The sequence below is a fragment of the Lissotriton helveticus genome, chromosome 5_1, assembly GCF_964261635.1.
Source record: "Lissotriton helveticus chromosome 5_1, aLisHel1.1, whole genome shotgun sequence".
Classification (NCBI taxonomy): Eukaryota; Metazoa; Chordata; class Amphibia; order Caudata; family Salamandridae; genus Lissotriton; species Lissotriton helveticus.
Window position 1 is genome coordinate 2,137,291,451 of NC_136065.1, and position 71,118 is coordinate 2,137,362,568.

At 52.0% G+C, this 71,118-nt stretch overlaps 1 protein-coding gene across 2 annotated transcripts; it reads right to left on the minus strand.

Moving 5' to 3' along the window:
- Nucleotides 1-5,564: 5,564 nt before the first annotated feature.
- Nucleotides 5,565-59,629, minus strand: NTMT1 (N-terminal Xaa-Pro-Lys N-methyltransferase 1). Of its 2 annotated transcripts, XM_078646248.1 has the most exons (4): nucleotides 59,520-59,629; nucleotides 29,866-30,311; nucleotides 9,655-9,907; nucleotides 5,565-6,590 (listed from the first exon to the last, which is right to left on the minus strand). In XM_078646248.1, the coding sequence occupies exons 2-4, from the start codon at nucleotides 30,025-30,027 to the stop codon at nucleotides 6,334-6,336; spliced, it is 672 nt and encodes a 223-aa protein (XP_078502374.1). In that variant the 5' UTR covers nucleotides 30,028-30,311; nucleotides 59,520-59,629; the 3' UTR covers nucleotides 5,565-6,333. The 2 variants fall into 2 exon arrangements, with proteins under 2 accessions (XP_078502374.1, XP_078502375.1); XM_078646249.1 differs by lacking the exon at nucleotides 29,866-30,311 and having other exon boundaries at nucleotides 59,520-59,619.
- Between the last annotated feature and the right edge of the window lie 11,489 nt (nucleotides 59,630-71,118).

Here is a 71,118-nt window from a genome sequence, read left to right on the forward strand (position 1 = left end):
GGATGCACGAGTGTCTGCATGACTCAGTGGACTGTGGGACAGGGGTTGTGTGGCGACATGCCTATGTGTGTGGATGCACAAGTGTCTGCATGACTCAGTGGACTGTGGGACACTGGTTGTGAGGCGACATGCCTATGTGTGTGGATGCACGAGTGTCTGCATGACTCAGTGGACTATGGGACATTGGTTGTGTGGATGCACGAGTGTCTGCATGACTCAGTGGACTGTGGGACACTGGTTGTGTGGCTGCTTGCCTGTGTGTGGATGCACGAGTGTCTGCAGGACTCAGTGGACTGTGGGACAGGGGTTGTGTGGCTGCTTGCCTGTGTGTGGTTGCACGAGTGTCTGCAGGACTCAGTGGACTGTAGGACACTGGTTGTGTGGCTGCTTGCCTGTGTGTGGATGCACGAGTGTCTGCATGACTCAGTGGACTGTGGGACACTGGTTATGTGGCTGCTTGCCTGTGTGTGGATGCACGAGTGTCTGCAGGACTCAGTGGACTGTGGTACATTGGTTGTGTGGCGACATGCCTATGTGTGTGGATGCATGAGTGTCTGCATGACTCAGTGGACTGTGGGACATTGGTTGAGTGGCGACATGCCTATGTGTGTGGTTGCACGAGTGTCTGCATGACTCAGTGGACTGTGGGACACTGGTTGTGTGGCGACATGCCTATGTGTGTGGATGCACGAGTGTCTGCATGACTCAGTGGACTGTGGGACACTGGTTGTGTGGCGACATGCCTATGTGTGTGGATGCACGAGTGTCTGCATGACTCAGTGGACTGTGGGACAGGGGTTGTGTGGCGACATGCCTATGTGTGTGGATGCACGAGTGTCTGCATGACTCAGTGGACTGTGGGACAGGGGTTGTGTGGCGACATGCCTATGTGTGTGGATGCACGAGTGTCTGCATGACTCAGTGGACTGTGGGACACTGGTTGTGTGGCGACATGCCTATGTGTGTGGATGCACGAGTGTCTGCATGACTCAGTGGACTGTGGGACACTGGTTGTGTGGCGACATGCCTATGTGTGTGGATGCACGAGTGTCTGCATGACTCAGTGGACTGTGGGACATTGGTTGTGTGGCTGCTTGCCTGTGTGTGGATGCACGAGTGTCTGCATGACTCAGTGGACTGTGGGACACTGGTTGTGTGGCTGCTTGCCTGTGTGTGGATGCACGAGTGTCTGCATGACTCAGTGGACTGTGGGACAGGGGTTGTGTGGCTGCTTGCCTTTGTGCGGATGCACGAGTGTCTGCATGACTCAGTGGACTGTGGGACACTGGTTGTGTGGCTGCTTGCCTGTGTGTGGTTGCACGAGTGTCTGCATGACTCAGTGGACTGTGGGACACTGGTTGTGTGGCTGCTTGCCTGTGTGTGGTTGCACGAGTGTCTGCATGACTCAGTGGACTGTGGGACACTGGTTGTGTGGCTGCTTGCCTGTGTGTGGTTGCACGAGTGTCTGCATGACTCAGTGGACTGTGGGACATTGGTTGTGTGGCTGCTTGCCTGTGTGTGGATGCACGAGTGTCTGCAGGACTCAGTGGACTGTGGGACAGGGGTTGTGTGGCTGCTTGCCTGTGTGTGGTTGCAAGAGTGTCTGCAGGACTCAGTGGACTGTAGGACACTGGTTGTGTGGCTGCTTGCCTGTGTGTGGATGCACGAGTGTCTGCATGACTCAGTGGACTGTGGGACACTGGTTATGTGGCTGCTTGCCTGTGTGTGGATGCACGAGTGTCTGCAGGACTCAGTGGACTGTGGGACATTGGTTGTGTGGCGACATGCCTATGTGTGTGGATGCACGAGTGTCTGCATGACTCAGTGGACTGTGGGACATTGGTTGAGTGGCGACATGCCTATGTGTGTGGATGCACGAGTGTCTGCATGACTCAGTGGACTGTGGGACAGGGGTTGTGTGGCGACATGCCTATGTGTGTGGTTGCACGAGTGTCTGCATGACTCAGTGGACTGTGGGACAGGGGTTGTGTGGCTGCTTGCCTGTGTGGATACACGAGTGTCTGCATGACTCAGTAGACTGTGGGACAGGGGTTGTGTGGCGACATGCCTATGTGTGTGGTTGCACGAGTGTCTGCATGACTCAGTGGACTGTGGGACAGGGGTTGTGTGGCTGCTTGCCTGTGTGTGGTTGCACGAGTGGCTGCATGACTCAGTGGACTGTGGGACACCGGTTATGTGGCTGCTTGCCTGTGTGTGGATGCACGAGTGTCTGCATGACTCAGTGGACTGTGGGATACCGGTTGTGTGGCTGCTTGCCTGTGTGTGGTTGCACGAGTGTCTGCAGGACTCAGTAGACTGTGGGACAGGGGTTATGTGGCTGCTTGCCTGTGTGTGGATGCACGAGTGTCTGCATGACTCAATGGACTGTGGGACAGGGGTTGTGTGGCTGCTTGCCTGTGTGTGGTTGCACGAGTGTCTGCATGACTCAGTGGACTGTGGGACAGGGGTTGTGTGGCTGCTTGCCTGTGTGTGGTTGCACGAGTGTCTGCATGACTCAGTGGACTGTGGGACAGGGGTTGTGTGGCTGCTTGCCTGTGTGTGGTTGCACGAGTGTCTGCAGGACTCAGTAGACTGTGGGACAGGGGTTATGTGGCTGCTTGCCTGTGTGTGGATGCACGAGTGTCTGCATGACTCAGTGGACTGTGGGACAGGGGTTGTGTGGCTGCTTGCCTGTGTGTGGTTGCACGAGTGTCTGCATGACTCAGTGGACTGTGGGACAGGGGTTGTGTGGCTGCTTGCCTGTGTGTGGTTGCACGAGTGTCTGCAGGACTCAGTAGACTGTGGGACAGGGGTTATGTGGCTGCTTGCCTGTGTGTGGATGCACGAGTGTCTGCATGACTCAGTGGACTGTGGGACAGGGGTTGTGTGGCTGCTTGCCTGTGTGTGGATGCACGAGTGTCTGCAGGACTCAGTAGACTGTGGGACACTGTGTGGCTGCTTGCCTGTGTGTGTGGATGCACGTGTGGCTGCTTGCCTGTGTGTGGATGCACGAGTGTCTGCATGACTCAGTGGACTGTGGGACACCGGTTATGTGGCTGCTTGCCTGTGTGTGGATGCACGAGTGTCTGCATGACTCAGTGGACTGTGGGAGACTGGTTGTGTGGCTGCACGAGTGTCTGCAGGACTCAGTAGACTGTGGGACACTGTGTGGCTGCTTGCCTGTGTGTGTGGATGCACGTGTGGCTGCTTGCCTGTGTGTGGATGCACGAGTGTCTGGATGATGCGGTGGACTGTGGACACTGGTTGTGTGGCTGCTTGCCTGTGGGTGGATGCACGAGTGTCTGCATGACTCAGTGGACTGTGAAACACTGGTTGTGTGGCTGCTTACCTGTGGGTGGTTGCACGAGTGTCTGCATGACTCAGTGGACTGTGAAACACTGGTTGTGTGGCTGCTTGCCTGTGTGTGGTTGCACGAGTGTCTGCATGACTCAGTGGACTGTGGGACAGGGGTTGTGTGGCTGCTTGCCTGTGTGTGGTTGCACGAGTGTCTGCATGACTCAGTGGACTGTGGGACAGGGGTTGTGTGGCTGCTTGCCTGTGTGTGGTTGCACGAGTGTCTGCATGACTCAGTGGACTGTGGGACAGGGGTTGTGTGGCTGCTTGCCTGTGTGTGGTTGCACGAGTGTCTGCAGGACTCAGTAGACTGTGGGACAGGGGTTATGTGGCTGCTTGCCTGTGTGTGGATGCACGAGTTTCTGCATGACTCAGTGGACTGTGGGACAGGGGTTGTGTGGCTGCTTGCCTGTGTGTGGATGCACGAGTGTCTGCAGGACTCAGTAGACTGTGGGACACTGTGTGGCTGCTTGCCTGTGTGTGTGGATGCACGTGTGGCTGCTTGCCTGTGTGTGGATGCACGAGTGTCTGCATGACTCAGTGGACTGTGGGACACCGGTTATGTGGCTGCTTGCCTGTGTGTGGATGCACGAGTGTCTGCATGACTCAGTGGACTGTGGGAGACTGGTTGTGTGGCTGCACGAGTGTCTGCAGGACTCAGTAGACTGTGGGACACTGTGTGGCTGCTTGCCTGTGTGTGTGGATGCACGTGTGGCTGCTTGCCTGTGTGTGGATGCACGAGTGTCTGGATGATTCGGTGGACTGTGGACACTGGTTGTGTGGCTGCTTGCCTGTGGGTGGATGCACGAGTGTCTGCATGACTCAGTGGACTGTGAAACACTGGTTGTGTGGCTGCTTGCCTGTGGGTGGTTGCACGAGTGTCTGCATGACTCAGTGGACTGTGAAACACTGGTTGTGTGGCTGCTTGCCTGTGTGTGGTTGCACGAGTGTCTGCAGGACTCAGTAGACTGTGGGACAGGGGTTATGTGGCTGCTTGCCTGTGTGTGGTTGCCCGAGTGTCTGCATGACTCAGTGGACTGTGGGACAGGGGTTGTGTGGCTGCTTGCCTGTGTGTGGATGCACGAGTGTCTGGATGATTCGGTGGACTGTGGGACATTGGTTGTGTGGCTGCTTGCCTATGTGTGGTTGCACGAGTGTCTGCATGACTCAGTGGACTGTGGGACACTGGTTGTGTGGCTGCTTGCCTGTGTGTGGATGCACGAGTGTCTGCATGACTCAGTGGACTGTGGGACAGGGGTTGTGTGGCTGCTTGCCTGTGGGTGGTTGCACGAGTGTCTGCATAACTCAGTAGACTGTGGGACAGGGGTTGTGTGGCTGCTTGCCTGTGTGTGGTTGCCCGAGTGTCTGCATGACTCAGTGGACTGTGGGACACTGGCTGTGTGGCTGCTTGCCTGTGTGTGGATGCACGAGTGTCTGCATGACTCAGTGGACTATGGGACACTGGTTGTGTGGCTGCTTGCCTGTGTGTGGTTGCACGAGTGTCTGCATGACTCAGTGGACTGTGGGACAGGGGTTGTGTGGCTGCTTGCCTGTGTGTGGATGCACGAGTGTCTGCATGACTCAGTGGACTGTGGGACAGGGGTTGTGTGGCTGCTTGCCTGTGTGTGGATGCACGAGTGTCTGCATGACTCAGTGGACTGTGGGACAGGGGTTGTGTGGCTGCTTTCCTGTGTGTGGTTGTACAAGCGTCTGCATGACTCAGTGGACAGTGGACTGTGGGATACTACTTAACCAAGATGTGAACCACTGAAGCTGCTGAACATGTGGACAGATCAGTGTCTATTCCTCTGTGGCCACCATACCCTCTGGAACAATGTGATTGGCTAGACTATGAACCCTGCTTGTAGCAAACAATACTTATTTTCACATTCTAATTTACAGAACGGATCTAGCATTCAACCTGTGAGGCTATAAAACCTAAAGTGTTGTTTTTAGGACAAAACAAAACACACACACACACATCTTGGGTGGTATTAATCACCCCCTGCAAGCCTGTAAATCCCCATCTAATGTATGCTCAGGCTCCAAAAGCTATGGAGAAGGGTCAAAATGAGGGAGCAACAGAGCAGAATCAACTGAAGGGGGATCTGAAAATCTCTCTTTGGTAATCTTCATCAAGTCAGGGCTGGAAGCCACTCGGGTGCCTCCGAAGAGACCATGAGCTGCAGAAATCAAATCAAACAAATATACAGAGCAAAAACGTTAAGGCTTTATTTTAAGAACTATGAGTTTTAGAGAAAAGTATCAGAGTTATTCATCTTGCATTTGGTTTAATGCATGGCTGCGTTCCTTTCAGCCTCCACATGTAAAGCATGTAATCAGACAGTGGTAACGAAGAACAGGGGAGGTCTCTGGTTGACAACCACGGGTCTGTTGTGTAACTGCTGCCTGCCTGTCAATACGGCCAGAAAATGATTTGCCAAAAACAGACAAATAATGTTTTACCCAACTCCTTGATTAAATACTTTTAAAACCAGGCAAACAGTGATTCTACTATGCAGCAGAGCCCCATGCACTGGGCTGCAGAAGTGTCTGTACTTCGGTAAATTGATGCTTTCACCAATAGCGCGGTCACACACACCTCCAGATGGTCCATGCAGGAAAACGGTTGTTGGCAGGAGCAGATAATTTCAGGGCCTGCATTACCCACATCCACTCTGTAAGACGTCACACTTTAATACTTACATGTACAAACCCTTAGCAGTCTTTCTCAAAACACTTCTCGCGGAAGTGCCTAAGAGCAGCACAAACATGGTATGCCTGCTGCGTCTTCTCGGGGATGGCTATAAACACATCCGTAGTCCTGAAATGAGTGCTTCTTGAATAGCATTGCCCTCCCATTGAGCATCGTTGTCTCGGGGCCAAACTGACCTCCGCACTAAAGCTCACCAGCGAATATCGCACTGGTGCAAGATACTGGCCTGCGCTGTCCACCTAGCAATACTCCCTGGCAGCAGTTCATCTCATGGCAAATGAGAGGACACTGTAGATCTCATCAGGGAAGTTCTTCTGTCTCTCTTCCGCCAAAAGCGCCAAACCCGCCTCTTTGATGAGTTTTCGGACAACCTCCACATCTCGACAGATGCTGCTGTCCACCTCGTCCATCACGACTCCTTCTTGTGTAGCGTTGTCTTTGATGATCACAATGCCGTTGGGTCTAAGGCCAGCTTTGCACCGCTTTAAGAAGGCAACCAAGTGCTCGTCTGTAAGATGACCTGAAGAAGGACAAAGCAGTGAGAAACCAGAAGTGGACACCAACCCCAATGCCTCCCTCAATGCCCTACCAGATGGCTGCCAGCGAGAACTGCAAGAATGAGGAAAAGTGGATCAAGGATCTTGTATGTGTGTGTGGAATGAGGCCCCGCCCACCCTCCTGCCCGCCACTGTCAACATTTAACTTAGTGAGGAAGGCACCCCCTCCCTAAACAGGCAATATGTACCCCACCCCCGGGACAGCGAAGGACCATAATCCTCTCTTTGCCTGTCTCCGAGAATGTCTCCGCTCTGAAAAAACCCAGGCCTGTTACTGATTGGATTCACAGAGAAGATAAATGCAGTTGGCACTCCGGGCTTGACGTGACCCTGCCCGTTGTGTGGGGCTCCCAACCTGGCGTTCGGTCTGGAGTATGGCACGCCCAGGATGTCTGCCAGACTTGCCCTGGTTGAGTTTCCTGCCGCTAAAACAGCGATAATGGTATCGCCGCTCTTGATAATATGGCCCAGGGTGTGTGCTTCGAAACCTGGTGTATGTTAGAGGTAAGCGGGAGCCGTGACACCAGGAGCTGAGGTTACCCTTAAACACATCTGCGATCGATGCATAAACATCCCATTGCAGTTGCAACCTTGCAGATATGAGGGCAAGTTTTTTGGGACGGTCTCCACAGTGTAGGAGAGAATTGGTCGTGCTCTCTCCAGAGTTAAGGAATTAAGGGGGATGGCAAGAGAAAATAGTGTCTTTCAGAGGCAAGAAGGAAACGAAAAAGCCCCCTAGGATATTGCTGGAGAAAATGACGGGCTTGATGTAGCCTCCTTCATACACCATGACAAGTTCAAAGTGAGACCCTCCCTTCCCCAAGAACTCATTCTTCAGGATCTCCATCTTTCTTCTTCTGATCATTCACAGAACAGAAACAGCACAGGCCAGACCTGAACCAAAGGCAAATATATAGCAAGGACGAGATGAAGGGAGCAGTTATAGAATCGCAGTTCCTATCGGAGCCGACCTCTTGAAGAGGTTCAGCCCAGTGCACCCCGCTTTAAACAGGCCAATCCCAACTACAGCACACTGGAGCTCAAGGAGGTTGGTGCAGACTATTCATTTCGAACCGGACCCCCTCCAGACACATTTCCCACGGGTCGCCAGAGTAGCCAGACGAGGGTCCCTTCCTCACTTTGCCACTTGATTTAAGCTAGCCTGGATGAATCCAGTCCCAGGATGCTTGTTTCCGGTCCAGGGAAGACCTGGCTTGGCAGTTCGGGCTGGACTGTTCCCATGAGGCACAGGGTCAAGACTGATTTGCATATAGCCATGTCTGAACTGGGGTGGTGAAGTGAGCTAAAGAACGATGATGGATTCAACCCAGATCTGTGACTGAGGTGAGTGTCTGAAAAGTTTCAGCGCTCTGTCCATCATCTCCTTGCGTTTGCTTTGTTCATCCTAATAGTGGGTTCAAGTTGAACAACAGGATTTCTGTTTTGTCAGGATTACATTGAAGATTATTGTCTATGAGCAAACTCATCACTGTCTATATGCATAGTGAAAAGGACTTCTTGGCTTCGGCTGAATCACCCTTCTAGGAAAGCAGCAAGTGTGTGTCATCCGCATAAGACCTAATTTTGATGGCAAAGGACCCCACTAGGAAAGCAAGGGAGGGGGAGGTCAGACCCCCAGATGTTTTAGAGGGCAGGGCTTAAAGCTGAACCTTGAGGTACACAACATTTTGAAGTTTTTACATCAGAATAATATGGTTTCATCAAGACTGCCGGTTCTCTAAGATCAAGAAAGGAGCTAAGCCATGCCAGGGATGGGACATCCCTCCTCCCTCCCGATATATGAAGGTGCTGTTGTAATGTCTTAGAAGAGACAGGATCAAATGCCGCCGAGAGATCCAACAGAATCAATGCAGCATTATAGGTGAGATCCAGATTCCACTTTATGGATTCTGACCTTTTCAACAAAACAGTTTCGGTACTATGCCCGGCTCTGAAGCCAGATTGTGAGGGGTACAAAAGATTAAAGGTCCCTGAAAATTCGGTGAGCTGTGTGTTGACCGATTTCTCTACAATTTTTGAGGCAGCTGGTAAAAGGGAAATTGGTCTGAAATTCGATAAGTCAGCATCAGCATTTGGTTTTTTAGCAGGGTGACATTGGCCCTTTTCCAGAATTTAGGCACTAGCCTGCCTGCGAAGAGTCAGTGAACAGCGCAAAATAAACTGGATGGATCGAATCAGAAATCTGGTTCAAACGTGGAGGAGGAAACTGGTCTAAAGGGGCTCCAGCTTTGCAGTGCTGAAAGCACCCTCAGCTTTTCCCTGAAGGAGATAGGACACATGAAAGCTTACCAACAGGCTGTGGTGCCGATGGACATCTGGCAGAGGCCGTCCGATCTGCTCCATTTTATGTCAGGAGTTTCAATTGGATCTTTACAATTTTATCTTCAAAAAAAGCCTGCTACGTGGGTTTACGTTAGCTTTCCACGGCAGGACAAATACGGTGGAATCAGTGACGTGTGAAACAATTTAAAACATTTCCTTAGGCCTATTTTTTTGCATCACTAATCAGTTTGGAATAAAAACTGCACCTCGCAAGTTTTAGGTTATTAATCTGACTACCACATTTTGTACCAACTGTATTCTGTGTCCCAGATATTTCAGTGGCCCTACCCCCAGAAAATTAGGAAAAACCTTCATAGCCAGGATAAGAGCTTGAATCAGATCAACTGGACCAATCACTGTTATCGATAGGTAATCCGAGCATTGCCTGAGCTGGCTCAGACCTCCCATCGCTGTCTGGGATTACTTTTGAGGCTGCATGGGTGACTATTATCCAGTTAAAGGCGCTCGTTTTATAAACAATGGAAGGATCGAAGGCAGCGTCTTCTAGTCAGAGCACGTCACTGCACCAGGCACTTAACCCACTAAGCTACTTTATGAAGCCCTAACTAGCAAAAAGTGTGGTCACCAACATTCCACTCACCAACATTCTGTCACCACAGTCACGCTGGCTGAGCAGCAGGTATCCCAGTGACGCTTCTGCAAGGCTTCCAGGTGTGCACTTACCGATCACCCATTGGATCCAGATGAGGTCGTAGTGGTTCGGCTCAGGGTTGAAGTCCTGGAGGCCAGAGCAGAAGTACTTGCCCACTCGCTTGCCCTCCTGCCCCAGGAAGGTCTTGGCCTTGGCCAGGAAGTCCGGGGTCACATCCACCATATCCACCGTCTTGAAGATTGGCAGCAGGAGCCGCTTGGTGATCCGGCCGATCCCCGCGCCGCAGTCCAGGGCGTACGTGGTGCCGATCTGGTCTGGACCATCCTACAAGAAACAGTGAGAAGGTTTAGGGGATCGGTGTCCTGGACGAGAGGCCCTGGGATCCATATATTAAGAGTGTTACTTGTGCGCAGCAGTGACCTGCTTCTACCTAGCCTGTTCACGAATTACTGCTTCGTGGATTAGTTCACTTTGACTCGTGCACACACATTTATTTTATTTGATAAAGTTTTATGATGATCATCACCCCCATCACCATGAAGAAGCACCCAATGGCCCTTTTTAGGTCGAGCCTGCCAGACAGCGCAAGTCGTCCGACAGCACAAGATCCATTGTGGGCTTCCTAAGTACTTACAGCCCCCTTACCATTGGCTGGCTGCGTTTCACTCATTTGCTTGCTTCTTAATCAGTGGCTTTCCTTGTCCATCCTATGTTTAGCCCTACTTTGCAGCCCCTTTTTGATTGGCTGGTTCCTATCTTTCCACTGCTCACTTTTAGGAAACATTTGCTTTATTGTTAAACACTCTAAAGCAGGGCATGAGTGGTCAAGCTCCCGCCCTCTTTCCACCCTGTGCTTCCCACAAATGTGCAACCCCAGCCTCTGATATTCAACAGGTGTGGTTGGCTCCACACTACGCAACTCGTTCAACGGTCGAGCAAACCAGAACCTGCACACCACGTGTAGTTCTCACGAAATCACCACTGATGTAATGTAATTACAGACGTCATAAATAACCTTACAAGACCATTTATGTAGTATTTATTGATTTGAGTCTGTGCTATTTTGAATGGCGCTTTGCTTTTAGGTGTTGACGACTCACTACTTGGTTTCATTGTGACCTCAAGGGTGGTCACTTTGGGCCCCTCCCCACCTGGGCCAGGAGTCAGGGTATGCTCCTCCTGCACTGTCAAGGGTCCTTAGGTTTTCTGTCCTCTATCAACCGAAGAAACAGAATATTTCTCTCTGCAGAGCTGTGTGAATAGTTTATACCGCGTTTCCAGAGTGCTGTAGATATAAAGAAAGGAGTTTAACCGCAGGTAGATTATAAAGGATTCCATCATATGGGAAATTGGGGAGGTGGGAGGGTTTATAGGGGAGTTAAGAAACTTGAAAGAGAGTGTTGAGGTTAATCCTTTACTGGGGTTCTGTATCGTTATCTTGTTTACATCCTAGCCCGTGATCGGATACATAACTGAGGGGGCCTACTTTGGGAGCGTAGGTGAGCATAGGAATGTACTTGATTTTGTATGATGTATGGAATAAAACCCAATTAAAATTGTTTTAAAAAATATAAAATAAAAAAAAAAGGATTCCATCCATGCAACAAGAAAAATCACAATAACCAGGCGTCAGTGAAATATGGTCTCTTTTTTTTCTTCTGTAAAATAATTCTGGAATAGAATCCGAGAGGCATTAATCAGTATTTTCTGGAATAGAATCTGGTAGACATTAATCTGTATTTTCTGGAATAGAATCCGGGAGACATTAATCAGTTTTGTTTCTAGAATAGAATCTGGTAGACATTAATCAGTATTTTCTGGAATAGAATCCAGGAGACATTAATCAGTATTTTCTGGAATAGAATCCGGGAGACATTAATCAGTATTTTCTGGAATAGAATCCGGGAGACATTATTCAGTAGTTTCTGGAATAGAATCTGGGAGAAATTAATCAGTATTTTCTGGAATAGAATCTGGGATACATTAAATCAGTATTTTCTGGAATGGAATCCGAGAGCCATTAATCGGTATTTTCTAGAATAGAATCTGCGATACATTATTCAGTATTTTCTGGAATGGAATCAGCGAGGCATTAATCAGTATTTTCTGGTATAGATTCTGGTAGACATTAATCAGTATTTTCTGGAATAGAATCTGGTAGACATTAATCAGTGTTTTCTGGAATAGAATCTGGTAGACATTAATCAGTATTTTCTGGAATGGAATCCGAGAGGCATTAATCAGTATTTTCTGGAATAGAATCTGGTAGACATTAATCAGTGTTTTCTGGAATAGAATCTGGTAGACATTAATCAGTATTTTCTGGAATGGAATCCGAGAGGCATTAATCAGTATTTCTGGAATAGAATCTGGGATACATTAATCAGTATTTTCTGGAATAGAATCTGTGATACATTAATCAGTATTTTCTGGAATGGAATCCAAGAGGCATTAATCAGTATTTTCTGGAATAGAATCTGGGATACATTAATCAGTATTTTCTGGAATGGAATCCTAGAGGCATTAATCAGTATTTTCTGGAATAGAATCTGGTAGACATTAATCAGTATTTTCTGGAGTAGAATCCGGGAGACATTAATCAGTATTTTCTGGAATAGAATCTGGGATACATTAATCAATATTTTATGTAATGGAATCTGGTAGACATTAATCAGTATTTTCTGGAATAGAATCTGGGATACATTAATCAGTATTTTCTAGAATAGAATCTGGGACACATTAATCAGTATTTTCTGGAATGGAATCTGGGAGACATTAATCAGTGTTTTCTGGAATGGAATCGAGACATTAATCAGTATTTTCGGCAATGGAATCTGGGAGACATTAATCAGTATTTTCAGGAATGGAATCTGGGAGACATTAATGAATATGCTACTTACCAGTATGCATCTGTTCTTGGCATGTAGGGCTGCTGACATTCATATCTGTGCATAGATCGCCGCCTAGTGTTGGGTCCGGATGAATGCACATTGTTGTCCTGGAAGAGTCTTCGAAGTATCACGAGATAGGTGGCTCCTCCCCTGGACTACAGTGCGCATGGGCATCGACTCCATCCCCAGATTGTTTTTAGCCATTGGGGCAGAGATGGAGTGAAATAGTGTACAGGATGTCCATGCTAATGATGAATGCAAGAGAGTGTCTGCAGCCGCTACGGGCACCGGGGAGGAGGGCGGGCGATATGAATGTTAGCAGCCCTACATGCCAAGAACAGATGCATACTGGTAAGTAGCATATTCAGTTTGAGGCATGTGGGCTGCTAAATTCATATCTAGTGCATAGAATACACAGCAGTCCCTCCATTAAGGGCGGTTGCCCGTGCCAGCTGCAGAAGCTTGAAAAAGTGTCTTGAGAACAGCCGGTCCTACAGCTGCTTGCTGTTTGGAATGCACATCTACGCAGTAATGCTTGGTAAATGTGTGTGGTGTAGACCATGTGGCTGCTCTACAAATGTCCTCTAAGGGAATGTTCCCCAGGAAAGCCATGGAGGCACCCAATTTGCGTGTGGAGTGCGCCCTTGGGGGTATTGTTAAAGTGCGTTTAGCCTTTTGATAACAGATTTGAATGCATTTAACAATCCATCTGGCTATTCCTGCTTTTGAAATGGGGTTGCCTTTGTGTTGTGCTGAGAAGGCAACAAAAAGTTGTTGTGTCTTCCTAAAGGGTTGTGTTCTGTCAATGTAGTACATTAGCGCCTCTAACGTCTAATGTATGAAGCATTCTTTCTGCTACCGTTTGTGGGTTTTGGAAAAAAGCAGGCAGGTCAATAGTTTGGTTGATATGAAACTGTGACACCACCTTAGGAAGGAATTTGGGGTTAGTGCGGAGCACCACCCTGTTAGAATGTATTTGAATGAATGGCTCTTGGATTGTGAGCGCTTGCAGCTCACTAACACGTCTGAGCGACGTGATAGCAATGAGAAAAGCCACTTTCCACGTTAGAAACTGAAGTTCGCAGGAGTGCAGTGGCTCGAAAGGTGGGCCCATCAGCCTAGTGAGGACCACATTGAGGTTCCACACAGGAGCTGGTGGAGTTCTAGGAGGAATGACTCGTTTCAGTCCTTCTAGGAAGGCTTTAATGGCAGGCACCCTGAAAACAGAGAGGTGCTGCCTATTCTGGAGATAAGCCGCTATGGCGGATAAATGTATCCGAATGGAAGCGTACGCTAGATTGCATTTGTAAAGATGTAACAAATAGCAGATGATGTTAGGAATGGATGCATCTAGCGGGTTGATATCGTTGTCTGTACAGTAAATGACAAACCGCTTCCATTTTGCAGCATAGCAAGCTCTGGTCGTGGGCTTTCTTGCCTCCCGGATGATGTCCATGCATTGAGGAGGCAGGTTGATGTAGCCAAATTCTAAGACTTCAGGAGCCAGATCGCCAGATTGAGCTGTTGCGGATCTCGATGCTGAATGTCGCCATGGTTCTGCGTCAAGAGCCTGGATGTGAGAGGCAGCCGTTGATGCGGCACCACGGAAAGTTCTAGAAACGTGGTGTACCATGGTTGGCGTGCCCATGTTGGAGCAACCAGGATGAGAGTCATCGAGTGTTGCTTTAGCTTTCTTGCCACCAGCGGAATGAGAGGCGCTGGGGGAAAAGCGTACGCAAATTTGCCTGACCAGTTCATCCATATCGCATTCCCCTGCGAGTCTGGGTGAGGGAACCTGGCGGCAAAGCTTTGGCATTTTGCGTTTTCCCGTGTGGCAAACAGGTCTATCTCTGGATGACCCCACTGCTGGAAGTACGGGTGGAGCACTGATGGATGTATCTCCCACTCGTGCATTTGATGGCTGTACCTGCTGAGCAGATCCGCCATCTGATTGTCCTTGCCTGGGAGGTGTTCTGCCATGAGGAAAATGTTCCTCTGAATGGCCCACTTCCACATGCTCTGAGCCAGATGAGACAGCTGTGGTGAGTGAGTACCTCCCTGCTTTTGGATGTAGTACATGGCTGTCATGTTGTCCGTCCGGATCAACACGACTTTGTTGCACAAATGTACTTTGAAGGACTTCATCGCCATGAAGATTGCCATCAATTCCAGGTAGTTGATGTGCAACTTCTGTTGCTGAGTGGACCACAGTCCCTGCACAGTGTAGTGGAGCACATGAGCTCCCCACCCTTGGAGAGATGCGTCTGTGGTCAGGATAATCTGTGGCACTGGCTCTTGGAACGGTCGTCCCTTGCAAAGGTTGTGTGGATTCCACCAATGCAGAGAGTTGTATGCCCGACCGGTCACCAACACTAGGTCCGTCAGTTGTCCCCGAGCCTGTGTCCACTGATTTGCCAAGCATTCTTGGAGCGGACGCATGTGCAACCTCGCGTGCGGGACTATGAAAATGCAGGAGGCCATCATGCCTATCAACTGCATGAACACTCTCGCTGGTAGGGAGTGTTGCGGTCTGAACCTCTGGATCAGCAACTGAATGCTGTTGATTCTGGCTGGGTTTGGCTGAGCCATAGCAGTCAGGGTGTTTATTGTCGCGCCCAGATACTGCCGCACATGGGCTGGTTGAAGGTGCGACTTTGGGTAGTTTAGCGAGAACCCCAGACTGTGAAGGAGTTGAATAGTGTGGGACATATCCGCGGCGCACTGCTGTTCCGACTTTGCTTGAACAAGCCAGTCGTCTAGGTACGGGTAGACATGTATGTTCTGCCTCCTGAGGTGCGCCGCCACTGTCGCCAGACACTTTGTAAACACTCTGGGGGCAGTAGTCACCCTGAAGGGTAGGACTTTGAACTGATAGTGCCTGTTTTGAATGGTGAACCTGAGGTATCTTCTGTGGGAAGGGTGGAGTGGGATGTGGAAATAAGCATCCTTGAGGTCCAAGGTTGCTAGGAAGTCCCCTTGATTTAGCAGGGGAAGAATTTGTTGCAGTGTCAGCATGTGAAAATGTTCTGACAGTATGTACATGTTGAGGGGGCGTAGATCCAGAATAGGTCTGAGGGATCCGTCCTTTTTTGGGATGAGGAAGTACAGGGAATAGACTCCTGTGCCTTCCTCTTCCACTGGTACGAGCTTGATTGCGCCTTTTTGCAGCATCACTAAGACTTCCTGCTGCAATAAGTGCAAGTGCTCTGCCGACATAGGACGGTGTCTTGGGGGAATGTTGGGAGGAGTGGATGTTAACTCCAAACAATAACCGAATTGGATAAGTTTTCTCACCCACCTGTCTGTGGTGATGGCTGTCCAGACTGGCAGGAACTGCTGGAGTCTCCCCCCGACAGGTGTTGGATGGTCGGGGGCAGTGACAGAGAGTCACTGTTTATTGGCGGTAGAGGAACGGGAGTTGTTGTTCCCTCTGCCCCTGCCCTTGGCACTGTTACCTCTGTATCCCCCTCTACCCTGCTTGGGGTAGGAGGATTGTGCACCACCCTTTGTAAAGTGTGATTGTTGACCCAAGTGTCCTCTGGTAACACCACGCGCTCCTGAGCGACGAAAAGTGTTTCCTCTGAATTGTTGTGACTGCAGTGCCCCCATGGACTTAGCAGTCTCGTTGTCATTCTTAATCTTTTCAAGGGTGGTGTCTACATCTGGGCCAAACAGTCTGTCAGGATTGACGGGCTGGTTGAGGATTGTAGTTTGGATGTGAGGCTTAAATCCAGATATACGAAGCCAAGCTTGTCGCCTCAGCATGACGCTAGTGTTAATTCCCCTAGCCGCTGTGTCTGCCACATCAAGTGCACACTTTATTGCAGTGTTTGAGATAAGCTTTCCCTCTTGTATGAGCATTTCGGCTGCTTCCTTATACTCATCAGGTAGGTGTTGAAGGAGCTGTTCTAGGGTGTCGTAATGCCCCCTATCGTATCGCGCCAATAGTGCCTGTGTGTTTGCTATACGCCATACATTGGCAGCCTGCGCAGCCACCCTCTTGCCGGATGCCTCAAGCACTTTCGACTCCTTGTCTGGGGGAGGAGCTTCACCCGTAGTTTGGGAGTTTGCCCTCTTGCGGGCATTGGCGACCACCAACGAGTCTAGAGGCAACTGTCCTCGAATATATGCAGGATCTCCAGGAGCTGGCCTGTATTTTTTCTCGATACGTGGGTTCACCACTCTTGCCCTGGTAGGTTCCTTAAAGATCTCTGGGGCATGTTTAAGGACACCTTTGAGCATAGGAAGTATTTTAACTGTTCTTTCTGAGACAGAGAAAGTGTCAAACAAAAAATCTTCCTCCACCGGGTCAGCATGCATGTCCACATTATGATTTGCTGCTGCTCGTTCGATTAAAGCATTAAATCCTGCAGAATCCTCTGTTGGAGATGTACGTGCCCCAAAACCTTGTGGATCTTGTACCACCTGCTGTCCACCTTGGTCCCCAGTGTCGTCATATGAGTCCTGCTGAACATCAGGGTCATTGTCCACTGGGAAATTGTATTGGTCGTCTTCCTCATCATCCTCTCCTCCTGATTGGTTGGGGGAAGGTGATGGACTCCTTCTTGGTGGTGGTAGAATAGGCTCAATAAGGGCAGGAATGTCCTGTGCTGGCCTCTTTTTCTTCAGTGGAATAACATAGGATTCCAGTGGTTGGGAAGTGATCTTCCTTTTGTAAAGGGTCAATTTCCCTGTTTGGGCATCGATGTAATGCTCAGATTGGTCTTCTGAGGCTTGATGTTGATCCGAGCGGCTCTTCTGCGCTGAAGGATCCGAAGTCTTCGGCACCGATCTAGGTGCAAACGCCTTTGGTGCCACTTTCGGTGGCAGAGTGTAAAGAAGCTTGGTCGATGACTTTGGAGGTGTGTCCACCGCTTTTGGAGCCGATGGCGTGGAAGCCGTTGCCGACAAAGTCTTTTCTCGAATCCGTTTCAGGGAGTCGGTGACCTGCTTAGTGAAGGAGGCGGAGGGTGTTGTAACCGACGGCCGATGTTCGGTGGCGTCAGAGTTCCTCGGTGTCGACGGTATTTGCGTCGACGAATCTTCAGCTGCAACGTGCCGCGGCTCCGTTGTAGGCTTTGGCGCCGATGCTGCAGATCCGGCATCTTTGTGCCGATGCGTAGTGCCTGCGGCCTTCGGGTCGTGGCTTTTAGTCGATTTTGGTTCGACTGGGCGTTTACTTGACGGCGCCGTAGGAGCGTCCGAAGGCGTGTGAACAGACTTAGACGTCTGTGCCGGAGCAACAGAGGTCGACTCTTGATGGACGGCCTTCTTGGAGGATGGGTCCTTGTGCACCTTCTGCGGCGCTGTCGGCTCGACAGCCTTCTTCGACTTCTGTGGGCCGGAGGTGGACGGAGTCGATGAAGGAGCAGGCTTTGATATTTTTTGCTGGACGTCGGCCATTTTAGGTGTTGTCGAATCCGTTGGTTTCGGTTTCGATTTTGGCTGGACGTCGGCCATTTTGGGTGCAGTAGAAACCGAAGGATTCGGTTTTGGTTTCGATACGTGCAATGGCGGCTCCGCTTGAGTGTCCGTGGCCGGGCTAGAAGGCGGGGTCGGGGATAGCGGTGCAGGGTCGTGGGTAAGGCCGAGTGGCGATCCCGTGGCCTGAGTAATATAGACTTCGGGGCATAGCTCTTCCTCTGAGCTATCTTCCGCGGCCCCATAAACTTCTTCGTCGTCCCCTACCTCCTCGACGTATTCAAGGTCTTGGCCCTGTCCTTCGACGTGTTCCTCGGGATCGGCCTGGACCTCCGTCGACGGTGGTGAAATCTGGAGATGATGGCTACCGCCTTCTTCCGCGGGGTCGTCGAATATGTTGTCGGGTGCCGGTGTCGCTCGCTGGGCCTCGAGGCGCGCCGCGCGCCGATGCTTGAGCGTCTTCTTTGACCTGAATTTAGAGCAGGCCATGCAGTTTTCTTTGTTGTGGTCCGGTGAGAGGCATTTATTACAGACCGGATGCACATCGATGTGTGGATATTTGGATCCACAGACGGGGCAGAACTTAAACGGGCTCCGCTCCATGTTAAGTTCGTCGGGTCTTGCTGCGACGAGAGGGCCTCGATGTCCGAAGAGTTACTTGACTCCGTAGATTTCCGGCTCAGAGAGTCGGACGACGTTCGAGACCGTACGCAAACAATACCGACGCAGGTAACGAAGGCCTTTTGGCCCTAAGAACAAAGTTTATCGGTTCCGACGCGGAGACGTCGAAACCACATCCGAACCCAATGGCGGAAAAAAACAATCTGGGGATGGAGTCGATGCCCATGCGCACTGTAGTCCAGGGGAGGAGCCACCTATCTCGTGATACTTCGAAGACTCTTCCAGGACAACAATGTGCAATCATCCGGACCCAACACTAGGCGGCGATCTATGCACTAGATATGAATTTAGCAGCCCACATGCCTCGAACTCAGTATTTTCATGAATGGAATCTGGGAGACATTAATCAGTATTTTCAGGAATGGAATCTGGGAGACATTAATCAGTATTTTCTGGAATAGAATCCGGGAGGCATTAATCACTATTTTCGGCAATGGAATCTGGGACACATTAATCAGTGTTTTCTGGATTGGAATGCAGGAGACATCAATCATTATTTTCTCACTGAGGTGTGCGCTTCAGCGGCAATAACACCTCGTACTGTAGTCATAAATGTGTTTATTGGGACACTTATTCCACGTAACCATTGATTGATTGATTGAGAGAGGGAATACCCTTCATCATAAGTGGGACACAGGACTAGAGAGGGAATACCCTTCATCCCATCTGGGACGCAGGACTAGACAGGGAATACCCTTTATCCTATGTGGGAAGCAGGACCACAGAGGGAATACCCTTCATCCCATCTGGGAAGCAGGACTAGAGAGGGACCCTTTATCAGGGAATACCCTTAATTCCATCTGGGACGCAGGACTCGAGTGGGACCCATTTTCCTATGTGGGACGCAGGACTAGAGAGGGACCGTCATCCCATCTGGGACACAGGACTAGAGAGTGACCCTTTAACCTTTGTGGGACGCAGGACTAGAGAGGAACCCTTCAACCCAAGTGGGATGCAGGACTAGAGAGGGACCCTTCATCACAAGTGGGATGCAGGGGTAGAGAGGGACCCTTCAACCCAAGTGGGATGCAGGACTAGAGAGGGACCCTTCAACCCAAGTGGGATGCAGGGCTAGAGAGGGACCCTTTATTCCAAGTGGGATGCAGGACTAGAGAGGGACCCTTCAACCCAAGTGGGATGCAGGACTAGAGAGGGTCCCTTCAACCCAAGTGGGATGCAGGACTAGAGAGGGACCCTTCAACCCAAGTGGGATGCAGGGCTAGAGAGGGACCCTTTATTCCAAGTGGGATGCAGGGCTAGAGAGGGACCCTTTATTCCAAGTGGGATGCAGGGCTAGAGAGGGACCCTTCATCCTAAGTGGGATGCAGGACTAGAGAAGGACCCTTTAACCCAAGTGGAACGCAGAACTAGACAGGGACCCTTCAACCCAAGTGGGATGCAGGGCTAGAGAGGGACCCTTTATTCCAAGTGGGATGCAGGACTAGAGAGGGACCCTTCAACCCAAGTGGGACGCAGGGCTAGAGAGGGACCCTTCAACCCAAGTGGGACGCAGGGCTAGAGAGGGACCCTTCAACCCAAGTGGGACGCAGGGCTAGAGAGGGACCCTTCAACCCAAGTGGGATGCAGGGCTAGAGAGGGACCCTTTATTCCAAGTGGGATGCAGGACTAGAGAGGGACCCTTTATTCCAAGTGGGATGCAGGGCTAGAGAGGGACCCTTTATTCCAAGTGGGATGCAGGACTAGAGAGGGACCCTTCAACCCAAGTGGGATGCAGGACTAGAGAGGGTCCCTTCAACCCAAGTGGGATGCAGGGCTAGAGAGGGACCCTTCAACCCAAGTGGGATGCAGGGCTAGAGAGGGACCCTTTATTCCAAGTGGGATGCAGGACTAGAGAGGGACCCTTTATTCCAAGTGGGATGCAGGGCTAGAGAGGGACCCTTTATTCCAAGTGGGATGCAGGGCTAGAGAGGGACCCTTCATCCTATTAGGGGATGCAGGACTAGAGAGGGTCCCTTCATCAACTTGTGGGAGTTTCACTTCCAGCTAATGTTCTTTCACCGTGGGGCAGCTCCTCCTCACACCAGAGCCCCAGGAAACAAGGCCGGCAACCCAAGCTCAGGTTTGTCCCCAGCCTCGAAAGAAAAGCTACAAATCCATCAGGCCTCGAGTTCCTGGGCTGGCGCAGATTCCCACGATCGACAAGCATTTACAGAACGATCTGCACGTGTCGATTAATGACCCGGTGACATAACCTCTGCGGTCTGCCAATGAGTTCCTGGGGTGCCACGGAATCCCTGGAGCGACAAGCATTTCCAGAATGATCTGCATGTGTCTATTAATGGCCCGGTGACATAACCTCTGTGGTCTGCCAATGAGTTCCCGTGTGGCACAGAGTCCCATGAGCGACAAGCATTTACAGAATGATCTGCATGTGTCTATTAATGTCCCAATTACATCAGATCTGTGGTCTGCAATGAGTTTAACAACAAATATATCAGAGGGTCTGGATAAAGAACTCAAAAGATGCACGCCATGTAACCTAAATGTTCACTAAACATGTGTATAACAATCTAAGGTCCTCCCCGTAGTGGTCAACCAAGGATGCCCATCAGTCACCATACGGAACCGCCCTTCATCATTTGGGATTCCAAACAAGACCAAAATCAGGAGTGCCACTTCACTTTCACGGTAGAGGGTCCAGATGTATTTAAAGGGACCCTTAACCGGTCAGATAGGTCTTATTATGGTCTTGCTACTCAATTGAGAGGATCTTGGTACACATGATACATGGGGGACTGATGTTGCAGTGCACAAAAGTAAGTGTGAAAAAATATTAAGAAAAAGTGTAGTTAAAATTGGATGAGAGGGTACTAACAATTTTATTCGGGTGCTACCCAAACCTCCAATATTAAAAAGTAGTTTGGACGCCGAGTGGAGAAGTACCGACGGACAGAGCGGTGCTTCCCCTTTTCCTGAGCCGTGGCCAGGTGGGGTGAGGTCTTGACCTCTTACAAGTACGTAGTTTTACACGACTTGGAAGAGTGAAAGAAACGATGCGGATACCTAGTGAATTCAGGTGATTTCTGTATCTGTTCTGATTCTGAGCACTAATTTTGGTTTCTTTAATCACTATTGTTTGCAGTAGCCTTTACTAGACACGGTCCTGAAGAAAGCAATGACAAGTGTGTCACGAATTGCTGAAACATGTTGACCCTATAAAACATCTAGGCAGTCCATACTGTAGTGACTGTTAGTAACTACTTTTTAATATTGGAGGTTTGGGTAGCACCCAAATAAAATTGTTAGTACCCTCTCATCCAATTTTAACTACACTTTTTCTTATTATTTTTTCACACTTACTTTTGTGCACTGCAACATCAGTCCCCCATGTATCATGTGTACCAAGATCCTCTTAATTGAGTAGCAAGACCATAATAAGACCTATCTGACCGGTTAAGGGTCCCTTTACATACATCTGGACCCTCTACCGTGAAAGTGAAGTGGCACTCCTGATTTTGGTCTTGTTTGGAATCCCAAATGATGAAGGGCGGTTCCGTATGGTGACTGATGGGCATCCTTGGTTGACCACTACGGGGATGACCTTAGATTGTTATACACATGTTTAGTGAACATTTAGGTTACATGGCGTGCATCTTTTGAGTTCTTTATCCAGACCCTCTGATACATTTGTTGTTAAATTTATATAGGGAATTTGTCAGAGCTTGGTCTTAAAAAATCCCTTTGGTCCTCACTAACTGTTTGTGTCTGTCTGCAATGAGTTCCCAGGAGGGTGCAGGACCCCCTAGCAGTCCAAGCAGGGTAGAAGGTGCTCGCCCAGGGATCCAGCACGTATCCCACCTTGGTGGCCGAGGTGGGACACCTGAGCCAAACTGAGGGCTGCAATTTATAAAGTTCTCACTCTTTTCGGGAGTGTCCTCAGACGGAATATAACAGAAGACCCCGTTACTTGGCGAGTGACCCTGCAAGAGCGGAGGAGGGGAACTAACTAGTAGTGGGACATGTACTCTACATTAAAGCAAATACTCCAGGACCCAACAGGTCACCCAGTTTCAACCAGTCTATGAGCATCCAAAGCCCCCCCCCCCCATTCCACTCTCAAACAAAAAGAAACATGCATTCAGGCTGGCGTGGAATTACAAGTCACTGGTGGAATGACTTAGCGACCACCCAACACCACCACCGGACCCCACAGCAACATCTCCAAACCCCGCCAGTCCTTAGTGGCCAACCTCATCCGCCGATCTGCACATAAGGAAATACCAAACTAGGAGGAAGGCCCCCCTGTAACCTCGCCACCAAGTCAAGAGAGCACATGACTTCCGCAGAAAGGTACTGGTTGTTAGGTGACAACACTAGCCCTACAAGATAAAGGAAATATTTGTTGTGACATTCCTCTGAGATGTGCCCTACAAATGTCCAACCTCTAAGCCAGAGGTCTTCAATCTGTGGGGAGCGACCCCCAGGGGGGGCGTGGAGTCCTGAGAAGGGGATCCCTCATTCCCCTGCTTCACTTGTCCCTGCAATTGAAAAGGTCTGCTTTCCTTTTGGAAAGACGGCCTTCCTGGGATGGCTAATTTAGAAAGTTATCAGATGAAGTTTCATCAATTGAGTGACTTGTGTGTGAAAAGCTGTCATGCCAGGATGCCTGTTCATCTGAATGAAATGCCAATGTGCCCTATTAGTTAATCTGCAAGTGTAAAGGGTGCTTGGGAGCTGGTTCTGGCTTTAATTGATGCAATCACTCCAAGCTTTGGGATGACAAAGATTTGGTTTTTTTAAAGTAGGAGTGCAAAGAGTTAACAACTGGGCTGTGATGTGCGTGCTTTTAATTGTAACTACATTTACACAGCCATTAGTACCTCTAAGGAGATGTTGAAGGGACAGTTATGTAAAAGACAGCTGTAGATGAATCCATGGAAGAATAATTATCAGCCCTAAGATTTTTGGCAACTAATTGCAATTTTGGTGCTTCGTTAGACATTTATTTACGTGGACAGTTTGTTTAGGAGTGTATATTTTATGTTACAGAGATCCTTCTCTAAAGGAGGTATTAGTGGTGGCAAAGAGCACTGACCGTTCTGTGGAATCCTCGCGTGTCATGGGCCAAGAGGCAGCATCTTCTACTTCCTTGGCAGGGCTTGCTGTCAAAGACTCCATGTATATCAGTGTTGTGAAACCTAAGGATAAATGTGAAAAGCTGTAGAGAAATATAACGCGTTTTGTTATAGATGTGCGTCGAAATCACACCTAGGGAATTTCCCTCAATGTCCTGCAATTGGGAAACCTTGTGTTAAAATGCAGGAAACAAGGGCACTTCCATAGTGTTTGAAGAATGGGGAAAAACAACTCCAGAGATAACAGAATTGAAGTTCCTTCAGAGATTGAAACTTTGGAATTATCCAACCTAGTTCTCAATCTGGATGTGTCCGGGTATCAGAAGGCCAAATTAAGGATCCCATCTGCCAAGTTACTCTAGTTCGTAAACTCACTTTGGACATGATCTGTGATTCCGGGGCTCCTATCACAATTATATCTGATACTTTGTTCTATTCTAACTGGAAAGATTGTGTACGGTTACAAGCTCCTGAAGTTCGACGTAAAGCATATGGAGATCAAGACATTGACAAGTTGTGATTTTTCAGTGATTGAATAAACTGCTTAGGAAGATCTGCTGTGACAAAAAATGCATGTTGCAAGAAAGGGCAGGTCTTTTGTGGGTTGGAAGGGTTTAGCAAAGCTTGGTATAATGTTAGTAGCTGTAGCTGATGCTAGAGTCAGAATTTCTGATGCACCTCTGGTTTGTGTTCAGTCCATCAACTGAGATGGTATGGTGTTGTGGAGTAAACATTTTCCTGAGGTTTTAAGCATTTCTGTTGGTTGTGCGAAAAATGACGTTCATTCCATTGTTTTAAAAATAAAAACTCCATACCGGTGTCTCACAAGGCCCATCCTGTCCCTCTGAACTTTAGAGATGAACTTAAATCCCTGCTTGATCAGATGATTTCTGAGGACATCATTGAGAAAGCCGAAGCATCTGAATGGGTTAGTCCCATCGTGATAGTGCGCAAAAAGGATAGAAGTATCAGGCTCTGTGTTGACTTGTGCAGTTTAAGCAACTGTATTGTGGTTGAGAGTTATCACTTAACCTAAAATACATGGATTGCGAGCCAATATTGATGATTAGCGATTATGGTATCAGATTACGGTCTGATTAATGAAAATATAATGCTCAAAAGTTTGACTACTTAGGTCATTCTATTGGCCTAAAGGTATTTCTTCAAGCTGTCTTTTACCAAAGATATTCAGGATGCTCAAGTTGCGAGAGACAAAGATCCGCTCAGACCATTCCTTGGTCTTAGCGAGTCCCATTCCAGATTTGTGGGTGGTTACCCCTATGGAGTACAACTCCTGAGGGATCTTATTAAGAAAGAGATAAAGTATATATGGAATGACGACATTTAATCTGCATTTGATTCTGTCAAAAAGCTAATTATTTCGGCACCTGCGCTTGCTCCATTTCAAGCAGATAAAGAGTGTATGGCAATAGTTGATGCAAGTGAGGTTGGGTGCTGTGCTGTCTCACGTCATTCATGTCAAGGAGCGCACGGCTGCATTTGCTTCACGTACTCTCTCTTTAGCTGAAGCTCGGTACAGCACCATTGAACGTGAAGCGTTAGCATGTTCTTGGGCGGCGGAAAGATTCAAAATGTTTTGTGGTGCACACGGTTCACCATGTTCACTGATCACAAACCATTGCTTCATCTGTTGAATTGTAAGGACACTGGTTACGCGTAATCACGTTTAGTTAGGCTGCTATCTAAGTTACAGCAATACAATTTCGTTTTGAAGTACTTTCCAGGGGTTAAGAACACTAGAGCGGACTGTTTTTTCCAGGCTTCCCATTCAGGAAGATCCTAGTGAGAACTCAAGGAGAGATGAATTTGTCATTGCATTAGTGGATGATGTTGATTCTAGAGCTGGTCCCATTTCACACGAAAAATGGTTACAGGCAGATTTTGCAGAAGGTGTCAAGCTTTATGGCGAATGGATGGCCAGAGGGGTTTTGAGGCTTCCATGCATCCTTTCATTCAAGTTTCTGATGAGTTAGCGATGGTTGAAGGAGTTGTAGTGAGGGGTGATCGTTGCATGCCGCCTTCATACCGCAGGCTCCTACTTCTTAATGAGGCACACGGAGGGCTTTTGGGAGTACCAAGGACTTGCAAAGCTTTGCAGCAATTTTATTGGTGGCCATCATTGGAAGCTCGGGTTGAAATGTTTAATGAAGGGTGTTCTGCTTGTTTAGTTTCTGATAAGCATTGGAAGAAGCATGAAACCACTTTTATTCCAGTTTCTTTGCCTGAGAAGGCATGGAGCAAAGTAGCTTTGGATTTTGCAGGGCCGTTCGAACTACTGCCTGCGGGGCAACAATATGTAATGGTGATAGTTGATTATTTCAGTAAATGGGTGTTCTTTGAAGTTACGTCACACCCTGACACTGAGTCAGTTATTGTCTTTCTTGTAAGTATTTTTCTCACTGAAGGTGCTCCATAGAAGTTGGTTTCCGACAGTGGCACTCATTTTGTCTCAAAAAGAATGTGTGTATTTTTGGAGGAACAAGTCAAACATTACCATTGCATTTTATTCTCCTCCTGTTAACGGTTTAGTGAAGCAAATGAATCGCCTTCTTAAGGAGAGTATCCAGACTGCTATAGCAATGGGATATGATGCTATGGAGTTTTTATTAAATAGAAGTTTGGTCATATCTTCTTACTCCTCAAAGCCCCACGGGAGTGTCTCCTTTTCTTTTTATGAGAAAGGGGTTCCCAGATGCTCTTATTGTCCTTATGGGGCCAGAAGACTTAACAAGGAGAGAACGGGTAACTTGTTGGCGGATGTTGCTGACAGTGTTCCACGAAGCAGCTGCATACCAAGCAGTTGTTTGATTTGATGCATAAAGCTCGCCCAGGTGAACTGTCAGCAGGTGCTTGGATTTTGATGAGGATTCCAACGAGGGTGAAGAAGGGCGACTCCAGGTGGTCTATTCCAGTGTGTGTTGAGAAGGTGTCCAAAGCATTGGCATTTTTAAAAGGAAAGGGTTGATGGAGCAAAAGGGATTCGGAAAAAGTATCTAAAGAACAGGCAGAATAAATTGCAAGGATTAGAGAGTCGGAAGAGTCTGATTCCTATGATGTGTGAGAGGGTGATTTGATAATCCCTCACCACACTCCACCTTTCGAGCCCTCTTCCACCACGGGCGGGTGGATACGGACCCTGCTCGGAGTGGCACCGCTGCCAGGAGGCGCCTTCCTGCCTGGCCTTCATCTGGTCTCTCCTATTACTAGTAGTGGTGAGGAAGAGCAGCTCAAGGTGCTGGTCCATACTTGGCAGTCAGCCACTGAACAGACACCAGTACTTGTTTCCAAGTCCACGGAGCACTGACCATAGGGCAGGGGCAGCCTTGGAGTCGGAGGTACCACAGGTGAACCAGGGTGAAGGAACGTTTTGGGTAAATAGATGCCAGGGTATATCTGGTAAGGCAGTGGTGGGTCTGTGCGCCGATGTGGGCATGTAGTTGTAGAGGGAGGTGTTAAACAAAATGGATTTGCAACTGCCCTGTGGTCCATCATGAACCACCAGCTTGAAGGGTGTGAGGGTGCCTGAGATCGGGCAGAGAGGAGAGCTCTGGGGCCAACGGGTGTCCATGGGCACTCTATGGTGGGCGGGCTCACATACCCGGGTAACTTACACCGCGACAGTAGTCAGGCAGTGGCAGGTGGCGCAGTGAGCTGCTGGGCGGAGGAGTGAGCCTACACGGGGGGACCCCCGACTTCTGCCCAACTTGGATAAACTGGAAGGTCTGAACCCCTGGGACCGCCTGGGGCCATCGTTCAGCCTTTGACGGACTCCCGCTCAACCTGTCAGAGACCCGGAGGTTTAAGCATCTTCAGGTCAAGCATGCATTATTGGAATACAGAAGCCCACTTGCGAGGTCCAGCACGAGTCCCCGCTGAAGTACAGGCTGTGGCAGCGTTGCTTTGCAGACAGGCGGCTTCACAAGAAGGCTCAAGGCCCTCGATGGGAGAAGTGGGGACTAGGGGCCCGATTCACAGAATGAACTTAAGACTCAATCCTAAACTTACTACTATTTTGGTATTCACAGAATGCACTTGGACTTACTACTTTTGGTATTCACAGAAGTTAGGATTCTGTCTTAAGTTTGTCTTAAGACAAACTTAAGACAAAATCCTAACTTACGTCTGTCTTAAGTTTGTCTTAAGTTTGTCTTAAGTTTGTTTTAAGTTTGTCTTAAGTCTGTCTTAAGTCTGTCTTAAGTCTGTCTTAAGTCTGTCTTAAGTCTGTCTTAAGTCTGTCTTAAGACCTAGATCTTGGAGGACTGAATAATACAGGATGAGCAGACGTGTCCCCAGAAGGTGGCACTCGAGTCAGGGTTTAGGTTGGTTCAACTAAAAATACTGCGTATGGTGTACAGCACAAGAATCCAGGTCACTGATCAAACAAGTTGCAACCCTGTGATCCTGCACACAACCTTAGATCCAGTGAGGAACTCTTATTGCACCCGCGTCGTACAGGCACGGCCAGACATGGGGCTGTTCCTTTTCCTTTCTGCCCCCAGCATTTGAACAGTTACCCCTGCATATGCGCGCGTGTTCGGACCTAGTTCTATTTTAGAAAAAAAACCTTGATAACCTGGCACATCTAAATGAGTATCCCTGCTAATTGTATGTGACCAGTGTGGGGTGCTACAGCGCCGCGAGACCCTTTTGAGGGTGATTCGCTGCGCTTAACAAATATGAATAATAAATAAATGAACCACACTGTGGAAAGGGGGAAATTGACAATGGTGGATGTCTCAGAATGGGTGCACTCCTTCATACCCTGTGGAGATGCCCAAGCGCTGGTGGGCATCAACCGTCGGATGGAGAGCGCAAGGGGTGAAAAGATCAGGAAGCGCCCTCTGCCGGCGCCGGTGGGCGGGTCACAGATCTGCTCAGATCTTCTGTAATTCAGCGGTGATGGTGGCAGGTGGGGGGGTCCCTCGCGCAGCGGGATACAATGATGGGCTGGGGTGGGATGGCGGTGTATGGCAGAGGTCTTAAAACGGGTGGGTGTTAACTTAATTTAGGGCGGGGTGGGCTCAGACTCCAGCCAAGAGAAGCAGCCTTTTGAGAATAGTGGTACTTTTTAAGTGACCGAAAGCGACACCGTGAGCATTTTCTAATGGGACGCCACTAACGACTTGTGATATGTATAACCTGGCTGGGAGTAGGTGTGAAAGGGGAGGGGTTCCAAATATTACTCCCCCCATTACTGATAATCACACTGTGGATAATCTCTCTCTCACACACTCACACTCACTGTGGAAGACAAGGTTGCCGGGGGAGGGAGCGCGTCTTCGTTGTCACGAGGCCTGACACTGGAATGTCTCTTTTTGTACACAATGTCTGTTCTTAATTGTTCTTTTTTTATCTTTACAATGAATAAAATGTATTTTATTTTTCGATCAGAAGAGCAAAAAACAGTCCTACCTGTGCCAAGTAACTAACCAGACGCACAGACACCACCCTAAATTGAAGAGACGCACAGTGGGACCCTGTGAGGAAGCCCCCGGACTGCCCCCGTGTCTAAGCGGTCTCCATATAGACCTCTGCGGAGAGCCCTACCGGTCAGCGCAGAATGAAGGCTTGAACTTCGAAAGTAAAGGGGGGGCACTTCCGGGGGTGTCACAGCTCTGAAGGGGTGAAACCAAGGACTCCCAGGAGGAGAGCTGTGCAGCCACAGAACACTCTGCAGGAACTAGGGGGTCACTTCCAGGGGTATCACAGCTCTGAGGGGGTCAAACCAATGACTGCCCAGGAGGAGAGCTGTAGAGCCACAGCTCACGTGCACTCACCTCTAGGAACCTATGAAGGAACTTGGGGGTCACCTCCAGGGGTGTCAGAGCTCTGAAGGGGTGAATCCAAGGACTGCCCAGGAGGAGAGCTGTGGGGCCACAGAACACCCTGCAGGAACTAGGGGGTCACTTCCAGGGGTGTCAGAGCTCTGAGGGGGTGAAACCAAGGACTGCCCAGGAGGAGAGCTGTGGAGCCACAGAACACCCCGCAGGAACTTGGGGGTCACAGCTCTGAGGGGGTGAAAGCAAGGCCTGACTGCCCAGGAGGAGAGCTGTGGGGCCACAGCTCCCGTTCACTCACCTCCAGGAACCTCTGCGGGAACGTGGGGGTCCCTTCCAGGGGTGTCGGACATCTGAAGGGGGGGGGGGGGGGGGACCAGCTCCCGTTCACTCACCTCCAGGAACCTCTGCAGGAACCGGCGCGATCCGGCGATGTCGATGTTGGAGATGTGTCCGTAGCCCCCCAGCATGCCGTCCACCGTGGCCGGGACCTCCTTCCAGTACTGCTGGGCCTTGCTGTAGAACTGGCCCTCGTCCTCCACCGCCTCGCTCGTCATGGTGCCCGGGACAGGCCCCTCCCGGCCGCAGGCCTTGGAGCTGTGCCTCTGAAGCGCCTTGAAGCTGTGCCTCTGCGAAGCGCCTTGGAGCTGTGCCTCTGCGAAGCGCCTTGAAGCTCGGCCTCTCTCTGGGGCGCCTTGTAGCTGTGCCTCTGTGAAGTGCCTTGAAGCTGTGCCTCTGTGAAGTGCCTTGAAGCTGTGCCTCTGTCAAGTGCCTTGAAGCTGTGCCTCTCTCAAGTGCCTTGAAGCCGAACCTCTCTCTGCAGCGCCTTGGAGCGGTGCCTCTGTGGAGGGAAGGACAGCAGTGAGTGAGTGACACAAGTGTTGCTTAAAATGGAGCGGGGGAGGAGGGGCTCAGACAGGCCAATCAGGGCCCCCAGTGACCCACGAACAGCTGCAGGGGTGGGGAGGGGACGGGGGCCCAGAGCTCAAGCCCAGCGGGGGAGGGTACCTAGGTCTCTCTGGGGGCGAGGGGGGGGGGGGGCGGAGAGGGGGCTGCGTGACGCAAGCAGTAATGCATCTAGATAAAGTGCTTTCCACCTCTAGGCACCTGTCTGAGGCGCCGAGAAGGGGTGCAGGTGGGTGAGGCTGAGAGGCCCATCAGGGGGGACCTGTGACGTCGAGCAGGGGGTGGGGGGTATCCCCAGGGTTAGAGCTGCAGGGGGCCGGATGGGGCACTGCCACAAGCACACCTGCGAGGGGGCTGGACACAGGGGCCCCAGGGCCTGGGATGTACAGGGGGCGTGGCTCGGTGACAGCCGAGAGGGGCCACACGGAGGCAGCACCAGAGGCTAAATATACCCCCCCCCTGTAAGCACCCCCACACCACCCCCCTTCCCCCACAGCCCCTACTCCGGCCCCTGGTCCTCAGGAGGATCACTGCCCGGCAGAAATACAAACCAAGGCACCAAGGAGGTCCCAAACAAGGCAGGAGGGCCCTCGAAAGGGGCCCCTGGCCTCACCCGACCGACACAGACCCTGGGATTTAAAGGGGCTCAACCCTTCGCGGCAGTAAAGGCCCCGCGGCAGCGGTGCTTAACCTGTGCTCCGGGAATGTTTTATAAAATTACACATTTAAATGAATCAAGCATGTCCAAATGAAGAAAAACGAAACATGGGAAAACCTTTTCTACATTTAATCGTGAATTGAAATATTTCTAAATCTGAGCTTTAGTTTGGCGCAGACTCGCTTCTGAATAGAATCCGCTTCGCCAGGGGCCCCACCTTCCAATAATGCCTCGGTGGGGGTCCCCGGAACTCCGTGATCATTCAGTGGGGGCCACAGGTTCAGAACTGCTGCCCTGGGGCAGGGGTCGAACCCCTGTATGGGCAGGGCGACTGCACACACTTATGACTGGGGTCTCTGGGGGAGACGCACGAGGGCCCTACACGCCACATCTGCTCACCTGGATACAAAACAATGTCCCATGGACATGGGTTACCCCTACGACCCGGGAGCCCCCCGTTACCACAGCTCGCTGGGCGGCTGGTTAGGGTCAGTCAGACCCTTCAGTGCCTCTGGAGGCTCAGCTCAGTGAAAGAGGGAAGGCAAGGTGGAACCCTGGGAGGGGGGGGGGGTTTAAACCCCTGGCACCCTGTCTGAGGGGAGGGGAAGGCATTAAAACCCTGGCACCCTGTATGAGGGGAGAGGAAGGCATTAAAACCCTGGCACCCTGTATGAGGGGAGGGGAAGGCATTAAAACCCTGGCACCCTGTATGAGGGGAGGGGAAGGCATTAAAACCCAAGCAAGCTGTCTGAGAGGAGGGGAAGACACTAAAACCCTGGCACCCTGTCTGAGGGGAGGGGAAGGCATTAAAACCCTGGCACCCTGTCTGAGGGGAGAGGAAGGCATTAAAACCCTGGCACCCTGTATGAGGGGAGGGGAAGGCATTAAAACCCTGGCACCCTGTATGAGGGGAGGGGAAGGCATTAAAACCCTGGCACCCTGTATGAGGGGAGGGGAAGGCATTAAAACCCAAGCAAGCTGTCTGAGAGGAGGGGAAGACACTAAAACCCTGGCACCCTGTCTGAGGGGAGGGGAAGGCATTAAAACCCTAGCACTCTGTCTGAGGGGAGGGGAGGGCATTAACACCCTGGCACCCTGTCTGAGGGGAGGGGAAGGCATTAAAACCCTGGCACCCTGTCTGAGGGGAGGAGAAGGCATTAAAACCCTGGCACCCTGTATGAGGGGAGGGGAAGGCATTAAAACCCTGGCACCCTGTATGAGGGGAGGGGAAGACATTAAAACCCCGGCACCCTGTCTGAGGGGAGGAGAAGGCATTAAAACCCTGGCACCCTGTATGAGGGGAGGGGAAGGCATTAAAACCCCGGCACCCTGTCTGAGGGGAGGAGAAGGCATTAAAACCCTGGCACCCTGTATGAGGGGAGGGGAAGGCATTAAAACCCTGGCACCCTGTCTGAGGGGAGGAGAAGGCATTAAAACCCTGGCACCCTGTCTGAGGGGAGGAGAAGACATTAAAACCCTGGCACCCTGTCTGAGGGGAGGAGAAGGCATTAAAACCCTGGCACCCTGTATGAGGGGAGGGGAAGGCATTAAAACCCTGGCACCCTGTATGAGGGGAGGGGAAGGCATTAAAACCCAAGCAAGCTGTCTGAGAGGAGGGAAGGCATTAAAACCCTGGCACCCTGTCTGAGAGGAGGGGAAGACATTAAAACCCCAGGCACCCTGTATAAGGGGAGGGGAAGGCATTAAAACCCTGGCACCCTGTATGAGGGGAGGGGAAGGCATTAAAACCCTGGCACCCTGTATGAGGGGAGGGGAAGGCATTAAAACCCTGGCACCCTGTATGAGGGGAGGGGAAGGCATTAAAACCCTGGCACCCTGTATGAGGGGAGGGGAAGGCATTAAAACCCTGGCACCCTGTATGAGGGGAGGGGAAGACATTAAAACCCCGGCACCCTGTCTGAGAGGAGGAGAAGGCATTAAAACCCTGGCACCCTGTATGAGGGGAGGGGAAGGCATTAAAACCCTGGCACCCTGTCTGAGGGGAGGAGAAGGCATTAAACCCTGGCACCCTGTATGAGGGGAGGGGAAGGCATTAAAACCCTGGCACCCTGTCTGAGGGGAGGAGAAGGCATTAAAACCCTGGCACCCTGTCTGAGGGGAGGAGAAGACATTAAAACCCTGGCACCCTGTCTGAGGGGAGGAGAAGGCATTAAAACCCTGGCACCCTGTATGAGGGGAGGGGAAGGCATTAAAACCCTGGCACCCTGTATGAGGGGAGGGGAAGGCATTAAAACCCAAGCAAGCTGTCTGAGAGGAGGGAAGGCATTAAAACCCTGGCACCCTGTCTGAGAGGAGGGGAAGACATTAAAACCCTGGCACCCTGTATGAGGGGAGGGGAAGGCATTAAAACCCTGGCACCCTGTATGAGGGGAGGGGAAGGCATTAAAACCCTGGCACCCTGTATGAGGGGAGGGGAAGGCATTAAAACCCTGGCACCCTGTATGAGGGGAGGGGAAGACATTAAAACCCCGGCACCCTGTCTGAGAGGAGGGGAAGACATTAAAACCCTGGCACCCTGTCTGAGAGGAGGGGAAGACATTAAAACCCTGGCACCCTGTCTGAGGGGAGGGGAAGGCATTAAAACCCTGGCACCCTGTCTGAGGGGAGGGGAAGGCATTAAAACCCTGGCACCCTGTATGAGGGGAGGGGAAGGCATTAAAACCCAAGCAAGCTGTCTGAGAGGAGGGAAGGCATTAAAACCCTGGCACCCTGTCTGAGAGGAGGGGAAGACATTAAAACCCTGGCACCCTGTCTGAGAGGAGGGGAAGACATTAAAACCCTGGCACCCTGTCTGAGGGGAGGGGAAGACATTAAAACCCTAGCACCCTGTCTGAGGGGAGGGAAGGCATTAAAACCCTGGCACCCTGTCTGAGGGGAGGGAAGGCATTAAAACCCTGGCACCCTGTCTGAGGGGAGGGGAAGGCATTAAAACCCTGGCACCCTGTCTGAGGGGAGGGGAAGGCATTAAAACCCTGGCACCCTGTCTGAGGGGAGAGGAAGGCATTAAAACCCTGGCACCCTGTATGAGGGGAGGGGAAGGCATTAAAACCCTGGCACCCTGTATGAGGGGAGGGGAAGGCATTAAAACCCAAGCAAGCTGTCTGAGAGGAGGGGAAGACACTAAAACCCTGGCACCCTGTCTGAGGGGAGGAGAAGGCATTAAAACCCTGGCACCCTGTATGAGGGGAGGGGAAGGCATTAAAACCCTGGCACCCTGTATGAGGGGAGGGGAAGACATTAAAACCCCGGCACCCTGTCTGAGGGGAGGAGAAGGCATTAAAACCCTGGCACCCTGTATGGGGGAGGGGAAGGCATTAAAACCCCGGCACCCTGTCTGAGGGGAGGAGAAGGCATTAAAACCCTGGCACCCTGTATGAGGGGAGGGGAAGGCATTAAAACCCTGGCACCCTGTCTGAGGGGAGGAGAAGGCATTAAAACCCTGGCACCCTGTCTGAGGGGAGGAGAAGACATTAAAACCCTGGCACCCTGTCTGAGGGGAGGAGAAGGCATTAAAACCCTGGCACCCTGTATGAGGGGAGGGGAAGGCATTAAAACCCTGGCACCCTGTATGAGGGGAGGGGAAGGCATTAAAACCCAAGCAAGCTGTCTGAGAGGAGGGAAGGCATTAAAACCCTGGCACCCTGTCTGAGAGGAGGGGAAGACATTAAAACCCTGGCACCCTGTCTGAGAGGAGGGGAAGACATTAAAACCCCAGGCACCCTGTATAAGGGGAGGGGAAGGCATTAAAACCCTGGCACCCTGTATGAGGGGAGGGGAAGGCATTAAAACCCTGGCACCCTGTATGAGGGGAGGGGAAGGCATTAAAACCCTGGCACCCTGTATGAGGGGAGGGGAAGGCATTAAAACCCTGGCACCCTGTATGAGGGGAGGGGAAGACATTAAAACCCCGGCACCCTGTCTGAGAGGAGGGGAAGACATTAAAACCCTGGCACCCTGTCTGAGAGGAGGGGAAGACATTAAAACCCTGGCACCCTGTCTGAGGGGAGGGGAAGGCATTAAAACCCTGGCACCCTGTCTGAGGGGAGGGGAAGGCATTAAAACCCTGGCACCCTGTATGAGGGGAGGGGAAGGCATTAAAACCCAAGCAAGCTGTCTGAGAGGAGGGAAGGCATTAAAACCCTGGCACCCTGTCTGAGAGGAGGGGAAGACATTAAAACCCTGGCACCCTGTCTGAGAGGAGGGGAAGACATTAAAACCCTGGCACCCTGTCTGAGGGGAGGGGAAGACATTAAAACCCTAGCACCCTGTCTGAGGGGAGGGAAGGCATTAAAACCCTGGCACCCTGTCTGAGAGGAGGGGAAGGCATTAAAACCCTGGCACCCTGTCTGAGGGGAGGGGAAGGCATTAAAACCCTGGCACCCTGTATGAGGGGAGGGGAAGGCATTAACACCCTGGCACCCTGTCTGAGAGGAGGGGAAGGCATTAAAACCCTGGCACCCTGTATGAGGGGAGGGGAAGGCATTAAAACCCAAGCAAGCTGTCTGAGAGGAGGGAAGGCATTAAAACCCTGGCACCCTGTCTGAGAGGAGGGGAAGACATTAAAACCCTGGCACCCTGTCTGAGAGGAGGGGAAGACATTAAAACCCTGGCACCCTGTCTGAGAGGAGGGGAAGACATTAAAACCCCAGGCACCCTGTATAAGGGGAGGGGAAGGCATTAAAACCCTGGCACCCTGTATGAGGGGAGGGGAAGGCATTAAAACCCTGGCACCCTGTATGAGGGGAGGGGAAGGCATTAAAACCCTGGCACCCTGTATGAGGGGAGGGGAAGACATTAAAACCCTGGCACCCTGTCTGAGAGGAGGGGAAGACATTAAAACCCTGGCACCCTGTCTGAGAGGAGGGGAAGACATTAAAACCCTGGCACCCTGTCTGAGAGGAGGGGAAGACATTAAAACCCTGGCACCCTGTCTGAGGGGAGGGGAAGGCATTAAAACCCTGGCACCCTGTCTGAGGGGAGGGGAAGGCATTAAAACCCTGGCACCCTGTATGAGGGGAGGGGAAGGCATTAAAACCCTGGCACCCTGTATGAGGGGAGGGGAAGGCATTAAAACCCAAGCAAGCTGTCTGAGAGGAGGGAAGGCATTAAAACCCTGGCACCCTGTCTGAGAGGAGGGGAAGACATTAAAACCCTGGCACCCTGTCTGATAGGAGGGGAAGACATTAAAACCCTGGCACCCTGTCTGAGGGGAGGGGAAGACATTAAAACCCTAGCACCCTGTCTGAGGGGAGGGAAGGCATTAAAACCCTGGCACCCTGTCTGAGAGGAGGGGAAGGCATTAAAACCCTGGCACCCTGTCTGAGGGGAGGGAAGGCATTAAAACCCTGGCACCCTGTATGAGGGGAGGGGAAGGCATTAAAACCCAAGCAAGCTGTCTGAGAGGAGGGAAGGCATTAAAACCCTGGCACCCTGTCTGAGAGGAGGGGAAGACATTAAAACCCTGGCACCCTGTCTGAGAGGAGGGGAAGACATTAAAACCCTGGCACCCTGCCTGAGGGGAGGGGAAGGCATTAAACCCCTAGCAAGCTGTCTGAGGGGGAGGGAAGGCATCAAAACCCTGGCACCCTGCCTGAGGGGAGGGGAAGGCATTAAAACCCTAGCACCCTGTCTGAGGGGAGGGGAAGGCATTAAAACCCTACCACCCTGTCTGAGGGGAGGGGAAGGCATTAAAACCCTACCACCCTGTCTGAGGGGAGGGGAGGGGAAGGCATTAAAACCCCAGCACCCTGTCTGGGGGGGGGAGGCATTAAAACCCTACCACCCTGTCTGAGGGGAGGGGAAGGCATTAAAACCCTAGCACCCTGTCTGAGGGGAGGGGAAGGCATTAAAACCCTAGCGCCCTGTCTGAGGGGAGGGGAAGGCATTAAAACCCTGGCACCCTGCCTGAGGGGAGGGGAAGGCATTAAAACCCTGGCAAGCTGTCTGAGGGGAGGGGAAGGCATTAAAACCCTGGCACCCTGTATGAGGGGAGGGGAAGGCATTAAAACCCTGGCACCCTGTATGAGGGGAGGGGAAGGCATTAAAACCCTGGCACCCTGTATGAGGGGAGGGGAAGGCATTAAAACCCTGGCACCCTGTATGAGGGGAGGGGAAGGCATTAAAACCCTGGCACCCTGTATGAGGGGAGGGGAAGGCATTAAAACCCTGGCACCCTGTATGAGGGGAGGGGAAGGCATTAAAACCCTGGCACCCTGTCTGAGGGGAGGAGAAGGCATTAAAACCCTGGCACCCTGTCTGAGGGGAGGAGAAGACATTAAAACCCTGGCACCCTGTCTGAGGGGAGGAGAAGGCATTAAAACCCTGGCACCCTGTATGAGGGGAGGGGAAGGCATTAAAACCCTGGCACCCTGTATGAGGGGAGGGGAAGGCATTAAAACCCAAGCAAGCTGTCTGAGAGGAGGGAAGGCATTAAAACCCTGGCACCCTGTCTGAGAGGAGGGGAAGACATTAAAACCCTGGCACCCTGTATGAGGGGAGGGGAAGGCATTAAAACCCTGGCACCCTGTATGAGGGGAGGGGAAGGCATTAAAACCCTGGCACCCTGTATGAGGGGAGGGGAAGGCATTAAAACCCTGGCACCCTGTATGAGGGGAGGGGAAGACATTAAAACCCCGGCACCCTGTCTGAGAGGAGGGGAAGACATTAAAACCCTGGCACCCTGTCTGAGAGGAGGGGAAGACATTAAAACCCTGGCACCCTGTCTGAGGGGAGGGGAAGGCATTAAAACCCTGGCACCCTGTCTGAGGGGAGGGGAAGGCATTAAAACCCTGGCACCCTGTATGAGGGGAGGGGAAGGCATTAAAACCCAAGCAAGCTGTCTGAGAGGAGGGAAGGCATTAAAACCCTGGCACCCTGTCTGAGAGGAGGGGAAGACATTAAAACCCTGGCACCCTGTCTGAGAGGAGGGGAAGACATTAAAACCCTGGCACCCTGTCTGAGGGGAGGGGAAGACATTAAAACCCTAGCACCCTGTCTGAGGGGAGGGAAGGCATTAAAACCCTGGCACCCTGTCTGAGGGGAGGGGAAGGCATTAAAACCCTGGCACCCTGTCTGAGGGGAGGGAAGGCATTAAAACCCTGGCACCCTGTCTGAGGGGAGGGGAAGGCATTAAAACCCTGGCACCCTGTCTGAGGGGAGGGGAAGGCATTAAAACCCTGGCACCCTGTCTGAGGGGAGAGGAAGGCATTAAAACCCTGGCACCCTGTATGAGGGGAGGGGAAGGCATTAAAACCCTGGCACCCTGTATGAGGGGAGGGGAAGGCATTAAAACCCAAGCAAGCTGTCTGAGAGGAGGGGAAGACACTAAAACCCTGGCACCCTGTCTGAGGGGAGGAGAAGGCATTAAAACCCTGGCACCCTGTATGAGGGGAGGGGAAGGCATTAAAACCCTGGCACCCTGTATGAGGGGAGGGGAAGACATTAAAACCCCGGCACCCTGTCTGAGGGGAGGAGAAGGCATTAAAACCCTGGCACCCTGTATGAGGGGAGGGGAAGGCATTAAAACCCCGGCACCCTGTCTGAGGGGAGGAGAAGGCATTAAAACCCTGGCACCCTGTATGAGGGGAGGGGAAGGCATTAAAACCCTGGCACCCTGTCTGAGGGGAGGAGAAGGCATTAAAACCCTGGCACCCTGTCTGAGGGGAGGAGAAGACATTAAAACCCTGGCACCCTGTCTGAGGGGAGGAGAAGGCATTAAAACCCTGGCACCCTGTATGAGGGGAGGGGAAGGCATTAAAACCCTGGCACCCTGTATGAGGGGAGGGGAAGGCATTAAAACCCAAGCAAGCTGTCTGAGAGGAGGGAAGGCATTAAAACCCTGGCACCCTGTCTGAGAGGAGGGGAAGACATTAAAACCCTGGCACCCTGTCTGAGAGGAGGGGAAGACATTAAAACCCCAGGCACCCTGTATAAGGGGAGGGGAAGGCATTAAAACCCTGGCACCCTGTATGAGGGGAGGGGAAGGCATTAAAACCCTGGCACCCTGTATGAGGGGAGGGGAAGGCATTAAAACCCTGGCACCCTGTATGAGGGGAGGGGAAGGCATTAAAACCCTGGCACCCTGTATGAGGGGAGGGGAAGACATTAAAACCCCGGCACCCTGTCTGAGAGGAGGGGAAGACATTAAAACCCTGGCACCCTGTCTGAGAGGAGGGGAAGACATTAAAACCCTGGCACCCTGTCTGAGGGGAGGGGAAGGCATTAAAACCCTGGCACCCTGTCTGAGGGGAGGGGAAGGCATTAAAACCCTGGCACCCTGTATGAGGGGAGGGGAAGGCATTAAAACCCAAGCAAGCTGTCTGAGAGGAGGGAAGGCATTAAAACCCTGGCACCCTGTCTGAGAGGAGGGGAAGACATTAAAACCCTGGCACCCTGTCTGAGAGGAGGGGAAGACATTAAAACCCTGGCACCCTGTCTGAGGGGAGGGGAAGACATTAAAACCCTAGCACCCTGTCTGAGGGGAGGGAAGGCATTAAAACCCTGGCACCCTGTCTGAGAGGAGGGGAAGGCATTAAAACCCTGGCACCCTGTCTGAGGGGAGGGGAAGGCATTAAAACCCTGGCACCCTGTATGAGGGGAGGGGAAGGCATTAAAACCCTGGCACCCTGTCTGAGAGGAGGGGAAGGCATTAAAACCCTGGCACCCTGTATGAGGGGAGGGGAAGGCATTAAAACCCAAGCAAGCTGTCTGAGAGGAGGGAAGGCATTAAAACCCTGGCACCCTGTCTGAGAGGAGGGGAAGACATTAAAACCCTGGCACCCTGTCTGAGAGGAGGGGAAGACATTAAAACCCTGGCACCCTGTCTGAGAGGAGGGGAAGACATTAAAACCCCAGGCACCCTGTATAAGGGGAGGGGAAGGCATTAAAACCCTGGCACCCTGTATGAGGGGAGGGGAAGGCATTAAAACCCTGGCACCCTGTATGAGGGGAGGGGAAGGCATTAAAACCCTGGCACCCTGTATGAGGGGAGGGGAAGACATTAAAACCCTGGCACCCTGTCTGAGAGGAGGGGAAGACATTAAAACCCTGGCACCCTGTCTGAGAGGAGGGGAAGACATTAAAACCCTGGCACCCTGTCTGAGAGGAGGGGAAGACATTAAAACCCTGGCACCCTGTCTGAGGGGAGGGGAAGGCATTAAAACCCTGGCACCCTGTCTGAGGGGAGGGGAAGGCATTAAAACCCTGGCACCCTGTATGAGGGGAGGGGAAGGCATTAAAACCCTGGCACCCTGTATGAGGGGAGGGGAAGGCATTAAAACCCAAGCAAGCTGTCTGAGAGGAGGGAAGGCATTAAAACCCTGGCACCCTGTCTGAGAGGAGGGGAAGACATTAAAACCCTGGCACCCTGTCTGATAGGAGGGGAAGACATTAAAACCCTGGCACCCTGTCTGAGGGGAGGGGAAGACATTAAAACCCTAGCACCCTGTCTGAGGGGAGGGAAGGCATTAAAACCCTGGCACCCTGTCTGAGAGGAGGGGAAGGCATTAAAACCCTGGCACCCTGTCTGAGGGGAGGGAAGGCATTAAAACCCTGGCACCCTGTATGAGGGGAGGGGAAGGCATTAAAACCCAAGCAAGCTGTCTGAGAGGAGGGAAGGCATTAAAACCCTGGCACCCTGTCTGAGAGGAGGGGAAGACATTAAAACCCTGGCACCCTGTCTGAGAGGAGGGGAAGACATTAAAACCCTGGCACCCTGCCTGAGGGGAGGGGAAGGCATTAAACCCCTAGCAAGCTGTCTGAGGGGGAGGGAAGGCATTAAAACCCTGGCACCCTGCCTGAGGGGAGGGGAAGGCATTAAAACCCTAGCACCCTGTCTGAGGGGAGGGGAAGGCATTAAAACCCTACCACCCTGTCTGAGGGGAGGGGAAGGCATTAAAACCCTACCACCCTGTCTGAGGGGAGGGGAGGGGAAGGCATTAAAACCCCAGCACCCTGTCTGGGGGGGGGGAGGCATTAAAACCCTACCACCCTGTCTGAGGGGAGGGGAAGGCATTAAAACCCTAGCACCCTGTCTGAGGGGAGGGGAAGGCATTAAAACCCTAGCGCCCTGTCTGAGGGGAGGGGAAGGCATTAAAACCCTGGCACCCTGCCTGAGGGGAGGGGAAGGCATTAAAACCCTGGCAAGCTGTCTGAGGGGAGGGGAAGGCATTAAAACCCTGTCTGGGGGGAGGGGAAGGCGTTAAAACCCTGGCACCCTGCCTGAGGGGAGGGGAAGGCATTAAAACCCTGGCACCCTGCCTGAGGGGAAGGGAAGGCATTAAACCCCTAGCAAGCTGTCTGAGGGGGAGGGAAGGCATTAAAACCCTGGCACCCTGCCTGAGGGGAGGGGAAGGCATTAAAACCCTAGCACCCTGTCTGAGGGGAGGGGAAGGCATTAAAACCCTACCACCCTGTCTGAGGGGAGGGGAAGGCATTAAAACCCCAGCACCCTGTCTGGGGGGAGGGGAGGCATTAAAACCCTAGCACCCTGTCTGAGGGGAGGGGAAGGCATTAAAACCCTACCACCCTGTCTGAGGGGAGGGGAAGGCATTAAAACCCTGGCACCCTGTCTGAGGGGAGGGGAAGGCATTAAAACCCTAAAACCCTAGCACCCTGTCTGAGGGGAGGGGAAGGCATTAAAACCCTGGCACCCTGCCTGAGGGGAGGGGAAGGCATTAAAACCCTGGCAAGCTGTCTGAGGGGAGGGGAAGGCATTAAAACCCTGTCTGGGGGGAGGGGAAGGCGTTAAAACCCTGGCACCCTGCCTGAGGGGAGGGGAAGGCATTAAAACCCTGGCACCCTGCCTGAGGGGAGGGGAAGGCATTAAACCCCTAGCAAGCTGTCTGAGGGGGAGGGAAGGCATTAAAACCCTGGCAACCTGCCTGAGGGGAGGGGAAGTCATTAAAACCCTAGCACCCTGTCTGAGGGGAGGGGAAGGCATTAAAACCCTACCACCCTGTCTGAGGGGAGGGGAAGGCATTAAAACCCCAGCACCCTGTCTGGGGGGAGGGGAGGCATTAAAACCCCAGCACCCTGTCTGGGGGGAGGGGAGGCATTAAAACCCTACCACCCTGTCTGACGGGAGGTGAAGGCATTAAAACCCTAGCAAGCTGCCTGAGGGGAGGGGAAGGTATTAAAACCGTGGCACCCAGCCTGAGGGGAGGGGAAGGCATTAACACCCTGGCAAGCTGTCTGAGGGGAGGGGAAGGCATTAAAACCCTGGCACCCTGTCTGAGGGGAGGGGGAAGGCATTAAAACCCTGGCAAGCTGTCTGAGGGGAGGGGGAAGGCATTACAACCCTGGCACCCTGTCTGAGGGGAGGGGGAAGGCATTAAAACCCTGGCAAGCTGTCTGAGGGGAGGGGAAGGCATTAAAACCCTGGCACCCTGTCTGAGGGGAGGGGAAGGCATTTAAACCCTGGCACCCTGTATGAGGGGAGGGGAAGGCATTAAAACCCAAGCAAGCTGTCTGAGAGGAGGGAAGGCATTAAAACCCTGGCACCCTGTCTGAGAGGAGGGGAAGACATTAAAACCCTGGCACCCTGTCTGAGAGGAGGGGAAGACATTAAAACCCTGGCACCCTGTCTGAGGGGAGGGGAAGACATTAAAACCCTAGCACCCTGTCTGAGGGGAGGGAAGGCATTAAAACCCTGGCACCCCGTCTGAGAGGAGGGGAAGGCATTAAAACCCTGGCACCCTGTATGAGGGGAGGGGAAGGCATTAAAACCCTGGCACCCTGTCTGAGAGGAGGGGAAGGCATTAAAACCCTGGCACCCTGTATGAGGGGAGGGGAAGGCATTAAAACCCAAGCAAGCTGTCTGAGAGGAGGGAAGGCATTAAAACCCTGGCACCCTGTCTGAGAGGAGGGGAAGACATTAAAACCCTGGCACCCTGTCTGAGAGGAGGGGAAGACATTAAAACCCTGGCACCCTGTCTGAGAGGAGGGGAAGACATTAAAACCCCAGGCACCCTGTATAAGGGGAGGGGAAGGCATTAAAACCCTGGCACCCTGTATGAGGGGAGGGGAAGGCATTAAAACCCTGGCACCCTGTATGAGGGGAGGGGAAGGCATTAAAACCCTGGCACCCTGTATGAGGGGAGGGGAAGGCATTAAAACCCTGGCACCCTGTATGAGGGGAGGGGAAGACATTAAAACCCTGGCACCCTGTCTGAGAGGAGGGGAAGACATTAAAACCCTGGCACCCTGTCTGAGAGGAGGGGAAGACATTAAAACCCTGGCACCCTGTCTGAGAGGAGGGGAAGGCATTAAAACCCTGGCACCCTGTCTGAGGGGAGGGGAAGGCATTACAACCCTGGCAGCCTGTATGAGGGGAGGGGAAGGCATTAAAACCCTGGCACCCTGTATGAGGGGAGGGGAAGGCATTAAAACCCAAGCAAGCTGTCTGAGAGGAGGGAAGGCATTAAAACCCTGGCACCCTGTCTGAGAGGAGGGGAAGACATTAAAACCCTGGCACCCTGTCTGAGAGGAGGGGAAGACATTAAAACCCTGGCAACCTGTCTGAGGGGAGGGGAAGACATTAAAACCCTAGCACCCTGTCTGAGGGGAGGGAAGGCATTAAAACCCTGGCACCCTGTCTGAGAGGAGGGGAAGGCATTAAAACCCTGGCACCCTGTCTGAGGGGAGGGAAGGCATTAAAACCCTGGCATCCTGTATGAGGGGAGGGGAAGGCATTAAAACCCAAGCAAGCTGTCTGAGAGGAGGGAAGGCATTAAAACCCTGGCACCCTGTCTGAGAGGAGGGGAAGACATTAAAACCCTGGCACCCTGTCTGAGAGGAGGGGAAGACATTAAAACCCTGGCACCCTGCCTGAGGGGAGGGGAAGGCATTAAACCCCTAGCAAGCTGTCTGAGGGGGAGGGAAGGCATTAAAACCCTGGCACCCTGCCTGAGGGGAGGGGAAGGCATTAAAACCCTAGCACCCTGTCTGAGGGGAGGGGAAGGCATTAAAACCCTACCACCCTGTCTGAGGGGAGGGGAAGGCATTAAAACCCTACCACCCTGTCTGAGGGGAGGGGAAGGCATTAAAACCCTAGCACCCTGTCTGAGGGGAGGGGAAGGCATTAAAACCCTAGCGCCCTGTCTGAGGGGAGGGGAAGGCATTAAAACCCTGGCACCCTGCCTGAGGGGAGGGGAAGGCATTAAAACCCTGGCAAGCTGTCTGAGGGGAGGGGAAGGCATTAAAACCCTGTCTGGGGGGAGGGGAAGGCGTTAAAACCCTGGCACCCTGCCTGAGGGGAGGGGAAGGCATTAAAACCCTGGCACTCTGCCTGAGGGGAGGGGAAGGCATTAAACCCCTAGCAAGCTGTCTGAGGGGGAGGGAAGGCATTAAAACCCTGGCACCCTGCCTGAGGGGAGGGGAAGGCATTAAAACCCTAGCACCCTGTCTGAGGGGAGGGGAAGGCATTAAAACCCTACCACCCTGTCTGAGGGGAGGGGAAGGCATTAAAACCCCAGCACCTTGTCTGGGGGGAGGGGAGGCATTAAAACCCTAGCACCCTGTCTGAGGGGAGGGGAAGGCATTAAAACCCTAGCACCCTGTCTGAGGGGAGGGGAAGGCATTAAAACCCTAGCACCCTGTCTGAGGGGAGGGGAAGGCATTAAAACCCTAAAACCCTAGCACCCTGTCTGAGGGGAGGGGAAGGCATTAAAACCCTGGCACCCTGCCTGAGGGGAGGGGAAGGCATTAAAACCCTGGCAAGCTGTCTGAGGGGAGGGGAAGGCATTAAAACCCTGTCTGGGGGAGGGGAAGGCGTTAAAACCCTGGCACCCTGCCTGAGGGGAGGGGAAGGCATTAAAACCCTGGCACCCTGCCTGAGGGGAGGGGAAGGCATTAAACCCCTAGCACCCTGTCTGAGGGGAGGGGAAGGCATTAAAACCCTACCACCCTGTCTGAGGGGAGGGGAAGGCATTAAAACCCCAGCACCCTGTCTGGGGGGAGGGGAGGCATTAAAACCCCAGCACCCTGTCTGGGGGGAGGGGAGGCATTAAAACCCTACCACCCTGTCTGACGGGAGGTGAAGGCATTAAAACCCTAGCAAGCTGCCTGAGGGGAGGGGAAGGTATTAAAACCGTGGCACCCAGCCTGAGGGGAGGGGAAGGCATTAACACCCTGGCAAGCTGTCTGAGGGGAGGGGAAGGCATTAAAACCCTGGCACCCTGTCTGAGGGGAGGGGGAAGGCATTAAAACCCTGGCAAGCTGTCTGAGGGGAGGGGGAAGGCATTAAAACCCTGGCACCCTGTCTGAGGGGAGGGGGAAGGCATTAAAACCCTGGCAAGCTGTCTGAGGGGAGGGGAAGGCATTAAAACCCTGGCACGCTGTCTGAGGGGAGGGGGAAGGCATTAAAACCCTGGCAAGCTGTCTGAGGGGAGGGGAAGGCATTAAAACCCTAGCAAGCTGTCTGAGGGGGAGGGAAGGCATTAAAACCCTAGCAAGCTATCTGAGGGGAGGGGGAGGCATTAAAACACTAGCAAGCTGTCTGAGGGGAAGGCATTAAAACCCTAGCAAGCTGTCTGAGGGGAAGGCATTAAAACCCTAGCAAGCTGTCTGAGGGGAAGGCATTAAAACTCTAGCAAGCTGTTTGAGGGGAGGGGAAGGCATTAAAACCCTAGCACCCTGTCTGGGGGGAGGGGAAGGCATTAAAACCCTAGCAAGCTGTCTGAGGAGAAGGCATTAAAACCCTGGCACCCTGTCTGAGGAGAAGGCATTAGAACCATAGCTAGCTGTCTGAGGAGAAGGCATTAAAACCCTAGCAAGCTGTCTGAGGAGAAGGCATTAAAACCCTGGCACCCTGTCTGAGGAGAAGGCATTAGAACCATAGCTAGCTGTCTGAGAGGAGGGGAAGGCATAAAACCCTAGCAAGCTGTCTGAGGGGAGGGGAAGGCATTAAAACCCTAGCCCCTGTCTGGGGGGAGGGGAAGGCATTAAAACCCTAGCAAGCTGTCTGAGGAGAAGGCATTAAAACCCTGGCACCCTGTCTGAGGAGAAGGCATTAGAACCATAGCTAGCTGTCTGAGGAGAAGGCATTAAAACCCTGGCACCCTGTCTGAGGAGAAGGCATTAGAACCATAGCTAGCTGTCTGAGAGGAGGGGAAGGCATAAAACCCTAGCAAGCTGTCTGAGGGGAGGGGAAGGCATTAAAACACTAGCAAGCTGTCTGAGGGGAGGGGAAGGCATTAAAACACTAGCAAGCTGTCTGAGGAGAAGGCATTAAAACCCTAGCAAGCTGTCTGAGGGGAAGGCATTAAAACCCTAGCAAGCTGTCTGCGAGGAGGGGAAGGCATTAAAACCCTGGCACCCTGTCTGGGGGGAGGGGAAGGCATTAAAACCCTAGCAAGCTGTCTGAGAGGAGGGGAAGGCATTAAAACCCTAGCAAGCTGTCTGAGAGGAGGGGAAGGCATTAAAACCCTAGCAAGCTGTCTGAGAGGAGGGGAAGGCATTAAAACCCTAGCACCCTGTCTGAGGGGAGGGGAAGGCATTAAAACCCTAGCAAGCTATCTGAGGGGAGGGGGAGGCATTAAAACCCTGGCACCCTGTCTGAGAGGAGGGGAAGACATTAAAACCCTGGCACCCTGTCTGAGAGGAGGGGAAGACATTAAAACCCTGGCACCCTGTCTGAGGGGAGGGGAAGGCATTAAAACCCTGGCACCCTGTCTGAGGGGAGGGGAAGGCATTAAAACCCTGGCACCCTGTATGAGGGGAGGGGAAGGCATTAAAACCCTGGCACCCTGTATGAGGGGAGGGGAAGGCATTAAAACCCAAGCAAGCTGTCTGAGAGGAGGGAAGGCATTAAAACCCTGGCACCCTGTCTGAGAGGAGGGGAAGACATTAAAACCCTGGCACCCTGTCTGAGAGGAGGGGAAGACATTAAAACCCTGGCAACCTGTCTGAGGGGAGGGGAAGACATTAAAACCCTAGCACCCTGTCTGAGGGGAGGGAAGGCATTAAAACCCTGGCACCCTGTCTGAGAGGAGGGGAAGGCATTAAAACCCTGGCACCCTGTCTGAGGGGAGGGAAGGCATTAAAACCCTGGCACCCTGTATGAGGGGAGGGGAAGGCATTAAAACCCAAGCAAGCTGTCTGAGAGGAGGGAAGGCATTAAAACCCTGGCACCCTGTCTGAGAGGAGGGGAAGACATTAAAACCCTGGCACCCTGTCTGAGAGGAGGGGAAGACATTAAAACCCTGGCACCCTGCCTGAGGGGAGGGGAAGGCATTAAACCCCTAGCAAGCTGTCTGAGGGGGAGGGAAGGCATTAAAACCCTGGCACCCTGCCTGAGGGGAGGGGAAGGCATTAAAACCCTAGCACCCTGTCTGAGGGGAGGGGAAGGTATTAAAACCCTACCACCCTGTCTGAGGGGAGGGGAAGGCATTAAAACCCTACCACCCTGTCTGAGGGGAGGGGAAGGCATTAAAACCCTAGCACCCTGTCTGAGGGGAGGGGAAGGCATTAAAACCCTAGCGCCCTGTCTGAGGGGAGGGGAAGGCATTAAAACCCTGGCACCCTGCCTGAGGGGTGGGGAAGGCATTAAAACCCTGGCAAGCTGTCTGAGGGGAGGGGAAGGCATTAAAACCCTGTCTGGGGGGAGGGGAAGGCGTTAAAACCCTGGCACCCTGCCTGAGGGGAGGGGAAGGCATTAAAACCCTGGCACTCTGCCTGAGGGGAGGGGAAGGCATTAAACCCCTAGCAAGCTGTCTGAGGGGGAGGGAAGGCATTAAAACCCTGGCACCCTGCCTGAGGGGAGGGGAAGGCATTAAAACCCTAGCACCCTGTCTGAGGGGAGGGGAAGGCATTAAAACCCTACCACCCTGTCTGAGGGGAGGGGAAGGCATTAAAACCCCAGCACCTTGTCTGGGGGGAGGGGAGGCATTAAAACCCTAGCACCCTGTCTGAGGGGAGGGGAAGGCATTAAAACCCTAGCACCCTGTCTGAGGGGAGGGGAAGGCATTAAAACCCTAGCACCCTGTCTGAGGGGAGGGGAAGGCATTAAAACCCTAAAACCCTAGCACCCTGTCTGAGGGGAGGGGAAGGCATTAAAACCCTGGCACCCTGCCTGAGGGGAGGGGAAGGCATTAAAACCCTGGCAAGCTGTCTGAGGGGAGGGGAAGGCATTAAAACCCTGTCTGGGGGAGGGGAAGGCGTTAAAACCCTGGCACCCTGCCTGAGGGGAGGGGAAGGCATTAAAACCCTGGCACCCTGCCTGAGGGGAGGGGAAGGCATTAAACCCCTAGCACCCTGTCTGAGGGGAGGGGAAGGCATTAAAACCCTACCACCCTGTCTGAGGGGAGGGGAAGGCATTAAAACCCCAGCACCCTGTCTGGGGGGAGGGGAGGCATTAAAACCCCAGCACCCTGTCTGGGGGGAGGGGAGGCATTAAAACCCTACCACCCTGTCTGACGGGAGGTGAAGGCATTAAAACCCTAGCAAGCTGCCTGAGGGGAGGGGAAGGTATTAAAACCGTGGCACCCAGCCTGAGGGGAGGGGAAGGCATTAACACCCTGGCAAGCTGTCTGAGGGGAGGGGAAGGCATTAAAACCCTGGCACCCTGTCTGAGGGGAGGGGGAAGGCATTAAAACCCTGGCAAGCTGTCTGAGGGGAGGGGGAAGGCATTAAAACCCTGGCACCCTGTCTGAGGGGAGGGGGAAGGCATTAAAACCCTGGCAAGCTGTCTGAGGGGAGGGGAAGGCATTAAAACCCTGGCACGCTGTCTGAGGGGAGGGGGAAGGCATTAAAACCCTGGCAAGCTGTCTGAGGGGAGGGGAAGGCATTAAAACCCTAGCAAGCTGTCTGAGGGGGAGGGAAGGCATTAAAACCCTAGCAAGCTATCTGAGGGGAGGGGGAGGCATTAAAACACTAGCAAGCTGTCTGAGGGGAAGGCATTAAAACCCTAGCAAGCTGTCTGAGGGGAAGGCATTAAAACCCTAGCAAGCTGTCTGAGGGGAAGGCATTAAAACTCTAGCAAGCTGTTTGAGGGGAGGGGAAGGCATTAAAACCCTAGCACCCTGTCTGGGGGGAGGGGAAGGCATTAAAACCCTAGCAAGCTGTCTGAGGAGAAGGCATTAAAACCCTGGCACCCTGTCTGAGGAGAAGGCATTAGAACCATAGCAAGCTGTCTGAGGAGAAGGCATTAAAACCCTGGCACCCTGTCTGAGGAGAAGGCATTAGAACCATAGCTAGCTGTCTGAGAGGAGGGGAAGGCATAAAACCCTAGCAAGCTGTCTGAGGGGAGGGGAAGGCATTAAAACCCTAGCAAGCTGTCTGAGGGGAAGGCATTAAAACCCTAGCACCCTGTCTGGGGGGAGGGGAAGGCATTAAAACCCTAGCAAGCTGTCTGAGGGGAAGGCATTAAAACCCTAGCACCCTGTCTGAGGGGAGGGGAAGGCATTAAAACCCTGGAAAGCTGTCTGAGGGGAGGGGAAGGCATTAACCGCATCGCCGCGGGGCTAATTTCCCCGCGGCGCGTGGCGCCACAATGCTGATGACGAGCTCGGCTCATCATGCAGCACGGTGGCGCTGTGCTAAGGACGAGCTGAGCTCGTCATGGCCCCGCCTGCTCAATGGAATGCCCAGCACAGCGGGGTAATTATCCCCGTGTGGGTGTTCCGCGGAGGCCATGACGGACTGAGCTCGTCATCAGCACAGAAAAGGTTAAAACCCTGGCAAGCTGTCTGAGGGGAGGGGAAGGCATTAAAACCCTAAAACCCTAGCACCCTGTCTGAGGGGAGGGGAAGGCATTAAAACCCCAGCACCCTGTCTGAGGGGAGGGGAAGGCATTAAAACCCTGGCAAGCTGTCTGAGGGGAGGGGAAGGCATTAAAACCCTAAAACCCTAGCACCCTGTCTGAGGGGAGGGGAAGGCATTAAAACCCCAGCACCCTGTCTGAGGGGAGGGGAAGGCATTAAAACCCTGGCAAGCTGTCTGAGGGGAGGGGAAGGCATTAAAACCCTGGCAAGCTGTCTGAGGGGAGGGGAAGGCATTGCACCTCAGGGTCCAGCACCAGGCTCTGGAACATTCCCCAAAGACACAGTAAGCTTTAGTGATGGGTCTTAAACCTGTGGATGCTGCCTCTACCTAGATCCTACTAACCCGGCCTGCTCTCTGGAACCGGAGTACCCTACCTGCAGATTCCCAGAATATTATATGTACAATGAACTCTGGAAGCACCAACCAGCTCCCGGGGCCTCAGAATGCTTCATGACTCCAGAGCACCTACAAGCTGTCGGGAGTCCTCACACGCCCTCCCCACTACCAGAGGCCCAGACACCCCCACCCATGCTCAGCGCCTTGAACTTTGCACTCAGATGGAGCACACTTTCTCCACTCACCAAATGCAGGGTGCAGCCCTACAAATCGACAAATTCTGGTTGGCCTTATTGAGACCCCAAGCCCTGGTTACCCTACCAGCTTTTAGGATCACGAAAATTGATATCAAGAGAATCCCATACCTATGTCTCACATTCCCCTTCCAAGCCTCACACTAATAGTGTCTGAGCCATCCCACTTTCACAATCATGGCTTTATCATGCCCGCTCTTAAAATCAGAATCATGACTAGAGGGTACCCAAATTAAGAACCATAGCCGCCCCTGCCCACTCTCAGAATCACAGCTACGTCTTATCTATAGCCTGGCGGGCACGGCCCTCTCTCGGAACCAGTGCTGCACCCTGCACTCTCTCAGAACCAGGGCTGCATCCTGCCCTCTCTCAGAACCAGGACTGCATCCTGCCCTCTCTTATGATCAAGACTGCACCCTGCACTCTCTCAGAACCAAGACTGCACCCTGCCCTCTCTCAGAACCAAAACTGCACCCTACCCTCTCTCAGAACCAAAACTGCACCCTGCACTCTCTCAGAACCAAGACTTCACCCTGCCCTCTCTCAGAACCAAGACTTCACCCTGCCCTCTCTCAGAACCAAGACTGCACCCTGCCCTCTCTCTGAACCAGGGCTGCACCCTGCCCTCTCTCAGAACCAGGGCTGCACCCTGCCCTCTCTCAGAACCAAAACTGCACCCTGCCCTCTCTCAGAACCAAAACTGCACCCTGCCCTCTCTCAGAACCAAGAATGCACCCTGCCCTCTCTCAGAACCAAGAATGCACCCTGCCCTCTCTCAGAACCAAGACTGCACACGGCCCTCTCTCAGAACCAAGACTGCACCTGCCCTCTCTCAGAACCAGGGCTGCACCCTGCCCTCTCTCAGAACCAAGACTGCACCCTGCCCTCTCTCAGAACCAAGACTGCACCCTGCCCTCTCTCAGAACCAAAACTGCACCCTGCCCTCTCTCAGAACCAAGACTGCACCCTGCCCTCTCTCAGAACCAAAACTGCACCCTACCCTCTCTCAGAACCAAAACTGCACCCTGCCCTCTCTCAGAACCAAGACTGCACCCTACCCTCTCTCAGAACCAAGAATGCACCCTGCCCTCTCTCAGAACCAAGAATGCACCCTGCCCTCTCTCAGAACCAAGACTGCACACTGCCCTCTCTCAGAACCAAGACTGCACCCTGCCCTCTCTCACAACCAGGGCTGCCTCCTGCACTCTCTCTCGGGATCAAGACTGCATTTCTGCACTCTCTCAGGATCAAGACTGCATCCTGCACTCTCTCAGGATCAAGACTGCATCATGCCCTCTCTCAGGATCAAAACTGCATCCTGCCCTCTCTCAGAACCAGAACTGCATCCTGCACTCTCTCTCAGGATCAAGACAGCATCCTGCACTCTCTCAGGATCAAGACTGCACCCTGCACTCTCTCAGAATCAAGACTGCATCCTGCACTCTCTCAGAATCAGGACTGCATCCTGCACTCTCTCTCAGGACCAGGACTGCATCCTGCACTCTCTCTCAGGACCAGGACTTCATCCTGCACTCTCTCAGGATCAAGACTGCATCCTGCACTCTCTCAGAACCAAGACTGCACCCTGCTCTCTCTCAGAACCAAGACTGCACCCTGCCCTCTCTCAGAACCAAGACTGCACCTGCCCTCTCTCAGAACCAGGGCTGCACCCTGCCCTCTCTCAGAACCAAGACTGCACCCTGCCCTCTCTCAGAACCAAGACTGCACCCTGCCCTCTCTCAGAACCAAAACTGCACCCTGCCCTCTCTCAGAACCAAGACTGCACCCTGCCCTCTCTCAGAACCAAAACTGCACCCTACCCTCTCTCAGAACCAAAACTGCACCCTGCCCTCTCTCAGAACCAAGACTGCACCCTACCCTCTCTCAGAACCAGGACTTCATCCTGCACTCTCTCAGGATCAAGACTGCATCCTGCACTCTCTCAGGATCAAGACTGCATCCTGCACTCTCTCAGGATCAAGACTGCATCCTGCACTCTCTCAGAATCAAGACTGCATCCTGCACTCTCTCAGAATCAAGACTGCATCCTGCACTCTCTCATAATCAAGACTGCATCCTGCCCTCTCTCAGAACCAGGACTGCATCCTGCACTCTCCCAGGATCAAGACTGCATCCTGCACTCTCTCAGAATCAAGACTGCACCTCCTGCACTCTCTCAGAATCAAGACTGCATCCTGCACTCTCTCATAATCAAGACTGCATCCTGCCCTCTCTCAGAACCAGGACTGCATCCTGCACTCTCCCAGGATCAAGACTGCATCGTGCACTCTCTCAGAATCAAGACTGCACCCTGCCCTCTCTCAGGATCAAGACTGCACCCTGCCCTCTCTCACAACCAGGGCTGCATCCTGCCCTCTCTCAGAATCAAGACTGCATCCTGCACTCTCTCAGAATCAGGACTGCATCCTGCACTCTCTCTCAGGACCAGGACTGCATCCTGCACTCTCTCTCAGGACCAGGACTGCATCCTGCTCTCTCTCTCAGGATCAGGACTGCATCCTGCCCTCTCTCAGAACCAGGACTGCATCCTGCACTCTCTCAGGAACAAGACTGCATTCTGCACTCTCTCAGAATCAAGACTGCACCTCCTGCACTCTCTCAGGATCAAGACTGCATCCTGCCCTCTCTCAGAACCAGGACTGCATCCTGCACTCTCTCTCAGGACCAGGACTGCACTCTCTCTCAAGACCAGGACTGCATCCTGCACTCTCTCTCAGGACCAGGACTGCATCCTGCACTCTTTCTCAGGATCAAGACTGCATCCTGCACTCTCTCAGAATCAAGACTGCACCTCCTGCACTCTCTCAGAATCAAGACTGCACCCTACCCTCTCTCAGGATCAAGACTGCATCCTGCACTCTCTCAGGATCAAGACTGCATCCTGCCCTCTCTCAGGATCAAGACTGCAAACTGCCCTCTCTCAGGATCAAGACTGCATCCTGCCCTCTCTCAGGATCAAGACTGCACCCTGCCCTCTCTCAGGATCAGGACTGCATCCTGCACTCTCTCTCAAGACCAGGACTGCATCCTGCACTCTCTCTCAGGACCAGGACTGCATCCTGCACTCTTTCTCAGGATCAAGACTGCATCCTGCACTCTCTCAGAATCAAGACTGCACCTCCTGCACTCTCTCAGAATCAAGACTGCACCCTACCCTCTCTCAGGATCAAGACTGCATCCTGCACTCTCTCAGGATCAAGACTGCATCCTGCCCTCTCTCAGGATCAAGACTGCAAACTGCCCTCTCTCCGGATCAAGACTGCATCCTGCCCTCTCTCAGGATCAAGACTGCACCCTGCCCTCTCTCAGGATCAGGACTGCACACTGCACTCTCTCAGGATCAAGACTGCACCCTGCACTCTCTCAGAATCAAGACTGCACCCTACCCTCTCTCAGGATCAAGACTGCATCCTGCACTCTCTCAGGATCAAGACTGCATCCTGCCCTCTCTCAGGATCAAGACTGCAAACTGCCCTCTCTCAGGATCAAGACTGCATCCTGCCCTCTCTCAGGATCAAGACTGCACCCTGCCCTCTCTCAGGATCAGGACTGCACCCTGCCCTCTCTCAGAACCAAGATTGCACACTGCCCTCTCTCAGAACCAGGACTGCACCCTGCACTCTCTCAGGATCAAGACTGCATCCTGCACTCTCTCAGGATCAAGACTGCATCCTGCCCTCTCTCAGGATCAAGACTGCAAACTGCCCTCTCTCAGGATCAAGACTGCATCCTGCCCTCTCTCAGGATCAAGACTGCACCCTGCCCTCTCTCAGGATCAGGACTGCACCCTGCACTCTCTCAGGATCAAGACTGCACCCTGCACTCTCTCAGGATCAAGACTGCAAGCTACCCTCTCTCAGGATCAAGACTGCACCCTACCCTCTCTCAGGATCAAGACTGCATCCTGCACTCTCTCAGGATCAAGACTGCATCCTGCCCTCTCTCAGGATCAAGACTGCATCCTGCCCTCTCTCAGGATCAAGACTGCACCCTGCCCTCTCTCAGAACCAGGACTGCACCCTGCACTCTCTCAGGATCAAGACTGCATCCTGCCCTCTCTCACAACCAGGGCTGCATCCTGCCCTCTCTCAGGATCAAGACTGCATCCTGCCCTCTCTCAGGATCAAGACTGCAAACTGCCCTCTCTCAGGATCAAGACTGCATCCTGCCCTCTCTCAGGATCAAGACTGCATCCTGCCCTCTCTCAGGATCAAGACTGCACCCTGCCCTCTCTCAGGATCAGGACTGCACCCTGCACTCTCTCAGGATCAAGACTGCACCCTGCCCTCTCTCAGAACCAGGATTGCACCCTGCACTCTCTCAGGATCAAGACTGCATCCTGCCCTCTCTCACAACCAGGGCTGCATCCTGCCCTCTCTCAGGATCAAGACTGCATCCTGCCCTCTCTCAGGATCAAGACTGCAAACTGCCCTCTCTCAGGATCAAGACTGCATCCTGCCCTCTCTCAGGATCAAGACTGCATCCTGCCCTCTCTCAGGATCAAGACTGCACCCTGCCCTCTCTCACAACCAGGGCTGCATCCTGCCCTCTCTCAGGATCAAGACTGCATCCTGCCCTCTCTCAGGATCAAGACTGCAAACTGCCCTCTCTCAGGATCAAGACTGCATCCTGCCCTCTCTCAGGATCAAGACTGCACCCTGCCCTCTCTCAGGATCAGGACTGCACCCTGCACTCTCTCAGGATCAAGACTGCACCCTGCACTCTCTCAGAAACAAGACTGCACCCTACCCTCTCTCAGGATCAAGACTGCATCCTGCACTCTCTCAGGATCAAGACTGCATCCTGTCCTCTCTCAGGATCAGGACTGCACCCTGCACTCTCTCAGAACCAGGGCTGCGCCCTGCACTCTCTCAGAACCAAGATTGCACACTGCCCTCTCTCAGGATCAAGACTGCACCCTGCACTCTCTCAGGATCAAGACTGCACCCTACCCTCTCTCAGGATCAAGACTGCACCCTACCCTCTCTCAGGATCAAGACTGCATCCTGCACTCTCTCAGGATCAAGACTGCATCCTGCCCTCTCTCAGGATCAAGACTGCATCCTGCCCTCTCTCAGGATCAAGACTGCACCCTGCCCTCTCTCAGAACCAGGACTGCACCCTGCACTCTCTCAGGATCAAGACTGCATCCTGCCCTCTCTCACAACCAGGGCTGCATCCTGCCCTCTCTCAGGATCAAGACTGCACCCTGCCCTCTCTCAGGATCAAGACTGCAAACTGCCCTCTCTCAGGATCAAGACTGCATCCTGCCCTCTCTCAGGATCAAGACTGCATCCTGCCCTCTCTCAGGATCAAGACTGCACCCTGCCCTCTCTCAGGATCAGGACTGCACCCTGCACTCTCTCAGGATCAAGACTGCACCCTGCCCTCTCTCAGAACCAGGACTGCACCCTGCACTCTCTCAGGATCAAGACTGCATCCTGCCCTCTCTCAGGATCAAGACTGCAAACTGCCTTCTCTCAGGATCAAGACTGCATCCTGCCCTCTCTCAGGATCAAGACTGCATCCTGCCCTCTCTCAGGATCAAGACTGCACCCTGCCCTCTCTCAGGATCAAGACTGCATCCTGCCCTCTCTCAGGATCAAGACTGCACCCTGCACTCTCTCAGGATCAAGACTGCACCCTACCCTCTCTCAGGATCAAGACTGCACCCTGCACTCTCTCAGGATCAAGACTGCATCCTGCCCTCTCTCAGGATCAAGACTGCATCCTGCCCTCTCTCAGGATCAAGACTGCACCCTGCCCTCTCTCAGAACCAGGACTGCACCCTGCACTCTCTCAGGATCAAGACTGCATCCTGCCCTCTCTCACAACCAGGGCTGCATCCTGCCCTCTCTCAGGATCAAGACTGCATCCTGCCCTCTCTCAGGATCAAGACTGCAAACTGCCCTCTCTCAGGATCAAGACTGCATCCTGCCCTCTGTCAGGATCAAGACTGCATCCTGCCCTCTCTCAGGATCAAGACTGCACCCTGCCCTCTCTCAGGATCAGGACTGCACCCTGCACTCTCTCAGGATCAAGACTGCACCCTGCCCTCTCTCAGAACCAGGACTGCACCCTGCACTCTCTCAGGATCAAGACTGCATCCTGCCCTCTCTCACAACCAGGGCTGCATCCTGCCCTCTCTCAGGATCAAGACTGCATCCTGCCCTCTCTCAGGATCAAGACTGCAAACTGCCCTCTCTCAGGATCAAGACTGCATCCTGCCCTCTCTCAGGATCAAGACTGCACCCTGCCCTCTCTCACAACCAGGGCTGCATCCTGCCCTCTCTCAGGATCAAGACTGCATCCTGCCCTCTCTCAGGATCAAGACTGCAAACTGCCCTCTCTCAGGATCAAGACTGCATCCTGCCCTCTCTCAGGATCAAGACTGCACCCTGCCCTCTCTCAGGATCAGGACTGCACCCTGCACTCTCTCAGGATCAAGACTGCACCCTGCACTCTCTCAGAATCAAGACTGCACCCTACCCTCTCTCAGGATCAAGACTGCATCCTGCACTCTCTCAGGATCAAGACTGCATCCTGCCCTCTCTCAGGATCAGGACTGCACCCTGCACTCTCTCAGAACCAGGGCTGCGCCCTGCACTCTCTCAGAACCAAGATTGCACACTGCCCTCTCTCAGGATCAAGACTGCACCCTGCACTCTCTCAGGATCAAGACTGCACCCTGCACTCTCTCAGGATCAAGACTGCACCCTACCCTCTCTCAGGATCAAGACTGCACCCTACCCTCTCTCAGGATCAAGACTGCACCCTGCACTCTCTCAGGATCAAGACTGCATCCTGCCCTCTCTCAGGATCAAGACTGCATCCTGCCCTCTCTCAGGATCAAGACTGCACCCTGCCCTCTCTCAGAACCAGGACTGCACCCTGCACTCTCTCAGGATCAAGACTGCATCCTGCCCTCTCTCACAACCAGGGCTGCATCCTGCCCTCTCTCAGGATCAAGACTGCATCCTGCCCTCTCTCAGGATCAAGACTGCAAACTGCCCTCTCTCAGGATCAAGACTGCATCCTGCCCTCTCTCAGGATCAAGACTGCATCCTGCCCTCTCTCAGGATCAAGACTGCATCCTGCCCTCTCTCAGGATCAGGACTGCACCCTGCACTCTCTCAGGATCAAGACTGCACCCTGCCCTCTCTCAGAACCAGGACTGCACCCTGCACTCTCTCAGGATCAAGACTGCATCCTGCCCTCTCTCACAACCAGGGCTGCATCCTGCCCTCTCTCAGGATCAAGACTGCATCCTGCCCTCTCTCAGGATCAAGACTGCAAACTGCCCTCTCTCAGGATCAAGACTGCATCCTGCCCTCTCTCAGGATCAAGACTGCATCCTGCCCTCTCTCAGGATCAAGACTGCACCCTGCCCTCTCTCAGGATCAAGACTGCATCCTGCCCTCTCTCAGGATCAAGACTGCATCCTGCCCTCTCTCAGGATCAAGACTGCACCCTGCACTCTCTCAGGATCAAGACTGCATCCTGCCCTCTCAGGATCAAGACTGCATCCTGCCCTCTCAGGATCAAGACTGCATCCTGCACTCTCTCTCAGGACCAGGACTGCATCCTGCACTCTCTCAGGATCAAGACTGCATCCTGCCCTCTCTCAGGATCAAGACTGCAAACTGCCCTCTCTCAGGATCAAGACTGCATCCTGCCCTCTCTCAGGATCAAGACTGCACCCTGCACTCTCTCAGAATCAAGACTGCACCCTGCCCTCTCTCAGGATCAAGACTGCATCCTGCCCTCTCTCAGGATCAAGACTGCACCCTGCACTCTCTCAGAATCAAGACTGCACCCTGCCCTCTCTCAGGATCAAGACTGCATCCTGCCCTCTCTCAGGATCAAGACTGCACCCTGCACTCTCTCAGGATCAAGACTGCAAACTGCCCTCTCTCAGGATCAAGACTGCACCCTGCCCTCTCTCAGGATCAGGACTGCATCCTGCACTCTCTCTCAAGACCAGGACTGCATCCTGCACTCTCTCTCAGGACCAGGACTGCATCCTGCCCTCTCTCAGGATCAAGACTGCATCCTGCCCTCTCTCAGGATCAAGACTGCACCCTGCCCTCTCTCAGGATCAAGACTGCATCCTGCCCTCTCTCAGGATCAAGACTGCACCCTGCCCTCTCTCAGGATCAAGACTGCATCCTGCCCTCTCTCAGGATCAAGACTGCACCCTGCACTCTCTCAGGATCAAGACTGCATCCTGCCCTCTCTCAGGATCAGGACTGCACCCTGCACTCTCTCAGGATCAAGACTGCACCCTGCCCTCTCTCAGAACCAGGACTGCACCCTACCCTCTCTCAGGATCAAGACTGCACCCTACCCTCTCTCAGGATCAAGACTGCACCCTGCCCTCTCTCAGGATCAAGACTGCACCCTACCCTCTCTCAGGATCAAGACTGCACCCTACCCTCTCTCAGGATCAAGACTGCACCCTGCCCTCTCTCAGGATCAAGACTGCATCCTGCCCTCTCTCAGGATCAAGACTGCACCCTGCACTCTCTCAGGATCAAGACTGCATCCTGCCCTCTCTCAGGATCAAGACTGCACCCTGCCCTCTCTCAGGATCAAGACTGCATCCTGCCCTCTCTCAGGATCAAGACTGCATCCTGCCCTCTCTCAGGATCAAGACTGCACCCTGCACTCTCTCAGGATCAGGGCTGCAAACTGCACTCCCATCACGCCTCCAGACACCCACCGATGACACCTCCAGGCACCCACCGATCTCACCTCCAGGCGCTGGGTCCACTGTCACGATAGCCGACCTGAAAGCACTTCTCACCCAGACTCGAAACAAACGCAGCAGACACCCTTCCCCCACACCCCCCAGGGGTTCGCAGGCTGAACCCCTGCTTCTATCCTGCACATGAGGGGAGCGCGCGCTGAACGAGTCTGGCGCTCTCCTGGGACAGATCATCACTATCAGGAGCCTTAATCCAGGCGAATCCGCCCAGACTACAACTCCCAGCATGCACCGCTCTGTGCAAGGAAGGCACAGGGAGCCGGAGACAAGGGGAGGGGCTCAGCATCACCCCCGCGGAGGCTGCAGACCCCGGGGAGCCCCACTCACCGCCCTGCGGAAGCCCCGGCGCTCGAGGGCCACGTCCTGCTGCGGCGGCGGTACCGGAAGAGCCGGGCCGGAAGCACCGCCGGAAGTGACGCACGCACGGCCCGGGTGGCTCTCGGCGGCGCATGCGCTACACCAGCTCCTGCAGAGCCGGACTCAGCGAAACGGGCAGGCTGTCACCCAATGAGAAGTCAGCATGAGGGATGGACAACTAAAGCCCGCCCACTGCCGGAAGTCTGGGGCGGCTTGAGTCAAGGAGGACGTGAACAATCCGGCGCCCCACAACCAATGAACGACTAGCAAATGTTTCTCCAGCCAATCCCTGACCACCATCAACTCCACCAGCCTCGTAGCCAATGACAGCTGGCGTATTTCCCTTCAACTGAGACGTAAATGTTTTCACCTCAGCTATTGGATGTGAGGCTAGCGAACCTTACCGGGTCCCTTCCCGAAGGTCGAGGAGGGTCGTTCCATGTGACCAGGGCGCAAGGAAGGAGGCAGGGACCTCACAGCTGCCAAGGACCCGAGTCCTTGTTTATTTCTTTGATTTCTGGCTCTTGTAGTTCTGGTTTTATAATTGGAAGAAGACTGCAAATCCCAGAATTCTAAGAGAAAAACCTGGACTGGAGTAGCACCTCATGCATGGGCCTGGGAAACTTGTTAGAGCCGTACTCTGTGTGCAGTCTCATGTCATTCTATACTTGTATCAGGGCAAAAGCCCTAAAAAAAGAAGTGGGAGGACACAGGCGTCACAACAGGAAGTGACGTCACGAAAGGTGGCTTGCACCATCAGACTCATTGCCGCTCCTCGCTCACCCCTCAGATACGATTGCATCAGAGAAGCCAGCGCGTGAGCAGCGTTCTTAATGACCTCCGATCTCGCCCAAGAGAGGCCAAAGAGTGAATGTATGGTTCCATTTGCTCCAGTTATCGAGCTCCCAGTAAAATAAGTGGGGGGACACTGTCTACCCGCGTGGTACCCCGACTCGAGCCCTGACTTATATATGTACCCTACTGCTCCCAGCGTCATCACCCTGCCAATCTTCCAGGTACCTCATGGTGATGACAGACCTGCCAACTCACAGGTGCCACTGTGTGACACACGATTTTGACTCCCATCCCACGGTCACCCCGTGAGGAGCCGATATCACACGGTGGCAGGAAACACAAGCTGAAAACCACTGTAAAATAGGGAATTTCAGCTCGCTTTCTGATGCTTTGAGCTGCTGACGTCCATTAAGGGGTGTGCAAACAGCTCAGGACATCTGCATAGCCTCCGCAAGCTTTTTTTTTTGGGAGGAGGCTTGGGGACAGGGTAGGGCCAAAAGAGCTCCTCACACGAGGCCCACCCCCTCATCACACAGTGCGATTTTGTGCAAGTCAGTAGGTATGATGGGTTGCTCCGTTCCATGTTTTTTCTTTGAATTCTGGGACTTGTAGTTCTGTTAATTCCATTATAAAACCAGGTCCATAAGTTCATCAGGCTGGGACCTGGAAAAATTGTCATCTATGCATCAGAGTTTAGGGATGCGTGTAGGCTGTTACTCGGGTAACTGGTGGAACACTAAATTCCTCCCCAGCATACATTATAAACATAGTATATGAGAAACTTATCCATTGCACCTAATTTTTGGGTTTCGCCTGCCGAAGGCTGCGCTCTGCGCAGCTTTTCGGCGCAGGCGAAATCCTTTGCTTTCAATAAGGAACTCGGGAACGTCCCCCGGCTCCCATTGGCTAGCTCCATAAATGGAGGCTAGCCATTGGGTGCCGGATCTGTCCGTCAAGGCCGGACCAGATTCGGGGGCGTTCCCGAGAATTTTTCTCTTTTGGCCACGTCATGCGGCGGTGGGCGGGGCTTTTTTTTGGCTGGTTGAGGTTTGTTTGGGCCATTTGGCGGCCGACCGCCGGCCGAGGAAGTCCAGGTGAGTGGTTCCTTTCCTCTCCGTTCCTTTAGCTGTGTGGTCCTGCCTTCCTCCGTGTCCCCCCTCCCGCCGTCCCCCCTCCCGCTCTCCGTGGGGCCGTCCCCCCTCCCCCTCCCGCTCCCTCCCGCTCTCCGTGAGCCCGTCCCCCCTCCCCCCTCCTGCTCTTGGTGTGCCCGTCCCCCTCCCGCTCTCCGTGAGCCTGTCCCCCCTCCCGCTCTCCGTGAGCCCGTCCTCCCTCCCGCTCTTGGTGTGCCCGTCCCCCTCCCGCTCTCCCTGAGACTGTCCCCCCTCCCGCTCTCCGTGTGCCCGTCCCCCCTCCCGCTCTCCGTGAGCCATTCCCCCCTCCCGGTTTGTGGGTCTGTGGTTTACAAGATGGTAATAAAAACATATTTGAACAAACTATCGTATGGAAACAAACAAAGTAACATCTGTTTGCCAGGACTCTACTAGTCAAGAATTAGTTAATAAAATAGGGAGGTCACACTGTGTTTATATCGAAGTGCCCGGCCTCTATGTGCGACGGCGGACCTATTATCAGAAGATGCAGTATTGGAAGCAAAAATAAATGCAAAACCGGACACAACTGCTGAAAAAATCAGGAGTTGGCTTCTAGAGTTCCTTCAGCCTTGATGTGTAAATGGATGAAGAGCATTCGAGTAAAGTTCCTCTGCAGCATGGCAGGTCTAATGCTGGACAAGCGAAAGGTCGAAGGAAAAAACGCTAGAGGAAAAGATGGAAATAAGCTTACAGCCCGTCAGGCTATAGACCAGAATGTATCAGCCCATCGCGTGTCCTCAACCTCTGCCACGTTTGGCACTTCTAGCACAGTTTTATGTTTGTACACATTATTAGAAATCAGAGAGGTGGACCGAGGAAGTCCAGGTGAGTGGTTCCTTTCCTCTCCGTTCCTTTAGCTGTGTGGTCCTGCCTTCCTCCGTGTCCCCCCTCCCGCCGTCCCCCTCCCGCTCTCCGTGGGCCCGTCCCCCCTCCCGCTCCCTCCCGCTCTCCATGAACCCGTCCCCCCTCCCGCTCTTCGTGTGCCCGTCCCCCTCCCGCTCTCCGTGAGCCTGTCCCCCCTCCCCCCTCCCGCTCTCCGTGTGCCCGTCCCCCCTCCCGCTCTCCGTGAGCCAGTCCCCCCTCCCGGTTTGTGGGTCTGTGGTTTACAAGATGGTAATAAAAACATATTTGAACAAACTATCGTATGGAAACAAACAAAGTAACATCTGTTTGCCGGGACTCTACTAGTCAAGAATTAGTTAATAAAATAGGGAGGTCACACTGTGTTTATATCGAAGTGCCCGGCCTCTATGTGCGATGGCGGACCTATTATCAGAAGATGCAAGTATTGGAAGCAAAAAGAAATGCAAAACCGGACACAACTGCTGAAAAAATCAGGTGTTGGCTTCTAGAGTTCCTTCAGCCTTGATGTGTAAATGGATGAAGAGCATTCGAGTAAAGTTCCTCTGCAGCATGGCAGGTCTAATGCTGGACAAGCGAAAGGTCGAAGGAAAAAACGCTAGAGGAAAAGATGGAAATAAGCTTACAGCCCGTCAGGCTATAGACCAGAATGTATCAGCCCATCGCGTGTCCTCAACCTCTGCCACGTTTGGCATTTCTAGCACAGTTTTATGTTTGTACACATTATTAGAAATCAGAGAGGTGGACCTCTGTCTAGTGAACAAATGTTTCCGTAGCAAAGTGGGTAGGAAAGATGATACCCTTCTGCGGTAATTAACACTTTTGCCATTTGAAACACTAGAATTGTGAGCGCTTTGATCTCACTTTATTTACATTTTGTACTAGCTGTCCATCTAGTATTTGAATCTGATGGTCAAAACACTACATATGAATTACTTGCAATAAATATGTACCTGAAACGAAATAAGTATTTTATAAGAACAGTGGTCCTTGGTAAGCAACTAATATAGATACACAATCTGTATAGAGTAGAATCAGTGCTACATTAATACTGCCCAGCCGGACAGTGAAAGTTAATGAATAACAAGGTTAAGATCTGACACGAACAGATAAAGTGGGACAAAATCCTGCGTCCTATTCATTACAAAACATATACAGTAAACAAAACATTCAGGCAGGACAAAAAAGGCTTGTTTGCAATGTAAACAGTTAAACAAGCAAAAAGAAAAACAACAATCATTACACTAGAATATCAATTAAGATTGTGTGCACGGTGTGTTATGTTCATATGGCGGGGTGTCGCCTGCTGCTCAGAGCCGTCACTCGCTGTGTCCTGCACCTAATACTGAACCCTGCCCATCAAACAGCACCTGCTCTCGCCAGTCTTGCCGATTTCAAGCAAAAGAAACCATACCCCAAAAACCTTCGACATCAAGCCATGCCGATTCATCACTGAGCCCAGGTCAGCGCCCCGGACAGCCATGCATGACCAGCATTGAACCCGCCCAAGCCTGACGCCCGTGGCCTTCTCGACTATACCCAGCACTAAGCGTGGCCTGTTGCATGATTTAACCCAGACAACACTGACCCATGTCCATCCATCCTTCACCCTTCAAACCGTCCAACACGGACCCACTGATAGCCACTCTTCAACCCGTGCAACACTGAGCCACGCCCATCCAACCGTCAGCCCATCCCACACTGACCCACGCTCATCTACCCTTCAAACTGTCCAACACTGATCCACGCCCGTCCATCAACCTTCAAACTGCTCAACACTGACCCACTGCTCTCCACTCGGGTGTACTTGTGCTGTCACTATACGGTGCATAGCTGCTATCACGGTGAGAGGTGCACGGTACATTATACATTGGGTCAGATGTAGATGCTCTCACTAAAAGCTGCATGCGTGTCACTACTGTGAGATCTCCACATACATGTGCCCTTTGTCAGATGAATGTGTGCTATCACGAAAAGGTGTCCGTGAGCCATCAGTGTGAGATGTTCATGTACCCGGACACTTTACTTTGTCAGACGCACGTGCTCTCACTGTACACCCGCCTTCATTGGGGCATGTTCGTGTACTCACTATGAGGTGTGTGTGTGCGTTTACTGTGAGGTGTGTGTGTGCGTATATATAAATATATATCCTCAGTATAAGCATCTTTCTTTCAGTCAGCACTATGATCGATGTATGTTCGCACTGCAAGATGACCGTTCTCTCCCTGCACAGTGTAACTGTATCTTCAGCATAAGATACTTATCCCACTCTATGCATGACACGTGCCTCCGTTGTGAGATGTACCAACACACACGGCCTCTTCATAGCGAGGACTGCTTGTCATCTGTGTATGACACGCCCCCTGTGCAACGTTTGTCCTATAAGATGTTTGTGTGTATGTGTACTCACTATAAAGTCCTGTCTGGTGGCCCCCCTCTTGTTTACGTTAGGTCTCTCATTTGCGAAAGATTAAGCTATTGACATTGTAAATGACAATGCCATTTATTTATCTGTTTTCAAAACCAACACATAAATAAATAATTTGTCATTTGCAATGCCAATAGCTCTAACTTTGTCAAAGGCGAAACCGTTGCATTGTAAATGCTTGTTAGCTTGGTTAGCCATGCATTGTACTACAGCCCTTAGGATGGACACCAGTCCGACTGGCAATTTTATCTATCGTCACTATGTTGCAGAGCCAAATACATATTCTGTTGAAGGTTCTGGGTCCAAATTGCGGGTATGTGATCTAGGACTTTAGTGATGCATTAGCAGGACTTTGAGAACGGGTGAATATTAGTTCCGTCATCACTCTCGTTTAATACTGCCACGTCTGCTACCATTGTTAGGGCTAGGAGAAGTGTAGAGATATGACCAAAGATGACTTTTTCCAAAAAATGGAAGCAATGACTATGGAAGTTGACCAAGACTAAGACAACATGCGTGTCTGGAAATGCCTTGGTTACTTACCGGTAATCGTCATTACTCAGAGTTCAGGTCTTCCTCTTCACAGTCCTTACTGGATGAGAAGGAGTCTGGAGGACAGAAATGGTTTCTGCCAAAGCTAAAACATAAAAAAAAACTACAAAGGTAACATACTTCCTCTTCCTGTTACCGATACAAACAAAGGAAATCGCAATCTTAAACTTCCTGTATTTTTGGTTCTTGAAACACAAATATTATTCTGCCAAGCTAATTGTTATATATTCTGAATATGTATGGGATTATGCAAAGCAAGTGTAATTAAGAATGTTCCCCAGCATGCTTCCACGAAGACGGGCCTTGCAGAGTGGGCTGCAGTAAAGGAAATGCATGGCCGTAAGACATGCTTGAATGGTTGGGCACACAGTGTCCTGGGTACAAAGACCTGCTCTATCAGCCCATTTTCTATTTGATTAAACGTCTTTTGCTATTAGTGTAGATTAGTGATTCAAGACCTGATGGTTCAATGGCAAATGTCTGCCGTAAAACCTGGTTCAGTTACAGATGTACAGACACAAGCAGAACTCTTGCCTTTGTTTTGTAATGTTTGTTAGACTGCAATCTCGTGGGGTTTCAAGTCCTGGTTGCTAAGCAACCATAGAATGTGGGAAGTAGATAGCAACCAAAGATATTTAAAAGGCTATGTTTTTCTGTCTGATGTTAAGGACAATGGAGGTAGTAAGGCATAAGAGAAATTATGCTGATTCTGATTAGGAGGTGCCTGTTCCTGCCTCCACAGAGCCACTTACTTTGGAGTTGATGCAGTTAATGATACAAACGTCTGTAGAGGGAGCATTTGCTGCTGGAGAGTCTCTTCCTCCACCACCTAAGCTTCCCAGGACTATACCTTCAGTTGCAGAGGATGATGGTAGTGCCCCTTTTTGCATGGTTGTGTATTTACCTGAGAAACCACTGACACTTTTCTCCCATAGGAACCCGTGTTAAGAGATTTTGGGCCTAAAATGTTTTAAGTGTCGAACTGACGGTTGTATGGAGAAAAGAGAACTACACTGCAAATGTATAACATGTCTTACTTACCTTGTATTGTGATATCCTAAGGTGTGGTATCTAGGCATACCACCACCAGAACTCAAAGTAATCCAAAAGTAACAAAAAAGTAATTGCTGTGTAATTTAAACTGTTTCTAATGCATATACAAACCAGTAATGGGTGCAACTACAATTACAACTGCATTTCCTTGAACAGTCTTGCATTTGAGTGTACTTACCTGTACTAAGTCCTACTTGGTTCTAAAATAAAGTATAAGGATACCTTTTTAATTGTAACTAATTGGTCTGGATTCTGTCTCTGAGTGTGTGTAAACAGTCCTTGATTGAGTGAATACAATAAATGCTTAACACACCCTCTGGATAGGCCTAACTGCTCGCCCACACTACTACAAAGAGAGCTGTTAGTACTTGTCTAATTTAGCCTCTGCTATACATCTGGGGACTCCCTGGACTCTCTGCACACTATACCTTACTTTGGTATGGAATATACAGAGCCAAATTCTTACAATGATGATGATGAGGAGGAGGAGGATGTGTTCAAGGCCCTGAACTGTCAGAGGTTTTACAGCATATAAGGAAACACCTTGCTTTGCCAACAGCAATGGAGGATCCTCAAGAGGAGGATTTCTTCAGTCAGTGTCACAAAAAAAAGCCAGATTTCCGCCTCTACGTGCATCAATAAAAAGGTTATGATGCATGAGTGGGAGAATTTAGAGAAGCAGTCGTTTTCACAGTTGCTATCTAAGCGAGATTCAATTGAGATGTTTACAGAGGAGTTTTCTTGACCTGTGAAAGTGGATTTACTGATGGCAGGTCTGCCAAGTTCGGGCCTCTTGGGAACATGGAGAAGTGTAGTCCCATCATGTCAACGATAATTCAGAGCATCAGGATTACCTTGGATACAGCAGTAAGGAAGATGTTTCTTCCCAACTACAGACAAGAAAAACTTCAAAGACATCTATCATCCCTGCTAATGAAATCTCAAGCTTCAGCCAGAGAAGGCTTGTGGTGCATTGGACAACCTCAGCAATATAGTGCCTATGTGCACTTGTCTGCATCTTTTCACCCTGGTTCATCACTTGTTGGGATTTTGAGTTCCGCGGTCTCAGGATTTCTCAATCCAGGTTCCCATCATGGTGCAGGTAACCGTGGACCCACAGTGGTGGCTCCAAGAGGAGTCAATGAGCAAGGGGTCTTAATTTCTTCTCCCCTCTTCCACAGTAATTTCTACAGATGCCAAAAGGAGGGGTTGAGGAGCGACCCTTCAGACCCACTGAGTCCAATGGGATGTGGTCACCTTCATAAGATCAAATGTCTTCAAATAGGAGATAGTTAAAAGCAGTATAATTGCTCCAATGATACTCAACCACTCAGTTTTAATTCTCACAGAAAGCCAGGTGGCCAGGGACTATCATCCATGCCAGGCAGGAACAGGGCAGTCAGCCCTAGTTCAGTTGACGCGGGTCATTTGTCTTTGGGGGGCGCGGGGAGGGATACTGCATCGCCTTTCTCTGTAAGCAGTATACCTTCTGAGGCGGGAGAACCTGCTTGTGGGCCATCTGATTCCATCATTCCCCTCATCGCTCTGGATAGGTTTGCATCCAAAAATCTTCCATCAGTTCACTCAAATGATAGGAGGTCAGTGGCTAGATTGCTTTGCAACCAAGAATTACTAGGTTCAATATGTTTGCACTCTTGTCTAAGCCCCAGGGCTGTGAGCAGTGAATGCATTTTCAGTCAAGTGGTGCCGGGGCTTCTCTATGCTTTTCCTGCCATTGCCCAGGAGTATCTAGAAAACAATGGTGGATCAGATTCAAGCTCTGGTGGTGGTTCCATTTTGGCCAGGCGAACCTGCCAGTGTCTCTTTATTGGCTTCTCCCTGTGGATCCATCGCCTCTGTAAGCTCCAATCCTAGTCACGGATCTCGGGAAAGACTTCATCTGGTGGTTTGGAGCTTGAGAGGTTAAACCTTCAGGAATTAGGTTGTTCAGAGGAAGTGGTTAGGTCAATTCAGCAGTCATGAGGACCAGCTACCTTAACATTTTAAGTGAAGCACTGGAGATCCTTTTCTAATTGGTCTTCTTCGAAGTCCCTTTCCTCTGCTGGTTGTGATCCAATAAAGATTCTTGGTTTTATTCAAGCTGGCTTTAGTTTGGCTCTTACAGTGTTAACACTGCCTAGTCAATAAGCAGCCATTACAGCTTTTAGGAAACCAGAATTAGAGAGATTAGATGCCTTGGTTTTCAGGTTATTAAGAGTTTAATTTCTTAAACGCCCAGTGATCCATTGTCCGGTCCAACGTGGGATCTTTATTTGTTGTTAAGGGCTTTGCAGTTTCTTCCTTTTGAGCCTTTGAAATCAGTAGATCTCCAATGGATTTTATTTAAGGCTACTTTTTTGGTTGTTACTTGCTCAAGTCAGACAATATGAATACCTGGAGCACTTTGTTATATCTCTTTTATTGGTTTCTTTACCAACAAGGTTATCTTGAGATTAAAGCCTTCTTTTCTGCCCAAAGTTCCATCGGACTTCCATGTATCACAAGATCTGGTTCTTCCTGTTTATTTTCCCAATGCCTCCTGTGAGAAGTTGGCCTGGTATATATTGTTCACTATTCTAGTGAGCACCTTGCACCAGTCCAAACAACCCTTATGGTGATGGTTGTAAAGTCAACCTTATATACCAGCTATCCTAGTGGTAGTAACCGTAGCATGGACAAAGCAGTCTTAGGCTAATACTTCAGAGAGCATGTGAATCCAGCTGTTTTACCAAATGTAACCCCTCGAATACCAGATGAAAGGACACCACACAAGGTATATTTCAAATATATATGTATTTATTACTAACACAACCCCTCTGCACTCTTTATGAGGTCAGAGATCGAAGTACATTACAAGTTACTTATTCAGCATACTATAAGTTGCACAAAATACAGTTATGCCCTAGGGGCCTCACAAACCATATACTAAGTAAGTGGTATAAGAACCACTTCAGGAATAGTGAATAGGCCTAGGGGCTAGGGAATCGCTGGGGCTACACTGGACTACCAAAGGTTAGGAAGCAGGAGGCCCATGGGATGCGTGTGCGTTGTCTAAACACACACACGAGTTACCATGGGGGTACAATGGGAACCTAAAAGTTAGAAAGTAGTTGATTTAGGACACTTCCGGATGGACTGGGATAAAAAAACCTTTAAACTAGGACACTTGGATAGTCAATACCCACAGGAGCACCGGAGTACTCGCGTTACCTCACCCAGGGAAGCCGGGTGCATAGGTGTCTTTTCGTGTCGGGTTTCGTCGCTGAATCCTATGGAGATCTGCAAAGAAATGCTGCATGGGGACTAGGAGGAAGATGTCCGGTTGGATCCAAGGGTGGATCGAGGCTGTGAAGAACCTGAAAGCTGAGGGGACAGAGTCTGGGTCACTAGCCAGTGACCAGGATGGAACCAGGAAGGAACCAGGCGATGTCGAGATGCAATCAGGTGATGTCATGAAGCTTGTCTCTGCAGCCACGAGGACCAGGAGGCGTCGACGACTACCAGGAGCTGGATTCGAGATGTCCCAACAAGGATCTGGCTGTCTTAGGTGTCGGTATCCGGATTGGCCCCAACAAGCCTTGGCAAACGCAACCCACACAGGAAGTGAAGATTTGCTTCGAGTCAGACCAGCAAGGTCTGAGTGGCTTCTCCTTTGCAGGGAAGCTGGAGCAAGCCTGGAGCAACCAGGCCAGCGGTGGAAATTCAAAGGTTTGCCTTCAGGGGGCTAACTAGCCAATGGGCTAGCAGCCGGAAAGGCGTGTCGAGCTAAAATGCAGGAGCAGGCCCCACGCGGCACTCGTGGAGTGTGGAGGGCTGTGCGTCGGTGCAAATGTTGCTCAGGTCTGGGGCTTCTCAAACCCCAATGCACAACTTCGAGGGTGCCTCTGAAGCTGCACAGTTAGCAAAATGCAGGATGTCCAGGATGTCCGGTCCCAGGTCTCTCATGCCCGCCACGGGTCTCAGCTTTGCTGTGGATGTGGGTCGGGGTCAGAGAAGTCTGGAAGTCCAGTTCCTGTGTAGCTAAGTGCTCGGGCTCCGGCGGGACAAAGCAAACTGGCAAATCACTGATGGTGCCTGTTTGCACAGGGTGGTCACTCCTTGACCACAAGGGAGATTCTTCAGTCTTCTAGTTGCAGTAGAATGTCAAAGGTCCAGAGTTTCGTTTCAGAGTTTCAGTTCAGGATAATCTAAAGTCTCTAGACTCAGCTCCTAGCTTTATACTGATTAAAGGGGCTGGATTACCTGCTAGGTCCCTCCAATGGGTGGAACCTGGGGAGGGGGTGGTTACACCCCTTTCCCTTTGTCCAGTTTCGAGCCAGAGCTGGGGGTGGAGTGCCCCAGCAACTGGTTTGAACCGGGCTATGCATGGAGCACCTTGTGTGCCCCAGGCAGTGTCTCATGTCTTTCAACCCACCCTGCTCCAATACACTATGGCCTGTCTGGGGAGGTGCTAGCACCTCCCAAGGCAGGAAACTTATTGTCCAGGCCTCCCTCGCTGGAAGGGCTCCCAGCTGCAGGAGGTCAGACTTGTGTCTGTGGCAGCAGCATCCATTGTGTGATGCTGAGGCTCTGTTTAACCTTAACCGGGATTAGCAGTAACTACATGTCTTCTCCCTCTAGAAGGGTGGAATGCTACCCCCGTCGCCAGAACTGGCGAGGGGGTAGTATTCCAAAGTGTTACACACCTTACACGACATGTTGTGATAAAGCCAAACCAAAGTTAGCATTA

What these genes read in the sequence shown, in the direction of transcription:
- NTMT1 (XM_078646248.1), bottom strand. Translation starts at nt 30,027, where the DNA reads ATGACGAGCGAGGCGGTGGAGGACGAGGGCCAGTTCTACAGCAAGGCC. An exon ending in TCCTGCAGAGGTTCCTGGAG is followed by an intron (nt 9,908 to 29,865) that starts GTGAGTGAACGG and finishes TGTTTCTTGTAG; the next exon opens with GATGGTCCAGACCAGATCGG. An exon ending in CTGGATCCAATGGGTGATCG is followed by an intron (nt 6,591 to 9,654) that starts GTAAGTGCACAC and finishes GTCCTTCTTCAG; the next exon opens with GTCATCTTACAGACGAGCAC.